Raw genomic sequence first — 72,089 nt, 5'->3', positions numbered from 1 at the left:
TTCACTCTTTCACAATCATGAGTGTAATCACAGCATGGGGATGGTGCTAACTCATTCATGAGAACTCTGCCTTCATCCAGTCACTTCCTACCAGGCCCCATCTCCAATACCTGGGATTTGACATGAGATTTGTTGGGGACATAGATACAAACCATATTGCTAAATGATTGGGAAACTAGATGAAAACTGCAAACTGATAATGACAGTATGAAAGCCCAAATGATTTTTCCCAAGCATCTTTTTTTTCCCCATCTGCTATGGTTTGAATGATGGTATCCCCTTTGAAATTCATGTTTAAGCCATAATCCTCAGTGCCATAGCACTAAGTAGTATGACCTTTGAGAGACGATTAAAATATGAGGGCTCTGCCCTTACAAATGATATTAGGCTAAAGAAAGCACTCTCTTGCCCTGGGTCTTCTTCACCATGTGAGGACACAGATTTCCTCCCGCCTGGAGGATTCAGGAAGAAGGTACCACGGAAGAAAAAGAAGAAAGTCCTGATTATACACTAATCAATCCTACAAACACCTTGATCTTGGACTTCCCAGCCTCCAGAATCAAGAGAAATAGATTTCTATTTTTTTAAACTTAGTCTGTGGTGTTTTGTTATAGCAGCACAAAGGAACTAAGACAAAATTTGGTACACAGAAGTGAGATTTTTGCTTTAGCAAAGATCTGAAAATGTAGAAGTGGCTTTGTAACTTGGTAATGGATAGAGGCTGGAAAAGTTTGGAGGTGCATACTGGAAAAGAAAAGAAAAGAAAACAAACACACACACACAGATTGCCAAGAACAGAGCATTAAAGGCTATTCTGTTAAGGCCTCAGAAAAACAGAGGAGCTGTGGAGAGAACCTCAGTCACCTCAGCGATTATCCAAATTGTCATGATCAGAATGTTGGTAGAAATATAGACAATAAAAATGCTTCTGATGCAGTCTTAGACATAAATGAGGAACAAGGTATTGGAAACAGGAGGAAAAGTCATTCTTGTTATAAAGTGGCAAGGACTGTGGATGAATTGTATCTATACCCTATTGTTTTGTGGAAGGCAGAATTCCACAATATCCTTAGCAATAAACTAGGATATTTGGCAGCAGAAATCTCTCAGCAAAGTGTTCAAGGTTCTGCATGATTTCTTTTAACTGTTTACAGTAAACTACTATAAGATAAATGATGTAAAGATAGCATTTATAATCAAAAGGGAAACAAGATAAAGATTTTTTAGAATTTTCAGCTTTGCTATGGAAAGAATAAAAAAGCATGCTTAGTGCTGGGTGTGGTGGTTTATGCTGGTAATCCCAGAACTTTGGGAGGCTGAGGCAGAAGGTTTGCTTGAGTCCAGGAGTTCAAGACCAGCCTGGGCAACACAGAGAGAACCTGTCTTCTAAAAAATAAAATAAAATAAAAAATTAGCCAGGTGTGGTGGAATGCACCTTTAGTCCCAGCTACTCTGGAGGTTGAGAAGGGAGAATTACTTAAATCTGTGAGGTCAAGATTGCAGTGAGCTGCAGTCATATCACTGCACTACAGCCTGGGTGACAGAATGAGACCCTGTCTCAGGAAAAGACAGACAGAAAGACAAGGAAGGAAGGAAGGAAAGAAGGAAGGAAGGAAGAAAGGAAGGAAGGAAGGAGAGAGAGAGGGAGGGAGGGAGGGAAGGAAGGAAGGAGGAAAGGAAAGGAAAGGAAGGAAGGAAGGAAGGAAGGAAGGAAAGAAAGAAAGAAAGAAAGAAAGAAAGAAAGAGAAAGAGAGAGAGAGAGAGAGGAAGGAAGGAAGGAGGAAAGGAAAGGAAAGGAAAGGAAAGGAAAGGAAAGGAAAGGGAGAGGGCGAGGGCGAGGGAGAGGGAAAGGGAAATGAAAGGAAAGGAAAGGAAGCATGCAAGCGACCTTAGGAGAGAAAAACCAAGGGTGTGGCCAAGTGGTCATTTGATAAGGAAATTATCAATAGAAGGAAGTTAGATCAAGACAATGGGAGATTGACCATGAAGGCATTTGATGAGCTTGCAGGCTTGCCATGTCTATCACAGACTCACAGTGCTAGAGTCTTGAGGGAAGGACAGTTTCAAAAGAGGGGCCTTGGGCACCTAGTGGACCTCAGTATTCACTGCCCTGTTCTGCCTGAAGTCTCTGCTCTCTGCATTATACCTCTTTATTATTACTATCTTATGAATTCAGCAATTTGCATTTAATCCTACAACATTTACTTACTCAAAGAAAACTAAATTTATATAAATTGGAAATGCTTTGTAACTTAGTAAGAAATTAAATGACTTTTTATGTAATTTACAGGTAATTACAAATTGGCAAATACATACAATGTATGTGTGTCACACAGAATAATGACTCCCTAAAGATGCCCATGACTTAATCCCTGGAACCTGGGAATATGTTTAGTTATGTGGCAAAGGGGGATGTTTGTGAATCAGTTGACATTAAGCAGGAAGAATATCCTGTATTCTCCTGGTAGACCCAGTATAATTCCAAGGTTCGTTAAAAGCTGTAGAGGGTGACAGAGTCAAAATGAGGCACTTGGAGAAAGACTCAACCTGCTATTGCTGGCTTTGAACACAGAGGAGGAGGCCAGGAACCAAGGAGAAGTGGACAGTCTCCAAAAACTGGAAAAAGCAAGAGAATGCATGTTTCTTTCTTGTCTCCAGAAAGAAATACAGTCCTGCTGACACCTTGATTTTAGTTCAGTGAGGCCCTTACTGGACCTCTAACCTGTGGAAATGTAAAATAATATATATTTGCTTTATGCTACTCAATTTGTGGTAATTCGTTATACCAGCATTAGAAAATTAATTCAATGTGCTTCGTATAATATAGCATTATGCTTGTGAATGCAATGTTTATATTTTTCTATATCATGAAGATCTCCATAAATGATAGCATACATTCTCTGCATGAACAGTATGGCATATAGATAAGCTGTATTAAGAGCTTCATTTAATAGCTAAGTTAACAACTTTTAAAATCGATGTCCTGGTCCAGCACGGTGGCTCACGCCTGTAATCCCAGCACTTTGGGAGGCCAAAGCAGATGGATTACAAGGTCAGGAGTTTGAGACCAGCCTGGACAACATGGTGAAACGCCATCTCAACTAAAAATACAAAAATTAGTCGAGCACAGTGGCATGCACCTGTAGTCCCAGCTACTAGGGGGACTCAGGCAGGAGAATTGCTTGAACTCGGGAGGCAGAGGTTGCAGTGAGCCAAGACTGTGCCACTGAACTCCAGCTTGGGTGACAGGGAAAGACTCCATCTCAAAAAAAAAAAAAAAAAAAAAAAAATCAATGTCCTTATCTTTGATGGTTTAAAAACTGGTTCTTTCAACTGATTTTCAAATATTCTTCTGTAAAGTATAATAAAAATATTTGTTGATCATTCTGTCACCAGATTTAAATTATTCTATTTAAACTTTTGACACTCTAAAGTAGGTTTTTCAGGAAAAAAAAGTTTAAAGATCTATTAGTTCCCAGAAGCCACAATTTTAATATCTGAAATCTTTAAAAGGAAAATGTAGGTTTTAGAAGTATTAATTGATTTAATGATCATTGATGTCTTGACAAGAGAGGTGTTTTTCTGAGACAAAACATGAATATTTTGTCTTAATTATCTAGAGAAATATATCTCGCTGAACCATTGTAAATATTTTAATAGTAACTTTACTTCTGCTTGGCTCTTGGGTATTAATGCTTGCTCCTACTCATTATTAGCCAAAATGATAATTCAACTCTTTCTAATGATTTCAAATGTGTCTGTAAGAGAATTGAGTGATTTGGTCTAATAATTTGTCATTATCAGGTAAAACTACAGACACTCTGAAGAGACTTTTTCTTATCTGCTTGTGCCATTATTAATCTTAAAATTTGCATAATAAAGAATATAATTAAATGAAAAAATATATCACTCTCTTGCATGATGATTGCTATAAGAAAACAATCAAAGGAAAACAAGTCTGATAAAAACAGAACATCAACAGTAAGGAGACAAAAAGGGTGGGGGATAATCATCTATTCACAGATAAATAAAATCAAGAAAGCAATGAGCAGATGGAAAAAAAGTCCGGCAAACAAGCTAATAAAGCCTAAGTCCCAGAGATGTGCTCTGCCTCCATGGAGACAAATTATCATAACTTTCCTCTTAGATCTAAATGAAGGCATGATTTAATCTGTGAAGTTGTTTTTCTCTTAGACAACCTTAGGAAAAAACTCACTTTTTAAATCTATCTTGTGGAACAAAAGGAGCTGACTTACTGTTTTTCAACATTAAACTTAGAAAAATTTACTCTTGATATAAATGGAGATGGATATGACTTTAAATTCAACCTTTAGAGAGAACAAATTAAAAATGATCTATCTTTAAAACTGATCAGAATTGATAAACTGAGTAATTCTAATAAAAAAATAACATTTTGAATATGAAAAAAGAAAACAGCTTTCTCAAATGACAATTCATTTGTAGGACCAGGAATTTACATTCTGTTAAGGGGATAATTGTATACCTTTACCCTGTTCAGAGAGGGATGGACATAGTCTATTATGCAGTTAAGTAACCTCTTTCCATTCTTGAAGATACGATTGTCAAGTCCTCCCAAGTCTGCTTTTATATCTGAGTCACTTTCCTTTTTTACAGCTGTGATTGTCTTAGCACATCCTCAACAATTCTTGTCTGAATTAATCTAGGAACTTCCTAAATAATCTTTCTGCCTGGTCTTACCCCTCTGAAATCCAGTTTCCGCACTGATTTCAGAATAATCTTCCCAAAGACAAATCTGAACGTTTATTTGCCATGCTGAGAGTCCAAGGATGAGTCTCATCACCATCGACTTTCACCCAAACACTGTGTCAGACTCATATAAAATCCTGAATCAAATAACTCCTTTCTGTATTTCCCATACACTTTCCACACTGGCCTTTCTTGAATCACACTTGTATTTCCATATTACCATTCTATTTAGTGCGTTCATTCACTCAACAAAAACTTATTGAACATATTCTCTAGCAGCTCCATATCTATGACATGCTCTTGGTTCTGAAGCATGTGCTCTTCCTTTTGCTTGATGGATATGTTCTCCATACTCATTTCTGCCTCCACGGAGAGGGGCTTCATAAGTCCATGATGGAACTTAAATTTCAGGGTACAGCTGTGCAACTCTATACGACATACTGAACATTTTGTGGTACCTACCAAGCTCATACACCCACCCACCTTTTCTGAAAACTACCTGTCAAATTGAGCCATGGCAACCAGCAATTGCATAATACCAGGTCTTGCCTCCAAATTCCTACATTTAATTGGACTAGGGGTATATTCCTTATTCATGATGGTCAAATAAACCAATAAAATTTTCTGTCCCCAAAATTGTAATTATGACTTACTTATTGTGGCTTTAATTTCTTAATCTATAACATGAGAGCACAAATAATGATTTATCAGATTTGTTGTAGGGCTTAGATAACAAATGGAAAATAACCAACACAGGGTAGGTGATAAGTAAATAGTCCCTGACTAATGCCTGTTGGTTTTACTTACCTCACATATGGTTTCATCTGATGAGAAAATTATGTCTAAGGATTTTGCAAATTAAGTGGTATGCCAGTAGCTACAGTTTTCTAATACAAATCCATAATTTCCAAACCAATATATGTTAATTCTTGTGACTAAAGTTTTATTTTAGGCCACAGGCCAAGGAGAGCCATCAGAAAACCCCAGTACACATTCTTGTGATGTATATTACAAAACTGTCATAAGAGTTTAACCATGAAACCTCAAATACATATATAAAAGTATAAATATATATATTTATATGTATATATTTAAATATATTTATAACATATTTTTACATATTTAATATATATCTTGTGTGTGTGTGTGTGTGTGTGTATAAAACTGGAATTTTCTTATATTCCCAAATGTCCTAGGGTATGAATTTGTCCCCTTTGGTTCTAAACAGAACTTTGGTGATAAAAGCTTAAAATATTTATCCAAAATGCTATAAAAGGAACTGTTAATACAGTAGTTAAGAAGTTGCCACAATTTTTTAATTCTTTTATTCTTGAATTAGAAAAAAACAAACAGAAGACTTCGGAAAGTTTGCATCCAGAAAAGGGAAGTCGATTTCCTAGACCACACTTATCTTGTTCACTTTCTTATAATTTATATTCCAAGAAACAGCAGGAATTTATTTTTTCTCATCTTCAAGGAAATAGAGTTAGCAGTCTTCAAGATGCAGAAGTGGGTCAAACTAGGATAAAGAAAATAAATCACAGTTCAAAGTCTATGAAGACCCCGGCTCTGTTTCTTCAGAAAAGGAAGAAGTTCATAAAACATCAGACCAGAAGGTATAAGTAAATATTAGGAAACTGATGTAAAATGTTGATGCAAATTTAATTCTTGAGTTATATATAGCTTCCAGAGGCTTCAGTATGAAATGTGACATTTTCACTAGGAAGAGCAATTATTACATAAAACAGTAGTAGAGAAATTCTGTAAGACATTGCCACTTAGCAAGATATTTGGAAGAAAACTGAGAAAAGCGGCAGCAGCCACAACAACAAAAAAAGACGATGGTTGAAAAAAATATATCTTTCAGTTTTACTTTAATTTTATTTATTTTTGAATAAGCAAAGCTTTCACATGGTTCAAAATTCAAAAGATTGCATTGAAAACACTCCATATCACACTTGGCCCTCAACCACTGAAGTCCCATCTGCAAAAACAACCAATGTTACCAATTTCTCATGTGCTATTCTGGAAATATTTTCTGTTTATATAAGCAAATATGCTTCTATAATTTTTATTCCCCCTCTTTTAGACAAATAATAGCATTTCATAAAACTCTTCTGCTCCTTGCTTTCTTCACTTGGCAAAAGTCACTCCATAATATTACACGAAGTGTTTCCTCCCACTTTGAAATCTGAAGCATATGCCATTCATAAATGTACAACAATTGTATTTGTCCAATGAATGAAATACTTCTGACGTTTCACTCTAGCTTTTCAACTCACATCTCCTCAAAAAAGTTGTGAAACGAATTTGTTGATCGGCCCTAGAAAGTCAGTTTCATGCTCATACTGGGGTCATCTACTCCCTGGGGCTAGGTTAGGGGAAGAGAGAGGATACTCAGCCTCCTCCTCTAAACTCATTGCTTCAGGAATGGCACAGTTTTCCTCCTCTTACATATTACTTTTTCTGCCTATTCACAAAATAATTAAGCTCATTAAGATGGCTTGTTAAAGCTCCCCCAAACTCAAATGAAATCTACTCACATGAATTACTATTTTTTTCTTCCTACAGAAGAGAACAGTAAATGCAGTTTCAACTGACGATACAGCTTTTCTGAAAAATGAATAACTGATTCCATTTTGAGATACAAAAAGTTATAGAGATATTTTCATGATGGTATTTATATTTTAACACTATCTCAAATTAGACATCCTGGTTTTAATTTGGAAGACACACATATATTTCTCCTATTTTCTGATATACTCTAGTTCACAATTGCCAAAAAAAAGATTAAATCAATTGCCTATGCAAATGGAAACATAAAAAAACCTATTGGAATAAGACTTTGGAGAAATCATTTCTTTTTGGTTACTTACAAGCACCTCCTTAAACTACTCTCCTATATATTATTAAATAGTTATGTTTTATAAGAAAAATACAATTTAATAAGTAAAGGACTTCAACAATGATCATAGCTAATAATTACTGAGTGTTTGACATATGCCAGACTGTGCACACTTTTTTGTAACTTTTAGAATAGCCCTACGAGTTACTAATATTATTATTATTATTATTATTATTATTATTGAGACAGAGTCTCGCTCTGTCACCCAGACTGGAGTGCTGTGGCATGATCTTGGCTCACTGCAACCCCTGCTTCCTGGGTTCAAGCGATTCTCCTGCCTCAGCCTCCTGAGTAGCTGGGATTACAGGTACATACCACCACATTTGGCTAATTTTTGTATTTTTAGTAGAGACGAGATTTTGCCATGTTGGCCAGGCTGGTCTCGAACTCCTGGTGATCCACCCACCTCGGCTTCCCAAAGTGCTGGGGGTACAGGAGTGAGCCACTGTGCCAACCCGCGTTATTATTATCATAGCCATCTTACAGATGAGGAATTTTCTCAGGATCACACAATTAGTAAGTATGAATAGCAGAATATGGAAATGGACAGAGAATTTTCAATAACAGGTCTATGATCTTGAACCCCAAACTATCATTTTCTCTAATTTAGATTCTAACTTGGCTAATTGAAATTCTTACTATTATGAGGTATAACTAATTATAATGTTGCTACCTCAAATACAGATATTTCCCATGTTGTGGTATCGTAATTTCTATTAATTTATTTAAATATTTCAAGAGCACTTATTATATGAAAGGTAATTTGCTGGATATCCAGGAGGCAATATATGGACTGAAGTCATGGCCAAATCTTTAAGTGTTCATTATTGGCTTGCTGTAGGCCTGCTTTCCAACTGTGTACTCCACTAATCCATCAATTCAATTCATTGCATACTACTTCCACCATGTTTTCAGACTGGGATTAGAGAAATTAATTACCATTAATGATCATGGAATTGGTGAGAGGATTTCTTTTTTATGTCTATAGGAACCAAATATCTCAAAACTACACAGTAATATCCAACAAGGAGTATTTTAAAAAATACATTGTATTAGAAAGGAGGCATTGGGAAATCAAGAAAAAAGCATCATCTTGGTTAATAATTCACCTGGATCCAGCTCCATCTCTAGATTCAATGGACTCAGTTTTATCAACTGAATTGGAAACAATATACACCTCCTTCCATTTTTTTCTCCCTACTGGCACTTGAAGCCCTGCACGTGCACAGTAAGTAGATGGTGCTCTCGTGTCCTTTTCTCCAGATGCTGTATAACTGAGCCTTGGTGCACAGCTTGGTAAACACACAGGCTCTCCTGCATATTGCACAATCTATGCAACTGAACACACTGGTCTTATCTAAGTCAAGTCAAACTCTGATACAAACTGTATGATCTAGACTTAGGCAGTAAGTATCTCTTGTCCTCACCTTATTCTTCAGAATGGCAATCATTAAGAAGTCAGGAAACAACAGGTGTTGGAGAGGATGTGGAGAAATAGGAACACTTTTACACTGTTGGTGGGATTGTAAACTAGTTCAACCATTATGGAAAACAGTATGGCGATTCCTCAAGGATCTAGAACTAGATGTACCATATGACCCAGCCATCCCACTACTGGGTATATACCCAAAGGATTATAAATTACTCTACTACAAAGACACATGCACACGTATGTTTATTGCGGCACTATTCACAATAGCAAAGACTTGGAATCAACCCAAATGTCCATCTGTGACAGACTGGATTAAGAAAATGTGGCACATATACACCATGGAATACTATGCAGCCATAAAAAAGGATGAGTTTGCGTCCTTTGTAGGGACATGGATGCAGCTGGAAACCATCATTCTTAGCAAACTATCACAAGAACAGAAAACCAAACACCGCATGTTCTCACTCATAGGTGGGAACTGAACAATGAGATCACTTGGACTCGGGAAGAGGAACATCACACACTGGGGCCTATCATGGGGAGGGGGGAGGAGGGAGGGATTGCATTGGGGAGTTATACATGATATAAACGTCATGCACATGTACCCTAGAACTTAAAGTATAATAAATAAAGAAAGAAAGAAAGAAAGAAAGAAAGAAAGAAAGAAAGAAAGAAAGAAATACGAGAGGGCACAAACATGGAAAAACATTCCATGCGCATGGATAAGAAGAATCAATGTCATAAAAATGGCCATATTGCCCAAAGTAATTTATAGATTCAATGCTATCCCCCCCCAAAAAAAAAAAAAAAAAAAAAAGAAGTTAGGTAGATTATTTTATTCCCCAGGCTCCTTATATAGCTCTGATTTATGTGAGCTACAAAGTATCTCAAAGCACAGATGGATTAAATGGGTGTTGACAATAACTTGAACTCTGCCTGTTAAGGAACATAAAAGCAAAATCATATATATGTTGGGAGGGTATAATTCAAAGTTAAATAGTGACTTTCCCTGTGTGGTGAATTTACAGGTGACTCCAAATTGTGTTTCTATATGTAGATGATGTATATAATAAATTTACATGTAGTGTAGTGATGTATATAATAATATTTACATGTAGAAATATTAAAAATAAATTTCTCAATATTCTGATTGGAAAAATTAATTACTTTTAACAAAACAGGAGTCAATAAGTTTAATGAAAGAGCTAAGAGAACACTGGAAACAAGTAACTACCACAGGTGACACTGAACTTGGTCTTGAAAAAAAAAAAATAGGGGGTAAAGAAACAAAGAAAGGAGCATCTTAGGTAATAAAAGCCTAGGTCAAGATAAAGAGTGAAATGTGCATTATTTAAGGCAAGTCAAGAAGTTCAATGTGTAACATACTAGGGAGTGAAAGGGCCAGTATGGAAGAGGTCACAGCTGAGTCTTGATAAGAAAGTTGTGGTGTGTCTTTGAAAAGCAGTTGAGTTATGGATAGAGAATGTGACCAGAAGTTTCGCAAAGATTTTCAGACAGAGTTTTCTGCTTACATAGTTTTTCGTCTTGCTTATGTCTTCCCTCCTAAATGTTAGTTTCTTCATCTGGAGAAACCATGAGATGTTTGAGAAGGCAGCAAAGAGAATGGAAAGTCAAAAAGCAAACTTTCCTTAACCAATTCACTCTTGCGTGTAGGTGACTGTGTCACTTTTCTAGGTGTTTTGAAAGAGGACCATAGGATGAGGGAAGCCTTGAACAAAGGGATAGTTTCATACATTGTGAAATTTTAGTTTCCATTAGTGGTTATGGCAAAATTGCATCATCTAGTCAATTACCTGTTATCGTCACCTTGAAAATTGACTCACTCTTGTGTAACATTGGCAATGATTTATGTATCTACAAAGAGAATATTTACGAATTTAATGTTAATGACTAAGATAAGCTAACTTTGTTAGAAGTACAATGATGATATTTTTATTTTAATGTTTAACATCACTGTAGGAATTCTGGGCAGCTATTAACAGTAAGTATGGCATGACCCTAGGAGACACGGACCCATGTCATTTCTGTTTTAAAACTCCCACATTTATTGGGGTGGCCTCAGGGATCTCCAATAATTTAAATCCTACACATTCCATTTATGTGGTAAACACCTACTGTTTTAGAGAATCTCAAGCACAGTTGTGACAGGTGGCCATGTAATTCAAACAAGCTGTGGTAGTTTTTAGGTCAAACAATGCAGACTTAACTTTCTTAGAGTCTCTCAACACAGATGTTGCTTTCTTTTTTATTGCCTAAGCTTTGCCTGTGGAAACTATTTTTGTTTATTTTCTGCAAGTGTATCTTGAGGCAACAGCAATAGGGAGGGTTAAATCTTTACTTTTCAATGTCAAAACTGATAGCCTGTATAATACCCAGTTGTTTGTTTGTTTGTTTGTTTGTTTTGTCTTCAAGTGACATTCAATCCATATCTTCTCCGTCATGGAGTTAGGAACTTCGTAGAGTGGACACAGATCATCAGCCTGGATTGTGACGCATGGGTATACCAGGGCAGGTGGAACAGAGTTCAAATTTAAACAATATCAATAGAATGTTCTTCACATACTTCACAATTGTATTTGAAATGGTTCTTTTGAGAATATTTAAATGTTAAAAAGGGACAAGCAGATTATAACAGTGTTTGTTAATTAGCAGAATTGACAGAAGAAATATATTATTTTATTTCACTTTGGGCAGTTTATTTGCTAAAGGGTCAAATGATAATTTTTTCTGTAAGTGGACTCTACATTGTAAGGATAGAGATAACTAGGAGTGCACTTAAGAATTAGGGTAACCAGCTCATTTTAGTTTTCTAGGACTTTTCTAGTTTTATCACTGAAAGTCCCACATGTAGGGAAACCCCCTGAGTCCTAAACAAACTGGGGTACTCATTCTTTTCCTTTTTCTTCCCTGTTTTTACCTTCTTCTACATAGTTCATAACAGTCTAACCAATGTACAACACATTTTAATCAATCAGTAACTGAGTTAAATTTTGTTTTTGAACATCTGCATTGAGCATAGGTTCAGAGTACACTGCGATACCCGTTCGCCAAGATCCTTTGAAGTATCAGTTCAAAGAGTTGTTGGCCTTTCTCTGCTATAATGTAGAAGCTATTTTTCACCCTGAGAAACTCAAACTTAAATCTGCAAATGAGTGACTTCGAGCATAAACTAATGAATCTGCAAGAAGATAACTGCCAAATTGCTCGACAGCATGCTAGAAGGCTACTTAACAAGAAACTACTGTGAGTTCTTGCTGAGCCGACTTATCAGGACTTTTAAAAATGAAAGTGTCTAAAGACAACCTTTCTGGACCTGTTATAGCAAAGCTTTATTGCTACAATATTTGTGTGCTATTTTTCATGCTGGGCTCCAGGAAGGGTGCTCTGAAGACAGTGAGGAAATCACTCTCTGTTAGTGGATGAAGGCATGTAACTTCCCTAAATCCTACCTCCAGGTTGAAGTTGACAGGAAAATCTGCAGAAAAGTTACCATTTTATCTGGGGAGCTGCAGCATTTCAGGAGACTATAATAGTTTTCAGTACGAATTTACAGCGCAGCAGCCGTCAGATATAGATAACCCGGTAGGGGTCCAGGAAGTGCAGTTATTCTGAATATCTAGGGTGTAGAAAAACTATGAGCAAGACAAGCATAGATATTGTTCCTTGGGTGGCTTATGCTGACAGAATTTGTTTTTTTTTTTATTCCCAGTGTCAAATCAGTAAAAGGGCATTTATTGCAGTGTGGGGAGAAAAAAAATCAAAACAGTTCTAGAGTCAACAAACTTAAAAGCTTTCATTTTTAGACTCATCTGTTACAGTTCATAAAATAGTATGGTTTCTTTGAAGATTAATAAGCCATATTAATGCTATAGGGAGATGCTTTTGCATACATAAAACAAATGTTCCCATGAAAACAAATCTAGGAGACTAAGGTAAACTTTGCTTCAATATATTTAAAGTAAAAAATAATAATAATAATAATAACAAAGGCAAACAGTGCATTTATTCAGGGCTCCTCCCCTTGGCTGTAGGAAACTTTCAGTTCAAACAATTGGGCTCTAAAATGAGCAAAGTATTTTAAGTAGCTAATTACCAAGTTAAATGAGAAACAGAACCTCACCTCTCACACCCAAAAATGTTCTCACGCTTTGTGATTTCAACTGTGCAAAAAGATTTAAAAACAAACTCCAGTTTTGCTTTGACCCTTAAAAAATTCTTTTAAACTCTTCTCCTTTTAAAAAATTCTACAAAATTAGCTCTCAAAAAGATTATTTTGGGATGGGTTTATACCAATAATCCCAGCAAGGTAATATAGTAGGTTTCAGTTGTAGAAGATGATTAGAAGTAGTCTGTATTAATCCTGGACTATAATTTGGAGGGCGTTTCCCCCTTCTCAATCCCCCATTTTAGTTTATTTTCTAGTAGCTTGCTTCTAATTCTTAGAAGCAGACTGTAGAAAAATTAATGTTAATTAAATGTCTCATATTAGTTAATCAATGTTTCACCGAAAAGACATCTTTTAAAAGAACTGACATGATTCCGAATTTTTGTTGTTGTAAAAATTGCTTTAAAAAAAAAAAAAAACAGGGAGTAGTATCATTTTCTTTAGGTAATTTTTTTCCTTTTATTATGGCATTGGTATCTCTTATGTTTCTGATATACATTTTTAAATATTATAAGAAAATCTTTTTGTTTGTTTTTTGAGACTTTGTCTTGCTCTGTCGCCCAGCCTCCCAAGTAGCTGGGATCACAGGAGCACACCATCATGCTCGGCTAATTTATTTATTTATTTATTTATCTTGTAATTTTAGTAGAGACAGAGTTTCACCATATTGCTTGGACTGGTCTCAGAGTCCTGAACTCAGGTGCTCCACCTGCCTTGGCCTCCCAAAATGCTGGGATTACAGGTGTGAGTCACCATGCCCAGCCAGAAATATCTTTTATAGTTTGAAATTGTTAGGGGATAATGTTGAGAACTGCATTAAAAGTTACCCTGCATTATTGTATCTTAATAATGGTTGAAAATGTAAAATAGTTATAAGTGCAACATTAATGACTTATTATAACCATTTATAACCATTAGCTAGAAGATATCCAGAGAAACATAGAGAATTTAAATTTGAGGTTAGAATAAAAAGTATCACTCAGATAACTTTAAACAATTGTACACATATGAACTTTGTAGCCACTTTGTGCTGTCTGATCTTAAATGGTTTCATGGTCTATGATTTACTTTTTAAATTATGTGACCAAAGTATAAAGTATTAGCCATCCATCTGTCAGAAATATTGTAGAAGGCAGCACAGTAGATTAGCATACGTATGATATATTTTAAAACACCCTACAATAACAAATTGAGATATTATAAAAAGTTAACACACAGCTGAGGACATATAGGTATTGAGAAATTCAGAAGCTGTGGCAAGTTGAAAATAAGTAAGTTTCAAATTTTCCTAAAAATGAAAGTATTCCATATACACTTATAACCCCCTCAACACACAGTTAAATAATTTTTCTCATTCCTGAAGGTATACATGTGTCACTCTTATTGCTACTATTACAAAGTTCTTTTTATTTTGCCATTCCTTCTGAAAATATTAGCTTTAAATATTTTATTTTCATTTTTCTGTTTTGGAATGTATTTTCATTTTTATCAGCCTAATTTATTTTACTTACATTTGGATTTTCAAGTTTTAAATTAAATGAATTTATCCTCATTCTTTTGTGTTTAAAAATTAAAATCATGTAAAATTATGCATATTATTCTAACTACACCTTTGTCCACTACCCATATGTTTTGATAAGTCATTTTATAAATGATTTGTTACGACTTTTTCCTGAATAAATCCTTTTAAAAATTGAACATAACGGCCAGGCGCGGTGGCTCAAGCCTGTAATCCCAGCACTTTGGGAGGCCGAGACGGGCGGATCACGAGGTCAGGAGTTCGAGACTATCCTGGCTAACACGGTGAAACCCCGTCTCTACTAAAAAATACAAAAAGCTAGCCGGGAGAGGTGGCTGGCGCCTGTAGTCCCAGCTACTCAGGAGGCTGAGGCAGGAGAATGGCATAAACTCGGGAGGTGGAGCTTGCAGTGAGCTGAGATCCGGCCACTGCAGTCCAGCCGGGCGACAGAGCGAGACTCTGTCTCAAAAAAAAAAAAAAAAAAAAAAAAAAAAAAAAAATTGAACATAACTTCCTCTTTTAATAAATTTTCTTGATAAAAATGTCATAGCAATGTGGGTTTTTGAAAATATACATGACTTCAAATGACTCAAGAGGATAGAGAAAACCCTAATGACTCTCTATACCTAAAGACATTAAGGAAGTATCAAAATTGTTCAGAATTGTACCTGGTGCAGAAAAATAAGAATATTTCATAGATGTGCTCATTCAAACCCTCCAAACCTGGCATTTCTTTTGTCATTGAAGTGTTCCAACATTCAAAAAGAAAGAAAGAAACCCCTTTGCCAAATCACTCTAACTTCGAACAAAATCTCACAAAATGAGATTAGAAATATGAGAAATTGCTAGAAATATCTCTATTTGTGAATGAAGTTGCAGAATGTCACAGTAATATATTACTGAAACAAATCTAAGCATACATGAAAATCCTAAGTGAAACATCAAAAGGAGAGTCAGCATTTGAATGTTACTGTCATCAGAGAGCAAGCATGACCAATATCATTATATTGATAAAAGCATGTAAAACAAAAAGGAACAATTTTAAAATGAGCTAGAATCATAGGGCTGACTAATTCAACATCAAGATCTAAAAATCAGTTGTGTTCTTATAACATACCAGTGACTACTTAGAAAATACAAAAACAGAGGGGCGGAGCAAGATGGTCGAATAGGACCAGCTCCAGTCTCCAACTCCCAGCGTGAGCGACACAGAAGACCGGTGATTTCTGCATTTTCAACTGAGGTACTGGGGTCATCTCACTAGGGAGTGCCGGAAAATCGGTGCTGGTCAGCTGCTGCAGCCTGACCAGCGAGAGCTGAAGCAGGGGGAGGCATCGCCTCACCTGGAAGCGCAAGGGGGAAGGGAATCCCTTTTCCTAGCCAGGGGAACTGAGACACACAACACCTGGAAAATCGGGTAACTCCCACCCCAATACTGCGCTTTAAGCAAACAGGCACACCAGGAGAATATATCCCACACATGGCCAGGAGGGTCCCACGCCCATGGAGCCTCCCTCATTGCTAACACAGCAGTCTGCGGCGATCTATCCACAAGGCAGCAGCAAGGCTGGGGGAGGGGCGCCCGCCATTGCTGAGGCTTAAGTAGGTAAACAAAGCCGCTGGGAAGCTCAAACTGGGTGGAGCTCACAGCAGCTCAAGGAAGCCTGCCTGTCTCTGTAGACTCCACCTCTGGGGACAGCGCACAGCTGAAGACCAACAGGGGAAGCAGCGGAGGCCTGTGCAGACGTGAACAACTCTGTCTGACAGCTTTGGGGAGAGCCGTGGATCTCCCAACGCGGAGGTTGAGATCTGAGAACGGACAGACTGCCAGCTCAGATGGGTCCCTGACCCCTGAGTAGCCTAGCTGGGAGACATCCCCCACTAGGGGCAGTCTGACACCCCACACCTCACAGGGTGGAGTACACCCCTGAGAAGAAGCTTCCAAATGAAGAATCAGACAGGTACACTCGCTGTTCAGCAATATTCTATCTTCTGCAACCTCTGCTGCTGATACCCAGGCAAACAGGGTCGGGAGTGGACCTCAAGCAATCTCCAACAGACTATAGCTGAGGGTCCTGACTGTCAGAGGAAAATATCAAACAGGAACGACACCTATACCAAAACCGCATCAGTACGTCACCATCATCAAAGACCAGAGACAGATAAAACCACAAAGATGGGGAAAAAGCAGGGCAGAAAAGCTGGAAATTAAAAAAAATAGAGCGCATCTCCCCCTGCAAAGGAGCATAGCCCATCGCCAGCAACGGATCAAAGGGTCAGAGAATGACTTTGACGAGATGAGAGAAGAAGGCTTCAGTCCATCAAACTTCTCAGAGCTAAAGGAGGAATTACGTCCCAGTGCAAATAAACTAAAAATCTTGAAAAAAGAGTGGAAGAATTGACAGCTAGACTAATTAATGCAGAGAAGGTCATAAACGAAATGACAGAGATGAAAACCCTGACACGAGAAATACGTAACAAATGCACAAGCTTCAGTAACTGACTCGATCAACTGGAAGAAAGAGTATCAGTGATTGAGGATCAAATGAATGAAATGAAGTGAGAAGAGAAACCAAAAGAAAAAAGAAGAAAACAAAATGAACAAAGCCTGCAAGAAGTATGGGATTATGTAAAAAGACCAAATCTACGTCTGATTGGGGTGCCTGAAAGTGAGGGGGGAAAATGGAACCAACTTGGAAAACATTCTTCAGGATATCATCCAGGAGAACTTCCCCAACCTAGTAGGGCAGGCCAACATTCAAATTCAGGAAATACAGAGAATGCCACAAAGATATTCCTCGAGAAGAGCAACTCCAAGACACATAATTGCCAGATTCACCAAAGTTGAAATGAAGGAAAAAATCTTAAGGGCAGCCAGAGAGAAAGGTCGGGTTACCCACAAAGGGAAGCCAATCAGACTAACAGCAGATCTCTCGGCAGAAACTCTCCCAGCCAGAAGAGAGTGGGGGCCAATATTCAACATTCTTAAAGAAAAGAATTTTCAACCCAGAATTTCATATCCAGCCAAAGTAAGTTTCATAAGTGAAGGAGAAATAAAATCCTTTACAGATAAGCAAATGCTTAGAGATTTTGTCACCACCAGGCCTGCCTTACAAGAGACCCTGAAGGAAGCCCTAAACATGGAAAGGAACAACCGGTACCAGCCATTGCAAAAACAGGCCAAAATGTAAAGACCATCGAGGCTAGGAAGAAACTGCATCAACTAACGAGCAAAATAACCAGTTAATATCATAATGACAGGATCAAGTCCACACATAACAATATTAACCTTAAATGTAAATGGACTAAATGCTCCAATTAAAAGACACAGACTGGCAAACTGGATAAAGAGTCAAGACCCATCAGTCTGCTGTATTCAGGAGACCCACCTCACATGCAGAGACATACATAGGCTCAAAATAAAGGGATGGAGGAAGATCTACCAAGCAAATGGAAAAAAATAAAAGCAGGGGTTGCAATCCTAGTCTCTGATGAAACAGACTTTAAACCATCTAAGATCAAAAGAGACAAAGAAGGTCATTACATAATGGTAAAGGGATCAATTCAACAGGAAGAGCTAACTATCCTAAATATATATGCACCCAATACAGGAGCTCCCAGATTCATAAAGCAAGTCCTTAGAGACTTACAAAGAGACTTAGACTCCCATACAATAATAATGGGAGACTTCAATACTCCACTGTCAACATTAGACAGATCAATGAGACAGAAAGTTAACAAGGATATCCAGGAATTGAACTCATCTCTGCACCAAGTGGACCTAATAGACTTCTATAGAGCTCTCCACCCCAAATCAACAGAAATACACTCTTCTCAGCACCACATCGCACTTATTCCAAAATTGACCACATAATTGGAAGTAAAGCACTCCACAGCAAATGTTAAAGAACAGAAATTATAACAAACTGTCTCTCAGAACACAGTGCAATCAAATTAGAACTCAGGACTAAGAAACTCAATCAAAACCGCTCAACTACATGGAAACTGAACAACCTGCTCCTGAATGACTACTGGGTACATAACGAAATGAAGCAGAAATAAAGATGTTCTTTGAAACCAATGAGAACAAAGATACAACATACCAGAATCTCTGGGACACATTTAAAGCAGTGTGTAGAGGGAAATTTATAGCACTAAATGCCCACAAGAGAAAGCTGGAAAGATCTAAAATGGACACTCTAACATCACAATTAAAAGAACTAGAGAGGCAAGAGCAAAACATTCAAAAGCTAGCAGAAGGCAAGAAATAACTAAGATCAGAGCAGAACTGAAGGAGATAGAGACACAAAAACCCTCCAAAAAATCAATGAATCCAGGAGTTGGTTTTTTGAAAAGATCGACAAAATTGACAGACCGCTAGCAAGACTAATAAAGAAGAAAAGAGAGAGGATCAAATACACACAATAAAAAAGATAAAGGGGATATCACCACCGACCCCAAGAAATACAAACAACCATCAGAGAATACTATAAACGCCTCTACGCAAATCAACGAGAAAATCTAGAAGAAATGGATAATTTCCTGGACACTTACACTCTTCCAAGACTAAACCAGGAAGAAGTTGAATCCCTGAATAGACCAATAGCAGGCTCTGAAATTGAGGCAACAATTAATAGCCTACCCACCAAAAAAAGTCCGGACCAGATGGATTCACAGCTGAATTCTACCAGAGGTACAAGGAGGAGCTGGTACCATTCCTTCTGAAACTATTCCAATCAATAGAAAAAGAGGGAATCCTCCCTAACTCATTTTATGAGGCCAACATCATCCTGATACAAAGCCTGGCAGAGACACAACAAAAAAGAGAATTTTAGACCAATATCCCTGATGAACGTCGATGCAAAAATTCTCAATAAAATACTGGCAAACCAGATTCAGCAGCACATCAAAAAGCTTATCCACCATGATCAAGTGGGCTTCATCCCTGGGATGCAAGGCTGGTTCAACATTCGCAAATCAATAAACGTAATCCAGCATATAAACAAACCAAAGACAAGAACCACATGATTATCTCAATAGATGCAGAAAAGGCTTTTGACAAAATTCAACAGCCCTTCATGCTAAAAACGCTCAATAAATTCGGTATTGATGGAACGTACCTCAAAATAATAAGAGCTATTTATGACAAACCCACAGCCAATATCATACTGAATGGGCAAAAACTGAAAAATCCCTTTGAAAACTGGCACAAGACAGGGATGCCCTTCTCACCACTCCTATTCAACATAGTGTTGGAAATTCTGGCTAGGGCAATCAGGCAAGAGAAAGAAATCAAGGGTATCCAGTTAGGAAAAGAAGAAGTCAAATTGTCCCTGTTTGCAGATTACATGATTGTATATTTAGAAAACCCCATTGTCTCAGCCCAAAATCTCCTTAAGTTGATAAGCAATTTCAGCAAAGTCTCAGGATACAAAATTAATGTGCAAAAATCACAAGCATTCTTATACACCAATAACAGACAAGCAGAGAGCCAAATCAGGAATGAACTTCCATTCACAATTGCTTCAAAGAGAATAAAATGCCTAGGAATCCAACTTACAAAGGATGCAAAGGACCTCTTCAAGGAGAATTACAAACCACTGCTCCGTGAAAACAAAGAGGACACAAACAAATGGAAGAACATACCATGCTCATGGATAGGAAGAATCAATATCGTGAAAATGGCCATACTGCCCAAGGTTATTTATAGATTCAATGCCATCCCCATCAAGCTACCAATGAGTTTCTTCTCAGAATTGGAAAAAACGGCTTTAAAGTTCATATGGAACCAAAAAAGAGCCCGCATTGCCAAGACAATCCTAAGTCAAAAGGCAAAGCTGGAGGCGTCACGCTACCTGACTTCAAACTATACTACAAGGCTACAGTAACCAAAACAGCATGGTACTGGTACCAAAACAGAGATATAGACCAGTGGAACAGAACAGAGTCCTCAGAATAATACCACACATCTACAGCCATCTGATCTTTGACAAACCTGAGAGAAACAAGAAATGGGGAAAGGATTCCCTATTCAATAAATGGTGGGGAAAATTGGCTAGCCATAAGTAGAAAGCTGAAACTGGATCCTTTCCTTACTCCTTATACGAAGATTAATTCAAGATGGATTAGAGACTTAAATGTTAGACCTAATACCATAAAAACCCTAAAAGAAAATCTAGGTAGTACCATTCAGGACATAGGCATGGGCAAGGACTTCATGTCTAAAACACCAAAAGCAACGGCAGCAAAAGCCAAAATTGACAAATGGGATCTAATTCAACTAAAGAGCTTCTGCACAGCAAAAGAAACTACCATCAGAGTGAACAGGCAACCTACAGAATGGGAGAAAATTTTTGCAACCTACTCATCTGACAAAGGGCTAATATCCAGAATCTACAAAGAACTCAAACAAATATACAAGAAAAAACAAACAACCCCATCAAAAAGTGGGGAAAGGATATGAACAGACATTTCTCAAAGGAAGACATTCATACAGCCAACAGACACATGAAAAAATGCTCATCATCACTCGCCATCAGAGAAATGCAAATCAAAACCACAATGAGATACCATCTCACACCAGTTAGAATGGCAATCATTAAAACGTCAGGAAACAACAGGTGTTGGAGAGGATGTGGAGAAATAGGAACACTTTTACACTGTTGGTGGTATTGTAAACTAGTTCAACCATTATGGAAAACAGTATGGCAATTCCTCAAGGATCTAGAACTAGATGTACCATATGACCCAGCCATCCCACTACTGGGTATATACCCAAAAGATTATAAATTATTCTACTACAAAGACACATGTACACGTATGTTTATTGCGGCACTATTCACAATAGCAAAGACTTGGAATCAACCAAATGTCCATCTGTGACAGACTGGATTAAGAAAATGTGGCACATATACACCATGGAATACTATGCAGCCATCAAAAAGGATGAGTTTGCGTCCTTTGTAGGGACATGGATGCAGCTGGAAACCATCATTCTTAGCAAACTATCACAAGAACAGAAAACCAAACACGCATGTTCTCACTCATAGGTGGGAACTGAACAATGAGATCACTTGGACTCGGGAAGGGGAACATCACACTGGGGCCTATCATGGGGAGGGGGGAGGAGGGAGGGATTGCATTGGGGAGTTATACATGATATAAATGATGAATTGATGGGTGCTGACGAGTTGATGGATGCAGCACACCAACATGGCATAAGTATACATATGTAACAAATCTGCACGTTTTGCATATGTACCCTAGAACTTAAAGTTTAATTAAAAAAAAAAAAAAAGAAAATACAAAAACAAAATATTTTACTCAGCAGCACAAAAACTGTAGAATACTCTAGGATAAACAAACCAAGGTATACATAACAACTATATAAATTAAGCAAATTATAAAACAAAAGGTTTCACTCAATCACTCACAAAATATAAAATAATCTGGAACAGACCAAGAGATACATGAAAACTCTACAAGAACAAGTAAACTGTAAAATATTCCTGGAAGAGGAAAATTTACATCAAATAATTGGAGGTAGATTCATATTTTTCCGGAGAAATATATATTGTTTACATTTTTCAATATTGAACATATGTCTCCACCTTTATTGCAATATTATCACATTTATTTCAGTATACGCTGAAGTGCTCTAACAAATATCAACATCTAGTGACTTGAGTAAGAAAGCTTATTTCTCCTTAATCTAGCAGTTGGGAGATGAGAGACTCAGAGATGTTAAGGTGATTCTGTTAACTTTAGCGTGTAGCTTCCAAATTTGCTGTAGTTTTTGTAATTTGCTAGTAAGTCAGAAGGAGGAAATAGGCCAGGGCAAGAAATATTTAATGAGATGCATTACAATTTGCACACATCTCATTGGCAGGAACTTAGCCACATTGACACACCTGGGTGCCGGGGAGGCCAGGAAATGAAATCTGTAGCTATTCAGAAACAGGGTGGAATGCTTAAAACCAAATCAGCTCAAAACTTAGTAACTCAAAACATCAGCAATCATGTTATTAATTTCCAATCTTTCAGAGGATCAGGGATTTAGGAAGGGTTCTTGCTGGGTGATTTTGGCTCAGCCTCTCTCCAGTTGTGGTTACAAGGTCTCTGGAGGTAGCATAGAGCTGTAGGTTAGTGGAGCAGCTGGTGGCTGGCCAGACATTTTTCTTATGATCCTTAAACTTTTCCATGTGGTCTCTTCACATGGACCAGTTGGTGTTTACTTCCTGCAGGGCAGTCCCTCGGCAACTGGACTGCTTACAAAGCAAGTCCAGGCTCCTTAGAACTGACTATCTAGGAATGGGGTTGTGTTCATTAGAGGGAATGAGATACAAACTTCATTACCTTAAGATGGTACTGTAAGGAGGCTTACAGAAGTCACCTGTGTCATCTCCGTTGTATTCTACCAGTCAATACAGAAAACGTCAACCAGATTCACGAGAAGGCATATAATGCACCTTTTAATGGAAGAGTATAAAAAAAATTGGGTTGTATTTGAGAATTGCCATGCTTTCTAAAAGGAAGAATGAGAGAACACAAGTTGGGAAATGTCTATAAGTCTCTGTCCATGCACCTCTGACTTTCTAAGACTGTAAATATATACCCTGGGCCCCATACAAAAAAAAAAAAAAAACCAGACACACACACGCACACACACACACACACAGTCTCTGTGTCTCTCTCTCTCTCTTTCTGTCTCTTTTCAGAAAGTTAATTCAAGTTTCCACTCACCTTTTGCGTTCAGTTCAAAGACCCAAATTCTTGGGTAAGGCTCCTTTCTTTGCATTAATTCCAAGAATGAGTTTTAGGGATTGGGCAAATGATAATATCAAAGAAAAACACAGTCTATTCAGGGAAGATTAAGAATTTAAAAGCTTAAATAAATAAGCAAACTATTGTTTGGAAAAGTGAAGGTTTGAAAACACTCAGTTGTCCATCACAGATATCAAATCTTACCTGGCAGAAGACTCCTTACCCCAGAGAGGGTAAGTTCACTGGTTAAGCCTGTGTTGCCATCAACCCTGATCGTTCTCTCAAGAAGCGACTTACTTTTCACAGTCTTTCATGGCTCCTGTTTGAGCCTTCGCAAATCCTTCCTTGCCCGTTATACTAATGGTCACTCTTTCAGTGAATAATGGAGAAATTCAAGAATATGGGAAGTTTGACAATCCAGAGCTATGGTGGAGTTGGAACAACCATAGGCTTCTCTTACTAGGTTTGTAATTTGTTGACCAATACTATTCCTTCCAAAATTCAGTACTCTTTGGTCAACTTGCGTCCAGCTAGTTGTATGTGAAATAAACAATCTCAAAGAGCTCTTTTGCCTAAACTTGTTCAATCTCTTCTTAGATTGGATGGCTTCTGAGCTTAGTTCATTATCCCTCTATGTCCTGTAATGGGGACTCCCTTCAGGGTCTGGAACCATAAATGTATGTGTTAAGGCAATACTCTTAATCTCATCCTTGCTGCTGGCCTGCCTTTTGGCAGTAATCTTAATTCCTGCTGTTTGAATTCAGACGCAGTTGTAACTTTTAACCTATTAATGCCTCAAATTTCTGACCATTCAATCAGTTAGAATTCCAGGTCGTTTCCAGGGACAGGATCTCCCTTAAGCACAGTTAATTTCCTTTCCATTTTTGCTTACAAACTGGCCAACTTGTGGCTGAATGTCTCTTCACTATATATTACTAAAAGCAGTGAGGAGCAGCCATCAGAAATTAACATTCTGCATTTTCTCAATCAATTCCCATAAGACTACAGCCATAGCAAGTAATGAATCTAATTTCTAGGTGATCGCCAGCAAGTGTTCTGTTAGATATATTCCCTTGTCATAAAATGGGTGACCAAGTTTCAGTACTATAATTATATCTGCGTCCTTTCTAGTTTTTAATCAATTCTTGAGAAAATTATTTTTATTCCAGGTTTTTTGTCAGTATATTATATTCCAGAATGCAATTCTATTTGTAAGGTTTGGGGGCTAAGGTGGTAGAAAAATATTCAATCATATACTATCTTAAATGAAAGAGAAGTTTGTATTTCCCTCAAGTATTAATACAAAGATAAATGATCTAGGAAAATATATTTTTTTAAAATGACTTAGGAGTTGTACCCACCACTTACACTCACTTTCCTTGGCACTAATTTAATCACATAGCCACAATAAGTTGCAAGGGTAGGCAGCTAAGATTCAGCTAACATTTTGGGGGTTCTATTGAAAATGGAAGAAGAGAAAAAATGAGTAATGAGAGATATCTAGAGGTTTTCATGACATCCAGATACAAAAGTAACATCCTTTTTGTTTTTTGCTTTGTTTTGAGAACTTAAATTATTCTAACATTGACCTGGAATAAGCAACATGTGAAAATAATTATAGAATTCCTAAAAACGAAAATAATAGAGTTGGAGACAGTATTGAAAAAGGAATTTACCCTAAAAGGTATTTGAATGTATGAAAAATTAAAACGGTATGCTACTAGTGCAGGAACAGACACAAAGGTTAAAGGTTATAAGGCAGAAGCATATATCATCATTTGTTAAAAGCACAGCATATGATAAACATGTTTCAAATCATTAGTGGATTTATTAGTAAATGATATATATTAGAATATTTTCCATACAGAGCAAACTAAAAAAGTTATTTTTTATTTTTTATTTTATTTATTTTTTATTTTTTTATTTTTTCCCTGACACAGAGTCTTGCTCTGTCACTCAGGCTGGAGTGCAGTGGCACTATCTCAACTCACTGCAACCTCTGCCTCCCAAGTTCAAGCAATTCTCCTGCCGCAGCCTCTGCAGTAGCTGGGATTACAGGTGGGATTACCACCACAGTTGGCAAATTTTTTGTATTTTCAGTAGAGAGGGGGTTTTACCACGTTGGCCAGGCTGATCTCAAACTCCTGACCTCAGGTGATCCACCTGCCTAGGCCTTCCAAAGTGCTGGGATTACAGACCTGAGCCATGGCACCCGACCTCCAAAAGTTATAATAGAATATATGGTTGAATATCTGAATAATCATAGAGTAGAGAGAAATTTTGTAAAGGTGATAACAAAGATAAAAACCATAAAGGATAATATTGATATAAATAATTAACAAACTTTGCAAGTAAAACAGTCATCATAAGCCTTATTAAAATGCAAGTGGAAATCTGGGAAATCCATGTAATTTATATCATATAAAACAGATTTACATCATTAAAGAATGTACAGTTATTACAAATGAATGATGAAATACTTAACACTGTTATCAGTCCATTTGCATACTGCTACGAAGAAATGCCTGAGACTGGGTAATTTATTAAAAAAAAAAGTTAATGGATTCACAGTTTCACATGGTTGGGCAGGCTTCACGGTCATAGCAGAAGGTGAAGGAGGAGCAAAGGCATGTCTTACATGGTAGCAACCATGAGAGTGGGTGCAGGGGAACTGCCCTTTATCAAACCATTTGATCTTGTGAGACTTATTCACTATCAGGAGAACAGCATGGGAAAAGTCCACCCTTGTGATTTAATTACCTTCCACTGAGTTACTCCAAGGACATGTGGAGATTATGGGAGCTATAATTCAAGATGAGTTTTGGGTGGGAGCACAGGCAAACCATACCACACTGTTATGAAATAATGGCCAAGGATATAAATAACAAAAGGGTATGTAGAATGTTCTGGAAACTTGAAAAATTTAAAATCCTACTAGTTATCAAAGTACCAATTAAAAGAATGAGACCATTTCTCAATTACCAGGAGGTAACCAATTGAAATGTCTACTGTTGGAAAGCTATGGTGAAATGAGAGCATTCACGTGCTGCTACAGGAAGTTTAATTTAATAATTTTTATACAACATAGCAATATACAACAAAATCCTTCAAATATTTATACTCTCTTAATGATCAATCACAACTCTTTGAGAGTAATGAAAATGAACAGAATTGTGCACATTTATAAAAACATACATATAAGAATGTTTGGCCTGGCACAGTGGCTCACATCTGTAATCCCAGTACTTTGGGAGGCCGAGGCGGGCAGATCACCTGAGGTTGGGAGTTGGAGACCAGCCTGACCAACGTGAAGAAACCCCATATCTACTAAAAATACAAAATTAGCCAGGTGTGGTGGCACATGCCTGTAATCTCAGCCACTTGGGAGGCTGAGGCAGGAGAATTGCTTGAACACGGGAGGTGAAGGCAGTGAGCTGAGATCGTGCCATTGCAATCCAGCCTGGGCAACAAGAGTGAAACTCCGTCTCAAAAAAAAATAAATAAATAAAAAGAAGAATGTTCATCAGACAGTTTTTTGTAATAGCAAAACAATACAACTTCAAAAAGGTTACACATATGATACACACATAGAATTAAATTCTTGACACCATTAAAATTTGTGCATGTGCATATTTGTTTACACAAAATTATGCTAATAAGCAAAAAATTACGTTGTGTGAAATGTACATATATACACACCTGTATACATATTCATGAAAATTATATATATTTATATAGTTTTTCTGTAGGATAATCAATGTTTGAGAAAGTTTATGGATTAGGGAAAAATAATTAACTAGCTGAATTAGGTTAAAAATGGTCTTGTTTTTATATATATTTATGCTTATATATGTTTGTTTTTACAAATGTATGTACATCTATATTAGTATATGTGTGTGATGTACCCATAAAAATTTAAAAAAATACAGAAACTTTAAAAATGTATATATTCACTTATTTAAAATGAATACGAATGCCTTTATTTTTAGATATAAGCCAATGCTACTTTTTTTTTTTTTTTAAGATGGAGTCTTATTCTGTTGCCCAGGCTGGAGTGCAGTGGTGTGATCTTGGCTCACTGCAACCTCTGCCTCCCGGGTTCAAGTGATTCTCCTGCCTCAGCCTCCCCAGTAGCTGGGACTACAGGCACCCACCACCACACCTGGCTAATTTTTGTATTTTTAGTAGACACGGGGTTTCACCATATTGGCCAGGCTGGTCTCGAATTCTTGACCTTGTGATCCGCTCACCTCGGCCTCCCAAAGTGCTGGGATTACAGATATGAGCCACTGTGCCTGGCTCAGTGCTATATATATTTTTTTTTTTTTTGACCATTTTATGGTTTGGCTAAGGTTAAGGCATGTCATTGCATTCTATTATATCCATCTTCAATTTGAAATGTGAAAGGTATGCCATCTAGTTAAATGAAAGCTTGATACCCTAATGTAACAAGCTTGAACATCAGAAATCAGCAAAAATCTTTTATGTGACAATTGGCTCACAAATGTCTGCCTGGGCAGATGGTGTTGGTTTTAAAAGAAAGACATAGTTTGCCTGGAGAATTTCAGAGAAATCTGGGCATCATTTTCAGATTCTGGTAAAGGAGAAAGGTGTCATTTTCTTGACAGCCCCAGCGGTTTCCCTGTTACTGTTTGCATGACAGATGCCATGAACAGATTGATATGTAAAGAAAGACAAACTACAAGAAAATCATACATTAAAACTCATTAGCCTGAGATAGATACGCTCTGCAGGGAGCCACTCAGTAGCATTTTTTTGATGTATAGAGAATGTTTAGCATTCTTAATATATGTGCTTTTAAATGTGCTGGGACTAGATTTACATATGTGGTGCTTGCTTAAATGGGAAGGGAAACATGTGACTCAATGACAAATAGACTTCTATGAACACATAGCAGAAATGAATCAGTCTAAAATACAGCTTCCAATATAAAATGCACTTTATTATTTCATTTATTTACTCTCTTTGCCTAGGATTGTGGAATTAAATCTAATCAAAGGACTATCCACTATTATAAAAAAGAAAGAAAAGAAAACAGAAAAAGTAAGCATCCATGAACATATATATTTTGAAGAAGAAGAATTGAAAGCCACATTACTTTTGTGTTCTCATAAATTCTTACGTTTTATTATTTTCTCCAGAATGTGAAACCTAAGAATGTCTGATCTCCAATTTCTGAAAGTAAGAGTACTTTTTGCTAAGGTTATTGTGTCATTGACCAAAGATATTGTTAAGGATATTTTCTTTGCTGGATAAAGCACTGGAGAAATAATTCTTCTCTATTAACCTGAAGAACAGTTGTTCAGATTTACAAATTTATAGATTTCTGGTACCTACACAGTACTTGAATGGGTATTTCAGTTACAATATGAATCAATTTCCTCAGTGCTAATAGTGATATTCCTATGTCAGTCAATATAAGCACTGTTCAGAAGCCTAGTGCCCTGCTTAAAGTCAGGGTGTCACTCCATGATAAAGGTAGTCACAAGTGTTAGGTCTGCAAAGGGCCATGAGACTGTAGCCCTGGCAAGCCAGGGAGGGAGAACTGTTAAAAATGCTGGGCTTCTTTCACCACACACAATACAAGGAAGGAGGGAAGGAAAGAAGGAAGGAAGGAAGGAAGGAAGGAAGGAAGGAAGGAAGGAAGGAAGGAAGGAAGGAAGGAGGAAGGAAAGAAGGAAGGGAGGGAGGGAGGAAAGGAGAGAGAGAGGGAAGGGAGAGGAAGGGGAAGAAGGAAGGAAGGAAAGGAGTGAGGGAGGGAGGGGAGGAGAGGGGAGGGGGAAGAAGGAAGGAAGGAAGGAAGAAAGGGAGGGATGAAAAGGAAGGAAGGAAAGAAGGAAGGGAGGGAAGGAAGGAAGCAAGGAAGGAGGGAGGGAGGGAGGCAGGAAGGGAAGAAAAGGAAGGAAGGAAGGAAATAAAAAGGAAGGAAGGAAAAGGAAGAAAGGAAAGAAAGAAAAAGGGAGGGAAGGAGGAAGGGAGGGGGGAAGAAAAGAAAGGAAGGAAGGAAGGAAGGAAGGAAGGGAGGAAGGGAGGGGGGAAGAAAGGAAGGAAGGAAGGAAAGAAAGAAAAGGAAGGAAGGGAGGAAGGGAGGGAGGAAGGAAGGGAGGGAGGGAGGGAAGAAAAGGAAGGAAAAAAGGAAAGAAGGAAGGATGGAAGGAAGGGAAGAAGGGGAAAAGAAAAGGGAAGAAAAAAAGAAAGAAAATATAAAAGAAAAGAATATAAAATTAAAAAAAGAAAAGAAAAAAGAAAGTTCCTGTGAAGAATTTCTACAAATTATTTATAGAAATAGATCAGCTACAATCTTAGATTATTTTAGGTAAATGTTAATGCACAATAACAGAGTAAAACGATCTGCATCTTCTTTGCTCCCATCCTGAATATTATTCTCCTTAGTGAAAAAAATGGAAGCTAAGTAATGCATGCTTATTTCTGCTTCTTCCCTGTCTTTTAATATCGCACCACTTTCTCCAGGCAATGAATGCATCATTCTTCGTAAGCATTTCAAGATACCACTTGCAACTCTGTGCCTTCAGGGAAAACTGCTGATCTTCCTCTAAGTATTGCTTCTCTTAGTTCTACTAGTCAGGGGAGGTCTGTAATCCTGCATCGTATGTACCATGTCCCACAGATCACATTATAGTTCTCATAACTGTCCATGTGATTTCTAGATCACAACTTCCCAGTCATGCAAAACAGCTTCCATTTATGAGGCTCTTTTCACCGAGGTGTGACATCCTAAAATACCTCAGTGCTCCCACTTAACACTATTTTGACTATTTCCTTGTTCATTATGGAATTTGACACATGGTTAAATTCGTGTGGATGTGCATGGGTTTGATTCAGGAATCCAAACTTGTTTAACCTTCTCAACATCAACAACCTTCGCCATCAATCATCTTCAGTCATTTGTTCCTATATACTCACCCTGAACATTTATTCCTAATGACTGCTCTATTTGAATATTTATGTGAAAATGACCACAGCCACTACGCCTTTTTTATGCCTTACTCTCCTACACACATCATTGGATGTTATTCTACTATCTTGTCCCAGGAGTTTACCTTATAACTTCATTGGTCACTTCCTTTATTGCTTCATTTCCTTCCTAAACTTTCAGCCAAAGTTCTACTACCTTGCTCTTGTTTTTCTGAAATTACCTCCCTGAGAACCCACAGCACTTGCCAACTCTAGTACCTCTGGACAACTTAAAGTAGACCTATGAGATCAAATAATCATGTATTTTGGGTGTCACTAAAAAATAATTTCAACTTCCTTTGGGTCCACAATGCTTATCAGCAATCTCTAGCCAATCTACTCTATTTACTCTAGCAGCTATTTTATTGAGGGCCTTATAATGAAAAGAAATAGAAATAAGATATCTAATGGCTCATGTATTTGAAAAGTATGTACAATGATTGTCAATCTTTAGCAGTCATGAGAATATCCCCTTCAGGGCTTATTAAAATGAAAACAAAATGTTGGACTTCATTCCAGAGTTTCTTATTCAGTAGGTCTGGGATAGGGACTGGCAATTTGAATTTCCAATTGTTTCCAGAGTTGGGGACCACACTTTAAGAACCACTGGTTTAGGCATAGAATTCTCTTCAAACATGATTGGATACAGCTGTTCAGAGAAATAATAAGAATACATCTTTGTATCCTTTTATATTCTGTGTGTGTGTGTGTATATTTGTGTGTCGTGTGTGTGTGTGTGTTGTGTGTGTGTGTTATTCATTTTCTAGGCAATGTCTTGTTGCATGACAGAAGAAAAAGGGGTTCCAACAGTTCTAGGATTAAATATTCTTTTAAATTCATACTCCTAGAGGAAAAAGACTGTTGTTTACCATATGCTTATAAGACTTTTGGGAAATAAGCTGGAAGGAGTTAGTCAAACCAACTGACTTACATCTCTAGGGACCAGGACAGGAGAGGGCCCACAAAAAACCATGCTGATTAAATTGATACCTTCTGCAGTATGTTTGATTTCCTTATGATGCTCCTAAAGCACTCTCACACTGATGCCTCCACTTCTCTTAGTAAAGGATCTTACCAATGATTTAAGAAAAATCGCTCTGATTATAAAGCAAGCCATCACTCTTGACTCAAATGTAATAAAAACATATGTTTAGGAACTACAGAGTATCTGGCAAAACAAACAAATGAAGAAAATATTTGAGAGAAAATGAAAAAGAGTTGAGAAGTATAGGCTGAATACCAAAAATAAGTAAATGAATAAATAAATAAATTGAGGTTGTTTACTCTGGATTCAGAAAATTATTGGGACACATCCTCACCCCTTTTATTTTAATTTCTGAGGAAAATGTTTTATTTTCATAACACTAATGCCATAAAAGGAGCTTTTGTTTGCAAAGAGAATTTGGTTAATCAATTTTCCCTTCGTATTTCTCTATTTGTAACCCTTATTTTCTTACTCTAACAACTTTTAATATGCCTATAACTTCAGTCACATCTATTAAATTTATCATATGGAATTGTGTGTTTATGACTTCAATCAAAAATTAGCTTACACCCAACTGCTCTATTTAAAAATTAAATGCCATGTTGACATTGACACAGCAATATTCATTTATTTTATCTTTTTAAAGGCTGAGTACCATTTTATTTTATAAATTACAGCTTAAATTATTTAAGCATTTCCTAGCGGTTGAATATTTAGATTTTTTCCCACATTGTGTCACTACAAACAATGTCACAAATGACATCTTTATATTTTCACATTTATCTGTTTATTTCCATGGTATACTAAATGTGGAATTGCTGTGTCAAAGGATGTGCTTTTTGAGGCCTTTGACTAATGAAACTTCTAGAATGATGACACAGTTTTACTGGAAGCTTGAGTGCTCATGGTATCACCTATCTGTCCACACTGGGTATTACCCTTCTATTAATGTTGGCTAATGTGCTAGGAATAAATTATCCCTTGGTATTAATTTATTTTACTTATCTTTTCACATTTGTGTGGTTGAAACATTTTTCAAATGCTACTTTCAATTTGTGATTTACTTGGCCCTTTGTTCACTTTGGGTGTTCCTAATAACCAAAATTGATAACATTTATCGAGGCTTATAATATACCAGGATTGTCCTAGTATTTTACAAGCATTATTAATATTTCATTGACTCATCACAATAACTTTATGTATATGTACTATGATTATTCAAATTTTTGGCAATCTAAGAGTAGACACATTAACTCATTTTCCAAATATCATACTGTAAGTTGCAAATAAAGCCAGAACTCAAACATATTCCTAAGATCAAAAGCATCTGCCTCTTATCATTCTGTTGACTTTGTAATTACATATCCCTATTTCCCACTACTTCTGCATTTCTGTAGGCATTCTTTATATTTCACAGGCAGTATTAAGGAAATCTTCTTTGATTCTGATCTTACAGGACTCAGCACTATCATGCATGATACATCTTGATAGATCCTTTTATAACATAAATTTAATTCTGATTTTCCTTGAGTTAAAATCCCTTCAACTGCTCCACATTCCCACACAGAAAAATCCAAACTCTTTAACAAGTCTACAAATGCTTCCATGGTCTGGCACCCAGTTAGCTACTTCTCTGGCCTTGTCAACTGCAGGAAACTGCTTTCTCAATATTACTCATTCTATTCTCCAACATAATAAAGCAGCTTACATTCATGTTTTATGGCCCTCATTGTAAATGTTCAAACTTGCTTTGATTAAAGACTCATAACCCTGACCTAACCCACCAACCAACCCCAACACATATACTCTTAATTCTACTGAAATCTCTTTCATCAAACATGCTGACAACCTGGTCTCTCAAGCTTTTCATGTATTATCCTCTCTGTTGACCCCCAAGCTCACTTCCTCTTACTACTGTTTGACTCTACTACTTCATATCTAAAGCACTTAATTTCATTTAATATTTTTTGTCAGTCTCACTATATTTGACTTTGATTTTGAATAAAAGAGACAACTATTCTATTCATTCCATATCCTGCATTCCTAGAAAAATGTCTGTACATATTAGTACTTTTCTTTCTTTTTCTTTATTTTGCAGATGAGTTGTTATACACTCATTAGAGGATTTTGACTTCTACCATCCTGCATTTTAGTGCTTTTTTATAAAAAGAAATTAAAGAATGATTATATTTTGAGTCCACTGCCCAAAGGTCAAAAGACCACAGTCCAAAGGTCAAAAGATTAAACAAAATTATCACTTTAATGAGTTCATCATTCAGATTTATTAAGTTCATGTATTTATAGGTTAGCACTTCATAGGTCATTCTATCATTTAAACAAATTCAAAATAAGCAGCAATTATTATCATTTCTAAATACCTTAGTACTCCAAAATAAAATAGGTCAGAAGAACCCTCCAAAAACTAAACATCATCACATCAGAATTAAGAAAAGGAATTCTATTAATCATCAAGGAAAGCTGTTTTTTTTTTCTTTTCTTGTATTTTATTTTAGTATCAACTTATTAATAATTTAACAATTCAAAAAGTCCAAGTATATGCACTGGAATTCTTCAAGTAAACAGTTTGGGCCATGGACAATGGGAAAAAGCAAGGCAGGAACACTTCTCTGCTCAGCGAGATGGTGAGTGAGTGAGTGACACCAGGGAACCAGGCTTCTCCCATGGATCTTTGCAACCTTCATCACATGAAGGGGTCAAGAGATCCCTTGTGAACCCACTCCACTAGGGCTTTCAATCTGACATGCAGAGCTACGTGGAGTCTTGGCAGAGCAGCTGTTTAGGCACACGCAAAGCCCCAGGAACTTTAGATACCCAGGCGTTCTGGCAAAAGCAGCTGCAACTCTGGCAAAGCAGGAGGTTAGATCCCTATACATACCCCTAGGAAAGGAGTTGAATCCAGGGGACTGAGAAGCAATGGTCTGCAGGACGCGCTTCCATGGCACCTGACAAGATAAGACCCACTGGCTTGGAACTCTAGCCAGCCATGGGTAGCAGTGTTACATCTCCCTGAGATGGAGCTCCCAGAGGGAGGGTTGGGCCACCATCTTTGCTATTTAGCAGGCTTAGTCATTGATGCCTTTGACCTCTAGGGACTCTGAGGTGACTAGAGACTGGAGTGGTCCCCTAGCACAGCACAGCAGCTCTACAAAGAGGCAGTTAGACTGCTTTTTCACATGAGTCATGGATCCCATTTATCTTCATTGGGTGGAATGCCCTGACCAAGGTCTGGACATTGGTGCTTTCCAGTTGGCAGCAGTTCCAAACCTCCCTGGGATGAAGCTCCCAGAGAGAGGGCTGGGCCACCATCTTTAAGTATTTAAGCCTTAGACATTGTCACCTTCAGGATTTGGAGAGTCTCAGGTGACTGCGAGCTGGATCAGACCCCCAACATAGCACAGAAGTTCTATGAAAAAGCAACCAGACTGTGTTTTTTATGCAGGTCCCCAATCTTGTTTCTCCTCACTGGTCAGAACCTCCTGACTAGGGTCCCAAGTCACCCTCACCAGTGTGTTCAGGCCAGGAACAGGTCTGAAATTTCCTGGGATGGAGCTCATAGAGGAAGGGGCAGGCCACCATCTTTCTTGTTTTGCAGCCTTCACTGTGGATATCTCTAGATATTAGAAAATCCAAGGTAACTAGGGACTGGAGAAGACCTCCCAATGCTACAGAAACGTGGTCAGACCCTTTGTTATGTGGATCCTCAATCCCACATCTCCCCACTTGATGTTTCCTCCTGGCCTGAGTCTCCAGCTACCCCCTACTGGGACTGTTGAGTCAGTAGCTTATCTGCAAGTCTCTGGGACACAGCTCCCAGTAGAAGGGGTAGGTTGCCATCTTTGCTGTCTCATAGGCCTTGATCTTGTTGTCTCCAGGCTTTGGAGAATCTGTGGAAACATGGGCTGGTACAGATCCACAGGAGAGAACACCCACCTCACAGAAAAGTGGCTGGACTATTCTCCATGCAGGTCCTGATCCTCACTTCTCCTCACTGGGAAGGGCTGCCCAACCTGGGACTGCAGCACAACCACCATGCCCCTGCCTGACCAATTCAATGAGAGGCAGTCCAGCAGTTAAAGGAATAAACACATACAGATATGAGAAAGAACCAATGCAAGAACTCCAGCAGCTTAAACGGCCAGAATGTCTTATGTCCTCAAAACAACTGCTCTAGTTCTCCAACGAGGATACTTCACCAGGCTGAGTTGGCTAAAATGACAGAAATAGAATTCAGGATATGGATAGGAATGAAGATTATCGAGATTTGGGAGAATGGCAAAACCCAATCCAAGAAAGCTAAGAATCACAATTAAATGTCAAAGATTTCGTAATGAAAACACCAAAAGTAATCACAACAACAGCAAAAGTTGACAAACGGAGTCTAATCAAAGAACTTGTGCACAGCAAAAGAAACTAACAATGGAGTAAACAGACAACATACAGAATGGGACAAATTATATGTTTTCATATTGGCTGCTGCTGGTCTTTCTTTTCCATATTTAGTGCTTCTTTGCAGATCTCTTGTAAAGGAGTTCTGGTGGTAACAAACTTCCTCAGCATTTGCTTATTTGAAAATGATCTTATTTCTCCTTCACTGATTCTATATCTAGAAAACCCCATAGCCTCAGTCCTAAAGCTCCTCAACTGTCCCATTTACAATTGCCACATAAATAGTAAAATACTTAGGAATACAGCTAACCATAGAGGCAAAACATTTCCACAAGGAAAATTACAAACCACTGCTCGATGAAATCAAAGATTCCACAAATAAATGGAAAAATATTCCATACCCATGGTTAGGAAGAATGAGCATTTTTAAAATGACCATATTGCCCAAAGCAATTTATAGACTCAATGCTATTCCTATCAAACTGCCAATGACATTCTTCAGAGAACTAGAAAAAAACTATTTTAAAGTTCGTATGAAACCAAAAAAGAGCCCTAATAGACAAGGCAATCCTAAGCAAACAGAAGCTGGAGGCGTCATGTTACCCAACTTCAAACTATACTACAGAGCTACAGTGACCAAAAGAGCATGGTACTGGTACAAACAGACACATAGACTAATGGAACAGAATAGAGAGCCCAGAAATAAGGCTGCACACCTACAACCACTGGATCTTCAACAAAGCTGACAAAAATAAGCAATGGGGAAATGACTCCCTGTTCAATAAATGATGCTGGAATAACTGGCTAGCCATATGCAGAAGACTGACACTGGACCCATTCCTTATACCATATATAAAAATCAACTCAAGGTGGTTTAAAGACTTAAATGTTGACCAGGTGCTGTGGTTCATCCCTGTAATCCCAACATTCTGGGAGGCTGAGGCAGGCAGATTTCTTGAGTCCAGAAGTTTGAGACCAGCCTGGCCAATATAGTGAAACTCCATCTCTACTAAAAATACAAAAAATTAGCCAGGGTGGTGACACATGCCTGTAATCCCAGCTCCTCTAGAAGCTGAGATGGGAGAACCACCTGACCCCAGGAGGTCAAGGCTGCAGTGAGCTGAGGTTGCCCTATTGTGTTCCAGGCTGGGCAACTAGAGTGAGACCCTGTCTCAAATTTGTTTAAAATAATTATTTTAAGACTTAAATGTAAAACCCAAAACTATAGGAAACACTGGAAGACAACCTAGGCAAAATGATACAGAAGCTGACAGACAAAATTTTCAGTAAAAAAAAGAAACTAACTGATGTGCTAGAGCTAAAAAACTTGCTATATAGAACTCCAAAATGCAATAGTAAGTATTAGCAGCATAATAGACCAAGCTGAGGAAAGAATCTCAGAACTTGAAGAATGGCTTTCTGAAATAATACAGTCAGACAAAAACAAGGATAATAGAATGAAAAGCAATGAACAAAACCTCTGAGAAATACGGGATTATGATAAGAGACCAAATCCACAAATCATTGACATCCCTGAAAAGAACATAGAGAAGGCAAAAAATGTGGAAAGCATATTTCAGAATATTGTCTCTGAAAATTTCACTAACTTTGCTAGAGAGGCCTACAGGCAAATTCAGGAAATACAGAAAACCCCTGCAAGATTCTGCATAAAAAGATCATCCCAAGACACATAATTAACAGATTTTCTAAGGTTGAAATGAAAGAAAGAGTGTTAAAGACAGCTAGAGAGAAAGGGCAGGTCATCTGCAAAGGGAACTCAATCAGGCTAATAGTGAACCTTTCAACAGAAATTTTGCAAACCAGGAGAGATTGGGGGCCTATAGTCTGCATTCTTAAAGAAAAGAATATTTAACCAAACACTTCATATTCAACCAAAATAAGCTTCCTCTGCATTCCTGATTTGGCTCTCGGCTTAGCAATTGTTGATGTATAGGAATACTAGTGATTTTTGTAAACTGAATTTGTATACTGAGATTTTGTGAAAGATATTTAACACCTGAAGGAACTTTTGGAAGAAAATTGTTGCCAACTATGCATCTGACAAAGCTCTAATATCTAGCATCCATAGGGAGCTTAAACAAATTTACAAGTAAAAAACAAACAAACAAAACATTAAAAAGTGGGCAAAGAACCTGAACACTTTTCAAAAGAACACATACATGTGGCCAAATAGCATATAAAAAAACTCAGAATCACTCGTCATTAGAGAAATACAAATCAAAACCACAAAATGCCATTTCACGTGAACCAGTCAGAATGGCCATGATTTAAAACTAAAACAAAACAAAACAAAAAACAGATCCTGGTGAAGTTGCAGAGAAAAGGAAATGCTTATACACTGTTGGTGGGAGTGTAAATTAGTTTAACCATTGTGGAAAGCAGTGTGGTGATTCCTCAAAGTGCTAAAAATAGAGCTACTATTCAACCCAGCAATCCCATTACTACCCATTATATACTCAAATGAACATTAATCATTCTATCATAAAGACACATGCACGTGCACATTCATCACAGTGCTATTCACAAAAGCAAAGACATGGAGTCTACCTAAATGCCCCTCAATGGTAGACTGGATAAGGAAAATGTGGTACATACCATCTATGGAATACCATGCAACCATAAAATAGAATGAGATCATGTCGTTTGCAGGAACATGGGTGGAAATGGAGGCCATCATTCTTAACAAACTAATGCAGGAACAGAAAACCAAGTACTGCATGTTCTCACTTATATGTGAGCACTAAATGATGACAAAACGTGGACACTAAGAGGGGAAAAATTGACACTGGGGCCTATTTGAGGGTGGCAGGTGGGAGGCAGAGGAACAGAAAAAATAACTATTGGGTACTTGGCTTAATGCCTGGGTGCCAAAGTAATCTGTACAAGAAACCCCCATGACATGAGTTTACCTATGTAACAAACCTGCACATGTACCTCTTCGTCTAAAGTGCAGGTTTTCTAAAAAGCCAATTACTTAAACAAAATTTCTCATGTAATGTATAGTAGTAAAGATACATATGTACATGTCCTAAATTTTCTTCAAAGTTTTTAAATGTTAAAAGGTAATTTTAAGATATTGTTTGCAGAAATGATTGTTTCATCTATTTACTTGTTATTTAGAATTCTTATATAAGTTTTTAAAAGATACACTGAAACAAATTTAGTAAAAATACATAGACATTGAATTATTTAGCTATCCATGCATAATTTAGATAATTGCTTTTAGAAGATATCCTGTTTCTTGAAAGTCTGTAAAAGGGAGATTAAATACTGTGTTTTCTTAGAAGATTTCCTTTTCAAACATTTTTGTCATGTTGTGATAATTTTCCTAAAATTATCAATATTAGGTCAATTTACTAGTGCCACTGTGAAAAGTCTATGAGATGCTTAAGAAAATTGTATCATTTGTAATTCATATTCCTGGAGAAATTTAATTATAATTAGTCAACTTATACATCAAAAGATACTATGTTCAACTTTAAATATAAATGGAAGCACAGAAAGCAGTGACAGCAGAAACTTAATTCCATGTTAAATGATATCAAAATAATTGGTCAAGAGGAAAAAAATGGGGAAGAAGAAGGAGTTGAGAGCAAGCAGAAGGTGTCAGAGTGATGTCTGCATACTGCAGGTGGCATCAGTTAGGACATGAAATGCATTTTCAGGTGAATAAGCATGGAGGTAATCAATTTGAAAAGAAAATTGATTTTACATCTACATATTCACAATTCTTTATACAAAACAGTTTGGGCAAGATGCATATGGAAAATCGAATCTTTGGGATTTTAGCGAGGTAACAAGGAAAATATACTTTATGATATAAAACATCTCAGTAGGGTTTGGACAGCATCTTATAATGAAACACATTACTATTTCTTTATATAAAATATGTCTTTTCAAATACCACAGAATAAATAAAGACCACAATTATTCACATATCAGTTTTGGTTTGGTTTTGCCAGCAAATGAGTTCCAGTGACATTAGATTGTGCTGCCAAATGAGAGTTAACAAAAAATAAAAGCAACAACAAAAATAACCAAAAACAAAGCAAAACAAACTTTTTTTTTTATTTTCAGAGTTCAGATTTTAGAACTGTAGATAAAGGATCGAGGCCCTGTAGTGTATGTGTGTTTTTATAGTGTCAGGCTTATCCACAAATTATTTTAGGGGAGAAAAAATTTATTCACCTGAAAATAGACTGTGTTACTAAAACATGCAATTCAGAGACTCAATTCTGCAGTTCAGGTAGCACAACAGCAAAGGTAAAATATTAAACCAATATATGTTCAAAGACCAGTTAAAAGACAAATTTGTGTGTAGGGGTAAGTAGGAGGTCTAGCAGGCATAATTCAGAAAGACCAAGAAAAAAACCTCTTATTGCAGTTGTGCAGGTGTTTTTAAGATGATTATTTTCCATTCACTTCCAACTGAGGTCCTGTGGATGAGACTCATCAGTGTGAAGACAATGACAATAGTATGTGATAGATGTCATGTTAGTGGTATGTCTCAGCTTCTGTAGACCCTGAGGCAGAAGCACTTACTTTTACTGAAGACTAGAGGAGGCCTTACTGAGGAAGTTCTGCTTGAGTTGAGTCTTGGTAGTTGAGTCATCCTTCAGTCAGACTGCCGGAACTTCAGTGTGCTTTCACGCATGGAATAAGCAACTGTGGCTGTAGACATTTCACTATTGCACAAATTGAATACTGGTGACTCACTAGCAACAGGTGGGTCTGCTTACAAAGGAGACGGAACAGACCAGTGTAAGAACATCTTCCCTCGTCTCAGCTGTGGCTATTTCACTGAGTATGGCCATTTTGTTAATTGCCTAGATTTTATTTCAGCACTTTCTTAGTATGCTAACTCTGTTCTTATATCTTAAGTTTCCCCCATTTGTATTCACCTGTGTGTTTCAATCCTGTTAAGGAGAGTTAGATGTGAAATGTGACTTGGAATCCATGGAAATTACTTTAAAAATTGTGATAGTGTTCTATTCAACACAGTACCAGTCATGTAAAAAATATTGGAAAGCACTGTAGCCAAAGTTTGTTTTATCCCCACAAAAAAGACCGAGTAAACAGACATTGTGAGCCTTGTCTTTCAGCTGTGCATGATGCAACAGCTTCTTGTCAGGGAAATGGAGGAACCCTAAATAGGCAACAGTTGCAGTTACAATATTTGCTGAATCCAATACACATGAAATAGTAAGGCAGTCGTCTCTACAGGCTGGCAGACCAGCTGAGACAAAACAGAGAAAGGAAAAAAAAGTCAAAACAGAAAGAAATTGGGAACTAGCCAACCCACTGGTTAAGAACAAAGGCTCAGTTGGGAGCTAAATGGGGCACATAGTAGCCTAGTCTGATGGCCTGAGCAAAGTAAAAGCTGAAAAACCAAAAAACAAAAACAAAACAAAACACTTACGTCAGAAAAAGAGAGAAAGGAAAAAAAATAAAAGAGAAGAGAGTGAGAGACTCTAAAACTCTTAAACGTAACTACAGCTCCTAAGAGGTAAAGGACTTTTTCAACTAAAGAGGTAAAGGAATTTTACCATGTTTCTGTATTAGTACAATTTACAGGAAAAAAGCTAACATCTCCCAGAGATGGATTGATTTTTCTTTCTTAAATAAACTACTGAAAATTTGTCTAGGCATACGTCCCAAAGATCATAGTTTATGAACCTAAACCTTTTGACAAACAAAGCACTGATGACTGACCTTGTGATTAGATTTAGTGAGCCTTCATTTAATATTTGAGAAAAGAATAGTTAAAAATTTAGTATGTTATATTTTAAAAAGCTTCAGACATTTAGCTAATTAATAACTTCAGACTTCATAGACATAGCCCTATTTCACTCTTTCATTCTTTCTTTTTCCTTTTCCATCTTTTTTTCCTTCCTTCCTTCCTTCCTTCTTTCCTTCCTTCCTCCCTCCCTCCCTCCCTTCCTTCCTCCCTTACTTCTCTCTCTCTCCCCATCCCCTCTCTCTCCTATTCATTCTTTCTTTTGTTACATTGCTATATTTTAAGCAATTACTGAGTAAAATACTAGTAATTATTTTGTATTGTTGCTTAATCCAAGTAAAGACTATAGTACTTGGGCATAATTGACTCAGTGGCAGTATAAAAATATAAATTATGTCTAGAGTTTTCACATTTCATTTGACATAAATTTTACATTTTGACTTTTAATATTTAGATTCATATTTATGTTTTCTCTCAAAAATCACAGTCACATATGGAAGTAACACTCAAGAAGTTCCTAAATAAGACATTTATTAGTAAATTTATATAATTTTCAAAATGAGTCTGGTTATGTTTTTCTTAAATGTATTCATAAAAAGTTTCACTGAACTGTATTCACTAAAAAATTTTATGATTTCTGTAAATTAGAAGCACTTTTTTATTTCCTGGGAAAATTTGAGGAAAGTCGGCAATGATTTTGACTTTAATTTTTTCTCTATTTAAAATCAAAGTGTTGAGTATTCTGCATAGAAGTAGCAGAATAGAAGATCACAGATTTCCTTCATGAAATTCTGACAAATATGAACGCAATAATGGAGTTCTGCAAAACTTCTGTCATTGAAGTGCAGTCACATTCTCTAAAATGGTGGATAAGCAAAGAACAAGAAAACTCTTAATGGTCAAAGAGTGGAACCCAACTTTCTGTCCTAATTCCCAGAGGAGGTACTGGGGAAAGGAGGTAGGTAGAGAAAAATTGACATTCTTCACTAATGCACACCCCTTCCCAACACACATTCAATTAATTAGAAGAGAAGTTGACTGAATAACTAAACAGAAAAGTACTCAAAATAATCCCCTACCAATCATCAAGGATGTTAGTGTTTAAATACCTCAGTGCTTCAGAAGTAGATGCAGGAGAAAGTACTGGAGATTGCTACTTTCAGGGCTCTAAGTAGAAACTTTTTCAGGATAGGAGTTATTTTCCTTAGAATTCAAATACATTTCTGTTGATAAGGGTATTTGGCTAAGTCCCCAGTGAATTACAACAAAAACAAAAATTGGCGTGTGAGACCAAATTAAACTACATAGCTTCTGCACAGTAATTCTATTACAATAGAGTAAATAGACAACCTACAGATTGGGAGAAAATATTTGCAAACTATGCATTCATCAAAGGTCTAATATCCAGAATCAATAAGGAACTTAAACAAATCAACAAGCAAGAAACAAATAACTCCATTAAATAATGAAGAAATAACATGAACAGACACTTCTCAAAAGGAGTGCAAGTAATCAAACATATGAAAATATGCTCATCATCTCTAATTATCGGAGAAATGCAAATCAAAAACCACAATGAGATACTATCTCACACCAGTTAGAATGGTTACTATTAAAAAGTTGAAAACCAAAAATAACAGATTCTGGTAAGGCTATAGAAAAAAAAAAAAGAAAGAAACACTTAAAAAGTCTTAATAGGAATGCAAATTATTTCAGTCACTGTGGAGAGCAGTTTGAAGATTTCTCTAAAAGTAAAAACAAAGCTACCATTCAACCCAGTAATCCATTATTGGGTAAATACCCAGAGGAAAAGAGATGATTATGCCAAAACGACACATTAATTCATATGTTCACTGCCACACTATTCACAATAGCAAAAACATTTTATCAGTCCCTTCTCCTGCTGCTAATAAAGACATACCCAAGACTGGGTAGCTTATAAAGGAAACAGGTCTTATTGACTTACAGTTCAGCATGGCTGGGGAGGCCTCAGGAAACTTGCAATTATGGTGGAAGGGGAATCAAACACATCTTTCTTCACGTGGCAGGAACAAGGAGTTCAGAGTGAAGGAGGAGAAAGTCCCTTATAAAACTATCAGATCTTGTAAGAATTAAGTCTCTATCAGGAGAACAGCATGGAGGTAACCACCGCCATGACTGAATTACCTTCTACTGGGTCCGTCTTAAGACCCAGGGGGATTATGGGAACTAAAGTTCAAGATGAGATTTGTGTGAGAACACAGTCAAACCACATCATTATGCCCCTTGCCCCTCCCAAATCTCATGTGCTCACATTTCAAAACACAATCATGCATTTCCAACAGTTCCCCAAAGTCTTAGCTTATTTCAGCATTAACCCAAATGTTTAAGTCCAAAGTCTCATCTGAGACAAGGCAAGTCCCTTCTGCCTATGAGCTTGTAAAATCAAAAGCAAGTTAGTTATTTCCTGGATACAATGAGGGCACAGGCCCTGGGTAAATGCACCCATTCCAAATGGGAGAAATTGGCCAAAATAAAGGGGATTTAGGCCCCATGGAAGTCCTAAATCCAATAAGGCAGTTATTAAACCTTAAACTTCCAAAATGATCTCCTTCAACTCTGTGTCTCATATCCAGGTCACATTGAGGCAAGAGATGGGATCCTATGGCCTTGGGCAGTTCTGCCCCTATTGCTATGCAAGGTACAGCCTCCCTCCTGACTGCTTTCATAGGCTGGCATTGAGTGCCTGGGCTTTTCCAGGTGCACATGCAAGCTGTCAGTGGATCTACCATTCTGGGGTCTGGAGGATGGTGGCCCTCTTCTCACAGCTTCATTAGGCAGTGCCCCAGTGGGGACTCTGGGTAGGGGCTCCTGCCCCATATTTTTCTTCCATACTGCCCTAGCAGAGATTAGCCATCTGCCCCTGCAGCACACCTCTTCCTGGACATTCAGGCATTTCCATACATCCTCTGAAATCTAGGTGGAGGTTTGCAAACATCAGTTCTTGACTTCTGTACACCTGCAGACTCAACACCACATAGAAGCTGCCAAGGCTTGGGGCTTGCACCCTCTGAAGCAATGGCCTGAGATGTACCTTGGCCCCTTTTAGACATGGTTGGGATTGCTGGGACACAGGGCACCAAGTCCCTAGATTGCACATAGCAGGGGGGCCCTAACCCCTGCCCAGGAAACCATTTTTTCCTCCTAGGCCTTTGGGTCTTTGATGGGAGGGGCTACTGCAAAGGTCTCTGAAATGTCCTGGAGACATTTTCCTTATTGTCTTGGTGATTAACATTTGACCCCTCGTTACTCATGCATATTTCTTCAGCTGCCTTGAATTTCCCCCAGAAAATGGGTTTTTCTTTTCTACTGCATCGTCTGGCTGCAAATTTTCTGAACTTATATGCTCTGCTTCCTCTTGAATGCTTTATTGCTTAGAAATTTCTTCCACTAGCTACCCTAAATCATCATTCTCAAGTTCAAAATTCCACAGATTTCTAGGGCAGGGGCAAAATGCTGCCAGTTTCTTTGCGTAGCAAGAGTGACCTTAACTCCATTTCCCAAGTTCCCCATCTCCATCTTAGAATGCCTCAGTCTGGACTTCATTGTCCATGTAACTATCAGCATTTTGTACAAAGCCATTCAACAAGCCTCTAGGAAGGTCCAAACTTTCCCACATTTTCCTGTCTTCTTTTGAGCCCTCAAAACTTTTCCAACCTTTGCCTGTCACTCAGTTCCAAAGTTGCTTCCACATTTTCAGTTATCCTTATAGCAGCACCCCACTCTACTGGTAACAATACACTGTATTAATCCTTTCTCATGCTGCTAATAAAGATGTACCTGAGACTGAGTAATGTATAAAGGAGATAGATTTTATTGACTTACAGTTCAGCATGGGTGAGGAGACTTCAAGAAATTCATGGCGGAAGGGGAGAAAATACATCCTTCTTCACGTAACAGCAGCAAGAAGTGCAGAGCAAAGTGGAGGAAGCCATCAGATCTTGTGAGAACTCAGTCACTGTTAGGAGAACAACATGGAGGTAACTGCCCCTATAGTTCAATTACCTCCCACCAGGTCTCTCCTACAGCATGTGGAGATTATGGGAACTATAATTCAAGATGAGATTTGAGTGGGAACACAACCAAACAATATCAGACATGGAATCAACCTAGGTGCCCATCAATGACGGATTGGATTAAAAAAATGTGATACATATATACCATGAAATACTTTGCAACCATAACAAAGAAATAAATCATGTCCTTTGCAGCAATATGATTGGACCTGGAGGCCATAATCTCAAGTGAATTAATGCAGCAACAGGAAACCAAATACCAGGTATTCTCACTTATAAATGAGCTAAACATTGAGCACCCATAGACACAAATATAAGAACAACAGACACTATGGCTGACTAGATGGGAGAAGGATGACAGCATGGGTTGAAAAGTTATATAATAGGTACTGTGCTTACTACCTGGGTGCAGTATGCCCACATAACAAACCAGCACTTGTATGCCTGTATCTAGAATAAAAGCTGAATTTTTAAAAAGATACACCTCTGCTTACATTTAGTTAACAATCTTTCAGAACATTTAACATAATTTCAAAAAAAGATGAGTCTATGTTCTCAAAAGAAAAAGAAAGGAAAGTAGCACCCAGCCTTAACTTGCCATTTTAATGTTACACCTCTCAACACCCTCAGATTACAAAAAAACAGGAAGCTAGAACAGATTTCAAGTGGCAGCTTAGAAGGAAAGACTTTTTTTCTGATAAGGTGGGAAAAGTCAGGGAGATATCAAGTAAGCTTTACAAATCAAAAAATAAGGTTGTGATCTATTTATATAAAGGTATGAAAAGAGAAGACAATAGAAGATAAGGTAAACATGCCACTAAAAAAAAAAGACTGAAGAAGAACACAGTGCAGAACAGGATTCCCCAACTCCCAGGCCATGGACAGGTACTGGTCCATGACTTGTTAGGAACCCGGCCATGCAGCAGGAGGTAAGCAGCAAATGGTGTGAGGGAGTTTCATCTGTTTTTCCAGTCACTCCCCATTATTCATATTACCACCTGAGCTTCACCTCCTGTCAGATCAGCGGCGGCATTACATTCTCACAGGAGTGCAAACCCTATCGAGAACTGCACTTGTGAGGGATGTAGGTTGCATGCCCCCTTTGAGAATCTCATGCCTAATGATCTGTCACTGTCTCCCATCACCCCCAGATGGGGCCCTCTAGTTGCAGGAAAACAAGCTGAGGGCTCCCACTGATACTATATTATGGTGAGTTGTATAATTATTTCATTACATATTATAATGTAATAATAATAGAAATAAAGTACACAACAAATGTAATGTACTTGAATCATTCTGAAACCATCCCCAGCTCTGGTCCATGGAAAAATTGTCTTCCACGAAACCAGTCCCTGCTGCCAAAAAGGTTGGGGAACTCTGTTCTACAAAAAAACATAAGTCAAGAAACAAAAGAAAGCATAATAAAGCCATAAACTAAAGACAACATGGCAGCAGCATGAAGTTGTTACATGAGACACATTTGCACAGTGTATGTGTACATGCGTTGCACATAAACATATGCACACTAAAATCAGGAGTAAAGTTGTCAATTTTTCTTTTAGAGCAAATAATTAATTGCTTACAATTAAAACATAGCATATAAAATAAAATACAATGATTACAAGCTCTTAAAATTTGTCACATATATTCTCTTAACCTTAGAACAATCGCTTGCCTCCAGAGACAAAACCGTTAGCTCTCTTTTAAAAAATATTTAAAATCTTTGTTCTCATTATTAAATTTTAATTTTTGTGGGTACATAGTAGATACATGTATACACATATATATTTATGGGAGTGCATGAGTTACTTTGATATAGGCATTCAATGCAAAATAATTACATCAGGGTAAATGGGGTCTCCATCACATCAAGCATTTATTCTTTCTTTGTGTTACAAAGTAGTTATTTAAAAATGTAATATATACTATTTTTGACTGTAGTAAACCTGTCATGTGTCATGCTATCAAATATTAGATCATATTCATTCTATCTAATTATATTTTTGTACCTATTAGCCATCCCTCCTTCCTTCGATCCCTTCCCCCAACCCACCACTAGCCTTACCAGACTCTGGTAACCATCATTCTACTCTCTTTCTCCATCAGTTCAATTGTTTTAATTACTAGTTCCCACAAATAAGTTAGAACACATGAAGTTTGTCTGTCTGTGCCTGGTTTATTTCACTTAACATAATGCCCTCCAGTTCCATCCATACTGTTACAGATTAAAGGATCTCATTCTCAAAGAACAAGTTTTTCACCACTGCGGCCATATCTGCATTAGGGTCACCCCAATCCCAGTAACACTGTGGCTCTTGCAGGTCTTACCAAGTGCTGTCTAGAGTTCTCAAGTACAAAAAGGCTGTGACGTGCCTTGCAGAGAAAATGCATGTGTTAGATAAGCATTGTTCATACACAAGTTATAGTGCTGTTGGCCATGAGTTCAATGTTAATAAATCCTCAATATATAATAAATAAGGTGCCTTTGAACAGAAGCACACCTAAACCAAGATTACATATTGATGCATTGGTGAAGATGTTGTGACCAGAGGATTGCAGGAACTTAACGCTATTTTCCCCCTAGGAGCAATGGTTAATTTAGTATTCTTGCCAACTTTATAGAGTATAACTACCTGAATAACAGAACCTATCATTTGTAGCTATTAAGATTACAGAAATTCGAGGGTTTGTGATAAATTACCTGCTTCTGTATTCTTGTGGTGACACAAACTAAACCACTGTCCATTTAAAAAGCATAAGTTCGGCCGGGCGCGGTGGCTCAAGCCTGTAATCCCAGCACTTTGGGAGGCCGAGGCGGGCGGATCACGAGGTCAGGAGATCGAGACCATCCTGGCGAACACTGTGAAACCCCGTCTCTACTAAAAAATACAAAAAACTAGCCAGGCGAGGTGGCGGGCGTCTGTAGTCCCAGCTACTCGGGAGGCTGAGGCAGGAGAATGGCGTGAACCCGGAGGCGGAGCTTGCAGTGAGCTGAGATCCGGCCACTGCACTCCAGCCCCGGCGACAGAGCAAGACTCCGTCTCAAAAAAAAAAAAAAATAAAAAAAAAAATAAGTTCATGAGCTGCAAATAACTACTGAGTCATTCAAAATATAAGATGGATGAAATATGTTATGACCAACAATATATTTATTAGGACATCAATCAGAGTTCCTGATGGCCTTCTTGTAAACCTTCTGTAGGTAAATCAACTGGTTTAGCAGGGCAAAACAGATGCCAGTCTTCCTTCCGGTAGATCAAGAATGCTAATTGGAATAGCATAACTCAGCAATAATAGTCTCTAAATAAAAATTACTGCACCAGGAAACTGGTTGACACCCAAATAATAGAAATTTAAACATTCTCAAAGAGCCATGGGAAAAGTGAGAAGTAGGGAATTAAAATTTTAAATTAATAGCTCTGTGACTGGTAGTGTAGTAAAATTTTATATTATCTCATTTAATCTTATGACTGTCCTTTCATATCAATGTTATTCTCTTCATTTAAAGATGAGGCCGGGCGCGGTGGCTCAAGCCTGTAATCCCAGCACTTTGGGAGGCCGAGACGGGTGGATCACGAGGTCAGGGGATCGAGACCATCCTGGCTAACACGGTGAAACCCCGTCTCTACTAAAAAATACAAAAAATTAGCCGGGCGATGTGGCGGGCGCCTGTAGTCCCAGCCACTCGGGAGGCTGAGGCGAGAGAATGGCATAAACCCGGGAGGCGGAGCTTGCAGTGAGCTGAGATCCGGCCACTGCACTCCAGCCTGGGCGACAGAGCGAGACTCCGTCTCAAAAAAAATAAAATAAAATAAAAAAAATAAAAAAAAAAAAGATGAAGTAACAGAAGTAAAATGCCTACACCCAGCTAATAAATGGAAGCACACAAATTAGCGACTGTTGTTGTCTAACTCCAGAGATTATGTGACTTTAACTTAAAATTCAAGATTTCTATTCTATTTGCTTCTTTGTCTATATCTGTAAGATTTTCAACCTTCTTTTAGAAATGTAATTTAAATCCTTTTAATAAATTCTGAATAGTATTCTAAAACACACAATGAGTTAAAATAAAGCAATAATTACTTTCCTATCAAACTTCCATTTAAAAACTTTGTGCATTACATAAACCCATTTTTTAGTTACTTGATTGTATTTGGCTTATGGTTTCCCTAAGATACAAATTATAATTGATGTTTAGACATTCAAGAACAGAAAACTTCTGTTTAATCAACATTGCACTTCAGTTATAGTTCTGTTAATCCTAGATGATGAAACATAATCCAGTATATTTCTGTAGAAAGAATGCAGAGTTTGGAGTTACAAGTTGTTATAACATGAAACATTTGCTTAACTCACTGAATTATTAGGAATACCTCCCCACCAACCTGCTGGGCAATATGAAAGGAGAGTCCTCTGCTTATAAGTTCTTGTCAATGCATGCTGAGACTTGGTAGGGATTCTTTCAAGGCCAAGACCCTGGGAGGAAATTGAGGTTTAAATGATGTTGGATGTGAACAGCCCTGAGAGTCTCATTCCCTACAGTGAACCAGGCTAGCATTTTCTGTAGTCTTGAACCAGCAGCTAATAGCTTGATAAACTATGTGTTATGACACATAGATGAGTCCTTGATTACTAAAAAAGCATCTAGACATTTAATTGGAAAATGTACATTACATGACTCTTCTTTGCCTCTAGCATCAATACCAAATGCTTGAAAACATTTACATACCATGGGAATGTGTCCAGAATGTTAACTAAATTCCTACAGTGAATTTCAAATAAAGGATTGGAGAATCCTGATATCAAATAAGAAACATTTTTTGTAAATATTATTTTTGTCCTAGATAAAAAATATATGTTTGTTTATCTCCTTTATGCATTACACGTATTCCAAATGTATTTATTGCTTTGTTAAATTATACATGTGAAGTGGCAGTACATTTAGAAATCATGCACATCATTATTTGCAAATTATGGAAATAAAGATTCCGTGTGTGTGTGTGTGTGTGTATGAACATGATTTTTAAACACAAAGAAAAAGTTTATATTAAAATTGCTGCCATATGTATGGAAGGTCTAGTGTTATCTTGATCTAAAACTGTACTTAGAAAGTTTCATAGATGATTCACTTCCTGGCATTTGAATAGATTAAAAACAATAGAAATTAAATTACCTCTCTGTCCAATATTTATCTTGAAATATTGACTAGTATATCTGATGTATGATATTCCCGTTGAGAGAGGCAAAGAGTTCTTCTCTGGAAGATAATGAAAGCCAACTTTGGAAGAAACTAAAAAGTTCCTCCCTAATATTTTTTCTTGGCTTTCCTTTAAAGTTACAGGCATCCATTATTTAAAGGAGATAATTGTCAGGTCTTGGTCTTTCAAAGAGCAGTTCAAGAACAGCTAAACTCTCAATGTGTTGGTTTTTAGACAAGGGTGGTTTGGTGGTTTTTTATCTCATACATCATTTACAATTTTCTTTTTTTTTTTTTTTTTTTTTTTTTTTTTTTTTGAGACGGAGTCTTGCTGTCACCCGGGCTGGAGTGCAGTGGCTGGATCTCAGCTCACTGCAAGCTCTGCCTCCCAGGTTTACGCCATTCTCCTGCCTCAACCTCCGCAGTAGCTGGGACTACAGGCGCCCACCACCTCGCCCGGATAGATTTTTGTATTTTTTTTAGTAGAGACTGGGGTTTCACCGTGTTAGCCAGGATGGTCTCGATCTCCTGACCTCGTGATCCGCCCGTCTCGGCCTCCCAAAGTGCTGGGATTACAGGCTTGAGCCACCGCGCCCGGCCATCATTTACAATTTTCTAACATTCCATGCAGGATTGCACATATTTGTTTTTCAACTTTTTGTGTGTGCAACTAAGAGAATATAATAAAAGGGGTGCAACTAACTAAAAAGTTACTCTCCAGGCTTTGACCTACAACTGTACAGCTTCCAGTTTTACTCTTTGAAATCTCTACTGGATGGAGCATTAAATGGATAGTGAGGCAAAACCATACTGAAGTATGTTAGTGGCAACATACTCATTCCAAAAGCATTTAGATTTGTATTATGGCTACAGTTTCCTATTATCATTTTTGGTGTTAACAAATACTAACAACATTTAGATTTAAATAACTAAAAACTTTACCTATTTATTGTTATTTAGGTAATTCTCTATCACTTTGAAATATCCAGGAAAAGAAGTATTACTCCACAAAAGTATTACTTTTGATACATAGATTACTTGGATAGACAATGTTTGCAGAGCTCACTCTTCAGTGAAGAAATGAAACGAATAATTGTAGCATCATCAGATGGGATTTAAATAAAGGTATATACTAAATTCAAAAGGATTATAGGACAGTGGCATAAATTTAGAAGACTATGCCTTGAAAGAGACATACAGCTTTATTAGTTTTAAGGAATGTATATGGAATTTTTTATATATTCCCTACAATTATTTCTAAATTTATTAATACAACAACTTTGTTTTCTTTTCAGAATTATTGAGCTCTTGTGTAACAAATTCAGTAGATGATTTTTCAATTAATTATTTAAAACTCTGGATATATAAACTCTCTATGGGGTTTTATATATAATTTAGGTAAAAACGGGTAAAAGGTTTTGAAATAGGCCATTTTGAAAATCTAATTATATTTTCTTATCTAAGAAGTCCTTGTTACCAGCAATTTTGAGTATTCTCACAATCAAACTGTACCCAATATATTAGCAATAAAAATTCTGTTGATTACAGGTTTTTGGTTTTGTTTTATGGGCCCATGCCTAATTTACTTTGATTTCTCAGTTACTATCATCTCTCATCTTCACTTTGCGCTTAGTAAAGTTTTATTTTGTGACGAGCAGATATATTTAAAAACATATTTCAGGGGTGAATTTTGAACCATTCCTGAATAAAAAAAGTTGACAAATACTGTCCCACCAACATCAACTATAAAGTGGATCAAAAATGACACCAAAAAACCTTATTTCAGCACTTTTGAAATTTATATGTGCTCTCTCCATGTCTATTCAACATGATCATTGGAAATTATAGCTAATATAGTAAGAAGAGCAAAAAAACAAAACTGTGTGTAAAAAATCCTGAGTACACACACACTACACACACTCATATACACATACACACACACACACACAGTTAGAACTAATAAGTCAATTTAGCAAGGTCCCTGTATGCAAGGTCAATAAATAAAAATCTGCTTTAATTTTTTGCAAAAAACAATCTAAAAAATGAAAATTTGAAAACAATCTATTTGTAACAGTGTCAAAAAGAATAAAATTTTAAGAAAACACTAACTGAAGTAGGACAAGATTTGTACACTAAAAACTATAAGACATTTCTATGATAAATTAATACATGTCTAAACAAATGAAGAGTGATCTACGTTCATGGATTGGAAGACTAAATATTTTCAAGATAGCAATTCTTCCCAAAGTGATACACAGATTCAACACAACGCTTACTAAAATTTCAGCAAGCGTTTTTTTTTTCAGATACTGGCAAGGTGATACTAATATGCAAATGAAAGGCAAAGTAATTAGAATAGCAAAACAATTTTGAAAAAGAACAAACTGTATTCACACTCCCTGATTTCATGACTTATTTACTAGTCGAGATATTTGACATTTGTACTGAAAAAAGGATAGAACAAAGAGCAATGGGACAGGATAGAAAACCCAAAAATAAGCTCACATAAAAATATAGCAAACTGATGTTTGACAATGGTACAGAGGCAAATGGAAGAAAAAATTATTTTCTGCAAATAGTGTTGGAAATATTCAACATCTATGTGCAAAATATGAAACTTAGCAAATACTTTGTATTCATTAGAATTAACTCAAAATATATCATAAAACTCCATTTAAAACATAAGACTATAATCAATTTTGAAGAAAAGAAATTTTGAAGAAAATTTTGAAGAAAAGAAACTTGAAGAAAATTTAACCACTGCACGTGTACAGTGGTTAAATTTTATGATATGTAAATGATACCTCATTTAAGCTGTTAAAAGCATCAATCTTATGAAGAAAGAATAGGAAAAAGCAGGGTAGTGAAAAATATAAGCACATAATTTCCAAGTCTAGCTAAATTATCTTTGTTTTGTCATGTGAATGGATCTGAGTTAGACCCCTATCTCTCATTCTGCCTTCTCAAGCAGGCAAAGTTTTGCCTTTTGTTAAGGGCTTGGTCTTGGATGCCAGAAGAAATAGATTGGAGTAGTCACTTGCTACTGGTGAGCTAAGTAGTTTTGCAAATATTTCCTAAGGTTCAATTTCTTTATATGATATTAATAATTTTAAAGAAGATGTTTAAGGAAAATTAGTAAAATGCAGGTAAGGAATCTAGCATATTTCCCCCAGTTGTTTGCCCCCTTACTGTTTTCTCTCACTATTAATCAAAGGCAGAGTAGAATGTTACCCCATGCATAAGGTGTGCCTGGGAGGCTCCCTTAAATATGCTTCTATGTCTATTAAAGCATCTAAATTTCTTCATTTCCTTTTTTTCCCTCTGGGTCCAAAGGTCACTACTAAGTGAAGGAGTTTAGCTGACTCTAAACTCTAGGAATACAATCTAGGATAGGCAACAAATAGTGAGAGAGATCTATAGTAATGTGGGAAGAAATAATGACCATTTTTCTGTTACTCAGAATCACACAGTTCTTGCATGAAATTAGCCATTTCTCCAATGACAGTAATGTCTGCATTTTGGCTCACCATGGCTGTGAGTACATACAGTTTTGCCTCCTTTTCTACCACAAACATCAATGAATGAATGATAAATATATATAAGACAGTATTCATAGTAGCACTAAAAATAGAAGCAGAATCAAGAATGTTTCAGAAATTATGATAAATTTTGGAGACAAAACCCAATTGTTTCATATTGTTGAAAAACTAGAGAAAAATGTTTCTGTTAAAACAGGAGATGCCCTTTTATCATCAGAGCTGTAGAGACATCAAGCTTGAAGTGGGAGAGCTTTCTTCATAATCCCTAGGTTAGCGTATGTAACATACTCCTCAGCACTTCTCCTTCTCACACATACACACACACACACACACACACACACGCGGGTAAGGGGGTGGCTGAGAAGCAGCAGTGGTCTTTGCTCTTATTATACAGAAAAACAACAACAGCAACAACAGGCCCTTTATAGAAATTGAATAATATCCCATGGGAGAACCAAGGTTTTTAGTGTACATATTGGTACCACCAAAAAGTTTTTACTTTGGCATTTGAATGGCTGTGAGGATAGCCGGCCTCTGTATACCCAATACAGGTAAACTTCCCATTCTACCCTCAAAAAGCCTGACAATCGATAGATCCCCAATCCTCCTCTTCCAGGTAAAGGTGATCATGAAAAGAAAGCCTGTTCAAAGCAGAAAATCTTGTGTCACTGACTTTTGTAAATATAGCTTAACACTTATAAAAATAAACAGCAATTAAGGACTGTTGGACATTTACATAAACTATTATTGCACAAGAAAATGGCCCAAAGAAATACAACAAAGAAAAAAACTGACCTCATGAATATCAAATGGGCTTTGAGTTAAACAAAGAGAAAACTTTTTAATAAAAAAATTGTATTTAGAGAAACTACTGAGGAACATTCTGTGGAACTCAGATACATGTTTTAAGTGAAGCAGCCAGATGCAAAACAGCTGTATGCTGTATGATTCCACTTATATTGTATTCTGAAAAAACAGTCCAGAGAAGATAACCATAGGGTTCAGGGATTTGGGGTGAGAGGAGGGAAATCCCACAAAGGAGCAGCAAAAGGGAATTTTTAGGGAGTGATGGAGCTGTTCTGTATCATGATTGTAGTAATGGTTGTAAAGCTCTATCAGATTTCAGAACACATGGAAATATAAGTTGCTAAGAGTATTTTCCTGTATGAAAATATAAACATAATTTATAAAATTTCTAATTAGCATTCTCACAGAGACTAGGGAAGGTAGCATTTTTTTAAAAGAAGAAACAAAAAGCTTCTGGGAAGAAGAAACATTCAGAAAACAGAAGCCAAATACAAACTTCTAAAAATACTATTGTCGAATTGTTTTCTAAAAAAAGAACTAAGAAGCCCTCCATTTCTCTCTGTCTCTCTCTTTCTGTGTGTGTGTGTGTGTGTGTGTGTGTGTGTGTGTATGTATGTTGGTGGGAGAGGGAGATTTTGAAAAAGAAGTCTGTTAGGTGACTTAGTATAGTGGTTATGGGAGAAGTTTAAAATGTACATAGGAAAATAAAGACAAAGACAAAAATTGGAAAATCTGAATGCAAAGTTAAGAGACATGTGTACTCCTCAGACTTGTAATTCCCTCACTTTGGGAGCCCTAGGTGGGAGGATCCTTTGAGGCTGAGATTTCAAGACCAGCATGAGCAATATAGTGAAACCCTGTCTTGTCTCTACAAACAATAAAAATACTTGCCGGGTGTAGTGGTGTGCACCTGTAGTCCCAGCTAGGAGGCTGAGGTAGAAGGATTTATTTAAGCCCAGGAGGTCAAGACTGCAGTGAGCCATGATCACATCACTCCATTCCTGCTTGACAGGGGGAGTCCTTGTCTATTTAAAAAAAAAAAAAAAAAAAAAAAAGAGGGCGGTCACTTCTGTGATGGCAGAATAAGAATAGCTCTAGTCTGTAGTTCCCAGTGAGATCGATACAGAAGATGGGTGATTTCGCCATTTCCAACTGAAGTAACTGGTTCATCTCATTGGGACTGGTTGGACAGTGGGTGCAACCCATAGAGGGCAAGCTGAAGCAGGGTGGGGCTTTGCCTCACCTGGGAAGTACAAGAGGTAGGGGGATTTCCCTTTTCTAGCCAAGAGAGGCCGTGACAGATTGTACTTGAAGAAATGGTACACTTCTGACCAAATACTGCAGTTTTCCCATGGTCTTAGCAACTGGCAGACCAGGAGATACCCTCCCATGCCTGGCCTGGTGGGTCCCACGCCCATAAAGCCTTGCTCACTGCTAGCACAGTAGTCTGAAATCAACCTGTGACACTGCAGCTTGACAGGGAGAGGGGTGCCCACCATTGCTGAGACTTGAGAAGCTCACAGTGTAAACAAAGTGGCCAGGAAGCTTGAACTGGGCAAAGCCCACTGCAGCTCAGCAAGGACTACTGCCTCTCTAGATTCCACCTCTGGGGGCAGGATGTAGCAAAACAAAAGGCAGCAGATAGCTTCTGCAGACTTAAATGTTCTGGTCTGACAGCTCTGAAGAGAGCAGTGGCTCTCTCAGCACAGCGTTCAAGCCCTGAGAACAGACAGACTGCCTCCTCACACAGGTCCCAGACCTCCTTGTAGCCTGACTGGGAGACACCTCCCAGTAGGTGCCAACAGACACCTCAAACAGGTGGGTGCCCCTCTGGGATGAAGCTTCAAGAGGAAGGATCAGGCAGCAATATTTGTTGTTCTGCAGCCTCTGCTGGTGATACCTAGGAAAACAGGGTCTGGAGTGAACCTCCAGCAAACTCCAACAGACCTGCAGATGAGGGGCCTGACTATTAGAAGGGAAACTAACAAACAGAAAGGAATACCGTCAGCATCAACAAAAAGGACATCTGCTCCAAACCTCATCTGTAGGTCACCAACATCAAAGACCAAAGGTAGATAAAACCACAAAGATGGGGAGAAACCAGAGAAGAAAAGCTGAAAATTCCAAAATCCAGAGCATCTCTTCTCCAAAGGATCATAGCTCCTTGCCAGCAAGGAAACAAAACTGGACAGAGAGTGAGCCTGATGAGTTGACAGAAGTAGGCTTCAGAAGGTCGGTAATAACAAACTTCTCCAAGCTAAAGGAGGATGTTCTAACCCATCACAAGGAAGCTAAAAACCTTGAAAAAAGGTTAGATGAATGGCTAAGTAGAATAAACAGTCTGGAGAAGAACTTAAATGACCTGATGGAGCTGAAAACCACAGCATGAGAACTTCATGACACATGCACAAGCTTCAATAGCCGAATCAATCAAGTGAAAAAAAGGATATCAGTGATTGACAATAAAATTAATGAAATAAAGTGAGAAGACAAGATTAGAGAAAAAAGAGTGAAAATAAATGAACAAAGCCTCCAAGGAATATGGGACTACGTGAAAGGACCAAATATACATTTGATTGGTGTACCAAAAAGTAACAGGGAGAATGGAACCAAGTTAAAAAACACTCTTCAGGATATTATCCAGGAGAACTTCCCCAACCTAGCAAGGCTGGCCAACATTCAAATTCAGGAAAAACAGAGAACACCACGAAGATACTCCTCAAGAAGAGCAACCCCAAGACACATAATTGTCAGATTCACCAAGGTTTAAATGAAGAAAAAAATGTTAAGGGCACCAGAGAGAATGGTCGGGTTACCCACAGAGGGAAGCCTATCAGGCTAACAGTAGCTCTCTCAGCAGGAACCCTACAAGTCAAAATAGTGTGGGGGCCAATATTTAACATACTTAAAAGAATTTTCAACCCAGAATCTCGTATACAGCCAAACTAAGCTTCATACGTGAAGGAGAAATAAAATCCTGTACAGATAAGAAAATACTGAGAGATTTTGCCACTACCAGGCCTGTCTTACAAGAGCTCCTAAAGGAAGCACTAAACATGAAAGGAACAACCAGAGCCAGCCACTGCAAAAACATGCCAAATTGTAAAAACCATTGATGCTATGAAGAAACTGCATCAATTAACAGACAAAATAACCAGCTAACATCATAATGACAGGATCAAATTCTAACATAACAATATTGACCTTAAATGTAAATGGGCTAAATGCTCCAATTAAAAGACACAGACTGGCAAATTGGATAAAAGGTCAAGACCTATTGGTGTACTGTATTCAGGAGACCCATCTCACTTGCAAAGACACACACAGGCTCAAAATAAAGGGATGGAGGAAGATCTACCAAGCAAATGAAAACTAAAAAATAAATAAATAAAAATAACACCCCAAACAAAACAAAACAAAAAACCAGGGGTTGAAATCCTAGTCTCTGATAAAACTGATTTTAAACCAACAAAGATTAAAATAGACAAAAAAGGCCACTACATAATGGTAAAGGGATCAATTTGACAAGAAGAGCTAACTATCTTAATATATATGCACCCAATACGGGAGCACCCAGATTCATAAAGCAAGTCCTTAGAGACCTACAAAGAGACTTCGACTCCCACAAAATAATAATGGGAGACTTTAACATCCTGCTGTCAACATTAGACAGATCAACAAGACAGAAAGTTAACAAGGATATCCAGGAATTGAACTCAACTCTGCACCAAGCAGACCTAATAGACATCTACAGAACTCTCCACCCCAAATCAACAATTCTAAAATTGACCACATAATTGGAAGTAAAACACTCTTCAGCAAATGTAAAACAACAGAAATCACAACAAACTGTCTCTCAGACCACAGTGCAATCAAATTAGAACTCAGAATTAAGAAACTCATTCAAAACCACACAACTACATGAAAACTGAGCAACATGCTCCTGAATTACTAGTGGGTAAATAACAAAATGAAGGCAGAAATAAAGATGTTCTTTGAAATCAATGAGAACAAAGACACAATGTAACAGAATCTCTGAGACACATTTAAAGCAGTGTGTAGAGGGAAATTTATTGCACTAAATGCCCTCAAGAGAAAGCATAAAAGATCTAAAATTCATACCCTAATGTCACAATTAAAAGAATTAGAGAAACAAGAGCAAACAAATTCAAAAACTAGCAGAAGACAAGAAATAACTAAGCTCAGAGCAGAACTAAAGGAGATAGAAACATAAAAAATCCTTCAAAAAATCAGTGAATCTAGGAGCTTGTTTTTCGAAAAGATCAACAAAATAGATAGACCACTAGCAAGACTAACAAAGAAGAAAAGAGTGAAGAATCAAACAGATGCAATAAAAAATGATAAAGGGGACATCGCTACTGATCTCACAGAAATACAAACTACCACCCGAGAATACTATAAACACCTCTATGCAAATAAACTAAAAAATTTAGAGGAAAATGGATAAATTCCGTGACACATACACCCTCCCAAGACTAAAGGAGAAGGAAGTTAAATCTCTGAATAGACCAAAAACAGGTTCTGAAATTGAGGCAATAATCAAAAGCCTTCCAACCAAAAAAAGTCCAGGACCAGACGGATTCACAGCTAACTTCTACCAGAGGTACAAAGAGGAGCTGGTACCATTCCTTCTGAAACTATTACAATCAATAGAAAAAGAGGGAATCCTCCCTAACTCATTTTATGAGGCCAACATCATCCTGATACCAAAGCCTGGCAGAGACAAAACAAAACAAAAAAAATTTTAGGCCAATATCCCTGATGAACATCGATGTGAAAATCCTCAATAAAATACTGACAAACCAAATCCAGCAGCAGATCAAAAAGCATATCCTCCATGATCAAGTCAGCTTCATCCCTGGGATGCAAGCCTGGTTCAACATATGCAAATCAATAAATGTAATCCATCACATAAACAGAACCAATGACAAAAACCACATGATTATCTCAATAGTTGCAGAAAATGCCTTCGACAAAATTCGACAGCCCTTCATGTTAAAAACTCTCAACAAACTAGGTATTGATGGAAGGTATCTCAAAATAATAAGAGCTATTTATGACAAACCCACAGCTGATATCATACTGAATGGGCAAAAACTAGAAGCATTTCCTTTGAAAAGCAGCACAAGGCAAGGATGCCCTCTCTCGCCACTCCTATTCAACATAGTGTTGGAAGTTCTGGCTAGGGCAATCAGAGCAGAGAAAGAAATAAAGGATATTCAATTAGGAAAAGAAGAAATCAAACTGTCTCTGTTTGCAGATGACATGATTGTATATTTAGAAAACCCCATCATCTCAGCCCAGAATCTCCTTAAGCTGATAAGAAACTTCAGCAAAGTCTCAGGATACAAAATCACTGTGCAAAAATTACAAACATTCCTATACACCAATAATAGACAACCAAATCATGAGTAACTCACATTCACAATTACTACAAAGTGAATAAAATATCTAGGAATCCAATTTACAAGGTATGTGAAGTACTTCTTTGAGGAGAACTACAAATCACTGCTCAATGAAATAAAAGAGGACCCAAACAAATGGAAGAATATTCCATACTCATTGATAGGAAGAATCAATAACATGGAAAAGATCATAATGCCCAAGGTAATTTATAGAATCAATGCTAGCCCCATCAAGCTACCACTTTCCAATTTCTTCACAGAATTGGAAAAAACTACTTTAAAGTTCATATGGAATCATAAAAGAGCCTGCAGTGCTAAGATAATCAAAAGCAAAAAGAACAAAGCTGGAGGCATCATGCTACCTGGCTTCTAACTATACTACAAGGCTATAGTAAGCAAAACAGCATGGTACTGGTACCAAAACAGAGATATAGACCAAAGCAACAGAACACAGGGCTCAGAAATAACACCACACATCTACAACCATCTGATCTTTGACAAATCTGACAAAAACAAGCAACGGGGAAATGATCCCCTGTTTAATAAATGGTGCTGGGAAAACTGGCTAGCCATAGGTAGATAGCTGAAACTGCATCCCTTCCTTACACCATATACAAAAGTTAACTCAAGATGGATTAAAGATTTAAATGTAAGACCTAACACCATAAAAACTCTAGAAGAAAACCTAGGCAGTACCATTCAGGACATAGGCATGGCCAAAGACTTCATGACTAAAACACCAAAAGCAATGGCAACAAAAGTCAAAATAGACAAATGGGATCTAATTAAACTAAAGAGCTTCTGCACAGTAGAAGAAACTCTCATCAGAGTGAACAGGCAACCTACAGAATGGGAGAAAATTTCTGCAATCTACCCATATGACAAAGGGCTAATATCCAGAATCTACAAGAAACTTAAACAAATTTACAAGAAAAAAACAAACAATCCCATCAAAAAGTGGGCAAAGGATATGAACAGACACTTCTCAAAAGAAGACATTTATGCAGCCAATAGACACATGAAAAAATGCTCATCATTACTGGTCATCAGAAAAATGGAAATCAAAACCACAATGAGATAACATCTCACTCCAGTTAGAATGGCGAGCATTAAAAAGTCAGGAAACAACAGGTGCTGGAGAGGATGTGGAGAAATAGGAATGCTTTTACACTGTTGGTGGGAGTGTAAATTAGTTCAACCATTGTGGAAGACAGTGTGGCAATTACTCAAGGATCTAGAACTAGAAATACCATTTGACCCAGCTATTCCATTACTGGGTATATACCCAAAGGATTATAAATCATGCTACTATAAATACACATGCACACGTATGTTTATTGCAGCAATATTCACTACAGCAAAGACTTGGAACCAACCCAAATGTCCATCAATGATAGACTGGATTAAGAAAATGTGGCACATATACACCATGGAATACTATGCAGCCATTAAAAAGGATGAGTTCTTGTCCTTTGCAGGGACATGGATGAACCTGGAAACCATCATTCTAAGCAAACTATCACAAGGACAGAAAACCAAACATCATATGTTCTCACTCATAGGTGGGAGTTGAACAATGAGGACACATGGACACAAAGTGGAGAACGCCACACACCAGAGTCTGTCAGGGGGTGGGGAGCTAGGGGAGGGATAGCATTAGGAGAAATACTAAATATAAATGACTAGGTGTAGCAAACCAACATGGCACATGTATACCTATGTAACAACCTGCATGCTATGCACATGTACCCTAGAACTTAAAATATAGTTTTAAAAAGTCATGTATAATTATATCTAGCATTTACATAATTCATTATTCTTTTTAGTTGCAGAAAAAGAAAACAGGAAAAATAGGAAAAGATAATCTATTAAAATAAAAACTAGACTGGGTGTGGTGGCTCATGCCTGGAATCCCAGCTCTTTGGGAGCCTGAGGCAGGTGGATCACCTGAGGACAGGGGTTTGAGACAAGCCTGGCCAATGTGGTGAAACCCCATCTCTATCAAAAATACAAAATTAGCTGGCTGTGGTGGCATGTGTGTATAATCCCAACTACTTGGGAGGCTGAGGCAAGAATAGCTTGAACCTGGGAGGCGGAGGTTGCACTGAGCCGAGATCATGCCATTGTGCTCCAACCTGGGCAACAAGAGCAAAACTCTGTTTCAAAATAAATTAATTAATTGAAGAAAATAAAAACCAAATTGCACAGTTTTCTAATTGAAGTTTCAATTCAATTCTGAGTAAGGAGGAAAAGAAGCCTGTGTATAAACACATATCCTTGTGAAAATGTTAACACAGAGGATAGCAGTGCTTCTAGAGTGTAAAGTGTTTTCTGGGGAAAAAAGAGCTAGTTAAGAGTGGTTTAGAAGGGGCGGAGCAAGATGGCTGTATAGGAACAGCTCCAGTCTCCAACTCCCAGCGCGAGCGACACGGAAGACTGGTGATTTCTGCATTTTCAACTGAGGTACTGGGGTCATCTCACTAGGGAGTGCCAGATAATCGGTGCTGGTCAGCTGCTGCAGCCCGACCAGCGAGAGCTGAAGCAGGGCGAGGCATCGATCACCTGGAAAGCGCAAGGGGGAAGGGAATCCCTTTTCCTAGCCAGGGGAACTGAGACACACAACACCTGGAAAATCAGGTGACTCCCACCCCAATACTGTGCTTTAAGCAAACGGGCACACCAGGAGAATATATTCCACACCTGGCCAGGAGGGTCCCACGCCCACGGAGCCTCCCTCATTGCTAACACAGCAGTCTGCGATCTAACCGCAAGGCAGCAGCGAGGCTGGGGGAGGGGCGCCTGCCATTGCTGAGGCTTAAGTAGGTAAACAAAGCCGCTGGGAAGCTCGAAATGGGTGGAGCTCACAGCAGCTCAAGGAAACCTGCCTGTCTCTGTAGACTCCGCCTCTGGGGACAGGGCACAGTTAACAACAACAACAACAAAAGCAGCAGGAACCTCTGCAGACGCAAACGACTCTGTCTGACAGCTTTGAAGAGAGCAGTGGATCTCCCAACACGGAGGCTGAGATCTGAGAATGGACAGACTGCCTGCTCAAGTGGGTCCCTGACCCCTGAGTAGCCTAACTGGGAGACTGACATCCACTAGGGGCAGTCTGAAGATAGAACATTCGCTGTTGAGCAATATTCTATCTTCTGCAACCTCTGCTACTGATACCCAGGCAAACAGAGTCTGGAGTGGACCTCAAGCAATCTCCAACAGACCTACAGCTGAGGGTCCTGACTGTCAGAAGGAAAACTATCAAACAGGAAGGACATCTATACCAAAACCCCATCAGTACGTCACCATCATCAAAGACCAGAGGCAGATAAAACCACAAAGATGGCGAAAAAGCAGGGCAGAAAAGCTGGAAATTAAAAAAATAAGAGCGCATCTCCCCCTGCAAAGGAGCGCAGCCCATCGCCAGCAATGGATCAAAGCTGGTCAGAGAATGACTTTGACGAGATGAGAGAAGAAGGCTTCAGTCCATCAAACGTCTCAGAGCTAAAGGAGGAATTACGTACCCAGCACAAAGAAACTAAAAATCTTGAAAAACGAGTGGAAGAATTGACAGCTAGACTAATTAATGCAGAGAAGATCATAAACGAAATGACAGAGATGAAAACCATGACACGAGAAATACGTGACAAATGCACAAGCTTCAGTAACTGACTCGATCAACTGGAAGAAAGAGTATCAGCGATTGAGGATCAAATGAATGAAATGAAGCGAGAAGAGAAACCAAAAGAAAAAAGAAGAAAAAGAAATGAACAAAGCCTGCAAGAAGTATGGCATTATGTAAAAAGACCAAATCTACGTCTGATTGGGGTGCCTGAAAGTGAGGGGGGAAATGGAACCAAGTTGGAAAACACTCTTCAGGATATCATCCAGGAGAACTTCCCCAACCTAGTAGGGCAGGCCAACATTCAAATTCAGGAAATACAGAGAACGCCACAAAGATACTCCTCGAGAAGAGCAACTCCAAGACACATAATTGCCAGATTCACCAAAGTTGAAATGAAGGAAAGAATCTTAAGGGCAGCCAGAGAGAAAGGTCAGGTTACTCACAAAGGGAAGCCCATCAGACTAACAGCAGATCTTTCAGCAGAAACTCTACAAGCCACAAGAGAGTGGGGGCCAATATTCAACATTCTTAAAGAAAAGAATTTTCAACCCAGAATTTCATATCCAGCCAAACTAAGTTTCATCAGTGAAGGAGAAATAAAATCCTTTACAGATAAGCAAATGCTTAGAGATTTTGTCACTACCAGGCCTGCCTTACAAGAGACCCTGAAGGAAGCCCTAAACATGGAAAGGAACAACTGGTACCAGCCATTGCAAAAACATGCCAAAATGTAAAGACCATCGAGGCTAGGAAGAAACTGCATCAACTAACGAGCAAAATAACCAGTTAATATCATAATGACAGGATCAAGTTCACACATAACAATATTAACCTTAAATGTAAGTGGACTAAATGCTCCAATTAAAAGACACAGACTGGCAACTGGATAAAGAGTCAGGACCCATCAGTCTGCTGTATTCAGGAGACCCATCTCACATGCAGAGACATACATAGGCTCAAATAAGGGATGGAGAAAGATCTACCAAGCAAATGGAGAACAAAAAAAAGCAGGGGTTGCAATACTAGTCTCTGATAAAACAGACTTTAAACCATCAAAGATCAAAAGAGACAAAGAAGGCCATTACACAATGGTAAAGGGATCAATTCAACGGGAAGAGCTAACTATCCGAAATATATATGCACCCAATACAGGAGCACCCAGATTCATAAAGCAAGTCCTTAGAGACTTACAAAGAGACTTAGACTCCCATACAATAATAATGGGAGACTTCAACACTCCACTGTCAACATTAGACAGATCAACGAGACAGAAAGTTAACAAGGATATCCAGGAATTGAACTCATCTCTGCACCAAGTGGACCTAATAGACATCTATAGAATGCTCCACCCCAAATCAACAGAATATACATTCTTCTCAGCACCACATTGCACTTATTCCAAAATTGACCACATAATTGGAAGTAAAACACTCCTCAGCAAATGTAAAATAACAGAAATCACAACAAACTGTCTCTCAGACCACAGTGCAATCAAACTAGAACTCAGGACTAAAAAACTCAATCAAAACTGCTCAACTACATGGAAACTGAACAACCTGCTCCTGAATGATTACTGGGTACATAACGAAATGAAGGCAGAAATAAAGATGTTCTTTGAAACCAATGAGAACAAAGATACAACATACCAGAATCCCTGGGACACATTTAAAGCAGTGTGTAGAGGGAAATTTATAGCACTAAATGCCCACAAGAGAAAGCTGGAAAGATCTAAAATGGACACTCTAACATCACAATTAAAAGAACTGGAGAAGCAAGAGCAAACACATTCAAAAGCTAGCAGAAGGCAAGAAATAACTAAGATCAGAGCAGAACTGAAGGAGATAGAGACACAAAAAACCCTCCAAAAAATCAATGAATCCAGAAGTTGATTTTTTGAAAAGATCAACAAAATTGACAGACCGCTAGTAAGACTAATAAAGAAGAAAAGAGAGGAATCAAATAGACGCAATAAAAAATGATAAAGGGGATATCACCACTGACCCCACAGAAATACAAACTACCATCAGAGAATACTATAAACACGTCTACGCAAATCAACTAGAAAATCTAGAAGAAATGGATAATTTCCTGGACACTTACACTCTTCCAAGACTAAACCAGGAAGAAGTTGAATCCCTGAATAGACCAATAGCAGGCTCTGAAATCGAGGCAATAATTAATAGCCTATCAACCAAACAAAGTCCAGGACCAGATGGATTCACAGCTGAATTCTACCAGAGGTACAAGGAGGAGCTGGTACCATTCCTTCTGAAACTATTCCAATCAATAGAAAAAGAGGGAATCCTCCCTAACTCATTTTATGAGGCCAACATCATCCTGATACCAAAGCCTGGCAGAGACACAACAAAAAAAGAGAAATTTTAGACCAATATCCCTGAAGAACATCGATGCAAATATCCTCAATAAAATACTGGCAAACCGGATTCAGCAGCACATCAAAAAGCTTATCCACCATGATCAAGTGGGCTTCATCCCTGGGATGCAAGGCTGGTTCAACATTCACAAATCAATCAACGTAATCCAGCATATAAACACAACCAAAGACAAGAACCACATGATTATCTCAATAGATGCAGAAAAGGCTTTTGACGAAATTCAACAGCCCTTCATGCTAAAAACGCTCAATAAATTCGGTATTGATGGAACATACCTCAAAATAATAAGAGCTATTTATGACAAACCCACAGCTGATATCATATTGAATGGGCAAAAACTGGAAAAATTCCCTTTGAAAACTGGCACAAGACAGGGATGCCCTCTCTCACCACTCCTATTCAACATAGTGTTGGAAGTTCTGGCTAGGGCAATCAGGCAAGAGAAAGAAATCAAGGGTATCCAGTTAGGAAAAGAAGAAGTCAAATTGTCCCTGTTTGCAGATGACATGATTGTATATTTAGAAAACCCCATTGTCTCAGCCCAAAATCTCCTTAAGCTCGTAAGCAACTTCAGCAAAGTCTCAGGATACAAAATAAATGTGCAAAAATCACAAGCATTCTTATACACCAGTAACAGACAAACAGAGAGCCAAATCATGAATGAACTTCCATTCACAATTGCTTCAAAGAGAATCAAATACCTAGGAATCCAACTTACAAGGGATGTAAAGGACCTCTTCAAGGAGAACTACAAACCACTGCTCAGTGATATAAAAGAGGACACAAACAAATGGAAGAACATACCATGCTCATGGATAGGAAGAATCAATATCGTGAAAATGGCCATACTGCCCAAGGTTATATATAGATTCAATGCCATCCCCATCAAGCTACCAGTGAATTTCTTCACAGAATTGGAACAAACTGCTTTAAAGTTCATATGGAACCAAAAAAGAGCCCGCATTGCCAAGACAATCCTAAGTCAGAAGGACAAAGCTGGAGGCGTCATGCTACCTGACTTCAAACTATACTACAAGGCTACAGTAACCAAAACAGCATGGTACTGGTACCACAACAGAGATATAGACCAATGGAACAGAACAGAGTCCTCAGAAATAATACCACACATCTACAGCCATCTGATCTTTGACAAACCTGAGAGAAACAGAAATGGGGAAAGGATTCCTATTTAATAAATGGTGCTGGGAAAATGGCTAGCCATAAGTAGAAAGCTGAAACTGGATCCTTTCCTTACTCTTTATACGAAGATTAATTCAAGATGGATTAGAGACTTAAATGTTAGACCTAATACCATAAAAACCCTAGAAAAAAACCTACGTAGTACCATTCAGGACATAGGCATGGGCAAGGACTTCATGTCTAAAACACCAAAAGCAATGGCAACAAGAGCCAAAATTGACAAATGGGATCTAATTAAACTAAAGAGCTTCTGCACAGCAAAAGAAACTACCATCAGAGTGAACAGACAACCTACAGAATGGGAGAAAATTTTTGCAATCTACTCATCTGACAAAGGACTAATATCCAGAATCTACAAAGAACTCAAACAAATATACAAGAAAAAAACAAACAACCCCATCAAAAAGTGGGCAAAGGATATGAACAGACATTTCTCAAAAGAAGACATTCATACAGCCAACAGACACATGAAAAAATGCTCATCATCACTGGCCATCAGAGAAATGCAAATCAAAACCACAATGAGATACCATCTCACACCAGTTAGAATGGCAATCATTAAAAAGTCAGGAAACAACAGGTGTTGGAGAGGATGTGGAGAAATAGGAACACTTTTACACTGTTGGTGGGATTGTAAACTAGTTCAACCACTATGGAAAACAGTATGGCGATTCCTCAAGGATCTAGAACTAGATGTACCATATGACCCAGCCATCCCACTACTGGGTATATACCCAAAGGATTATAAATCATGCTGCTATAAAGACACATGCACACGTATGTTTATTGCGGCACTATTCACAATAGCAAAGACTTGGAATCAACTCAAATGTCCATCAGTGACAGACTGGATTAAGAAAATGTGGCACATATACACCATGGAATACTATACAGCCATAAAAAAGAATGAGTTTGCATCCTTTGTAGGGACATGGATGCAGCTGGAAACCATCATTTTTAGCAAACTATCACAAGAACAGAAAACCAAACACAGCATGTTCTCACTCATAGGTGGGAACTAAACAATGAGATCACTTGGACTCGGGAAGGGGAACATCACACACTGGGGCCTATCATGGGGAGGGGGGAGGGGGGAGGGCTTGCATTGGGAGTTATACCTGATATAAATGATGAATTGATGGGTGCTGATGAGTTGATGGGTACAGCACACCAACATGGCACAAGTACACATATGTAACAAACCTACATGTTATGCACATGTACCCTAGAACTTAAAATATAATAAAAAAATTTTTTTTAAAATGAACAAGACAAGGACATTAAAAAAAAAAGAGTGGTTTAGATAGCTGTTTTATTTGTTTTGAAATTTGTCAGGTGAATTAGCTCCTTTTTTGTTGTGAACACCATTACTGCATAGAAGATCACCTATAGTCGCATTGTCCGGGGCTAATAATCTTTTCTAGAAACTAAAGAAACACTTAGGTGTAGAAATGCATTTTTAGAATCTGTTTTCTGAGGCAAATTAGACAGTCTGAAAAAGTAAAGCAGAGAAACCTATTTTTTCACTGAAATTCCATATAAAGCTTTACTTCTGTGCCAACTACAACCTTTCCCAATGTGATGTCTTAGTTACTAACAATTTAGAATTGTCACTGAGATCAAGCACTTTGTGTGAGTGTCTTTGTCATTATTTGATGTCATCATATAAGCAACGCTATGTTTTAGTATAATTCTCTTAAAAACACCATAGTCAATACAAATGATAATAATTAGACCAAAAAGCTATTTTTCCTAACAAAGAGATTGTAGGCAAAGCCTTTGGTAGAAGCTACCGTTATTAGCAGGTGCTTCTAGCTCCACACTTGTCATTGAATTATAATACTAGACATTAGTATGAGTAAAAATGCATTTTTTACAGGAGCTTTTTCTCTGAAGGCAAAATATGGAACATGGAACAATATGTGGCTTGTTCAACTTACACCTAGCATATTTCAAATTGTACTGATACTCACAAGGCTGTAAAAACAAATGGCTTGAAATGTTAAAAGAAAATAATGAAAATAAACATGACTTTAGATACTAAATAGAACCAAATGACTCAGGTGCCAATTATGCAACCAAATAGTTAAGAATCCTCATTAAAAATATAAGTAATGTTTTACTGAATTTTTGGCATTAATTAACTGGCTTTTCCACAGCCTTTAGCATGATATCCTTAAAGTCCTTGGATGTTTTTGAATCATGAAAGGAATGTGAAGTCATGCTCAGTATACTTCCAATTAAGGCTTTCTAGCATCCAAAGTGGAAATTCTTCAGCCCATAGGTTGCTGGCTGGCAACTTATAAGCCAAAAATAGGATGCTGATTATGTCATATTGTGATGTATAGTGTTCAAAAATGGATTAAATTGTCAATATTTGACAATTATAATATTGTACCTAAAAACCAGAATTTGCTGCTGTTTTGACAAGTTTAGAAATCTGCAATACTCGGTCTGCCTTTCTGTAACAACCTGCAGCTAAGTAGCAGTTGATCTTGTCAAGAAGGATATATGCTTCCTAATTTTCCAGCGGTTGGCCCCATCTTTTCTTACACGTGACCCTCTTCCCTCCTTTACGTTATGTTTGGCTCCCAAAGCGCTTGAGTAAGGGACGACTTAACAATCAGTCTATCAAATGGCATGAGGTTACTTATCAATCAGTTAATCAATTAATAACTAATTATTGAGTAACTGAGCAGTAACCCCATATAAATCAATTAACGGATAAATAAGAGCAGAGAGGAAAAGTGATTGCATAACTGAATTAATGCTCTACAGCATGGACATATTTCTGTACCAAGGTCTTTCCACTCCTGATTATGTCTTATTCCTTTTTAATTTTTTTAAATTAAGAATTGCTGCATTGTGTATACATAAAATAGTAAGCTATGTCGTTAGTCATCCCGAAGTTATTATAAACAAGATTTCATAATAATGCACTTCAAAGACCGAGAGGTAGAAATAAGCCTTGGCAAAAAATGGATATATGATATAGTTAAATACTTCATTATATGAACATTCATAATAAGTATTATAATTTGTATTGCCAGGGTTTATATAGGATCTTTACTGTTTCCCATGAAGATGTTCATTCCTCTGTAAAATATCTGGTCTCTATTAAATATAAGAGGAAAAGAGAAAAAAGTCTTTCTGAATCTGTTTTTTTTTTTAAATAAATGATCTGATTTCTCCAAACCAAACTCGAAACTTATGAGAATTAAGTCACTTTGTTTTTCATGTACGATTCCTTTATTTATAGACAATGAAATAAGCAATATATTCTCACACATAAAACAAAATTTCCAAATGAGCTCATTCCCAGGATAAATGAAAAGACATAGAGATATTCAGATGTAAATATTTGTGCACACAGAAATTAGAGCTAGTGTTAAATTTTTAGTGGAGAAACAACTGGGAAAAAGCCCATGGGAGTAAACCAGAGACAACTTGTTTTAAAAACTGATGGAAGACATTTGAAAAGCACAAACGACCAACTGTACCCTACAAATCACATATGACATATTTTCACATGTAAATTCATAGTTTAACTCTTCCAATTCACTCTATTGTATAAGCTTGAAAGATAGTTTATTAGTTGTATGCCTGAGTGCAGAAATAAGCAGTGAGGATCTTCAGTTATAGATCCCCAAATGCTCTATTATGGTTGGAGTTTAAAGGGGTGTCTGTAGTGCATGCAGAATGGAAGAGGGGAGAAGAAAGTAAATTTTATTTACCATTTATTATAGCCACAGTCCTATATTATCCAGCCATCAAGGGTCAAGCTACATGGTAACAGCCAGGTAACAATAATCTTAGCTGACATTTTGAATATGAAAGCAGGAATCTAAACGTATAGGGCTCCTTTCCCTAACCACTTCTGGAGTTTCCAAAGGAATACATACCAGTTCCAGAAATCTGTCAGTTGTTGCTGGTTACATCAGCCAGCCTTCGCACTCTGGACATCTGTTTCAGGTTTCTTAAGACACAAACTGCCAACCTGTGATGAACTTCTCTTGGTTTGCGGCTGCTTTGCACATATGGTTTTGTTTTAGTGATAGATACAACCATTCACTTAGTTTTCCTAGGTACAAAAAAGAAAAAAAAAAATAAGCAAAACTTTGTTGAACAACGGACAAAGGTAATTACTTTGAAAACATGAAATATCATT

The sequence above is a fragment of the Trachypithecus francoisi genome, unplaced genomic scaffold (assembly GCF_009764315.1).
Source record: "Trachypithecus francoisi isolate TF-2019V2 unplaced genomic scaffold, Tfra_2.0 Lachesis_group18, whole genome shotgun sequence".
Classification (NCBI taxonomy): Eukaryota; Metazoa; Chordata; class Mammalia; order Primates; family Cercopithecidae; genus Trachypithecus; species Trachypithecus francoisi.
This window is presented reverse-complemented; position numbering follows the sequence as displayed.